The following is a 72,089-nucleotide window of genomic DNA, read 5'->3' as shown; positions in this document are numbered from 1 at the left end:
TCACCACCAGCCACCACCCTGGGCATTACACCCTCCCTCACCACCAGCCACCACCATCACCCTGGGCATTACACCCTCCCTCACCACCACCACCACCACCCTCCCTCAACACTACCACCACCTCCCTGGCGATTACACCTTCCTTCACCAACACCACCACCCGGGCCATTACAGCCTCCCTCACAACTACTAGTCACCCCTCCTTGCTTACTACACCCTACATCATCACGCCTCTCCTCCCAACTGGCTACCGCACCCTTCCTCATCACCATTACTCTATTCCTCCCTTACTACCACATCTACCTTCACAACTTCACTCCTCCCTGGCCACCACACACACTCTCACAATCACCACTCCCTCCCTCCCTGGCCACACACCAAGAACAGCGTAATGACGGTGTTCAGTGGTTTAATCACGCATCCTCGCACAGTCCTTTTCACATCTTCCATATTGCCGGCACAACCTTCCTGCTCACCTGTATGATATAGCATAATATTTCCCCGAAAATATATCATCCCAACAGCCAAGGAAATGGAAGAATTATAGGCAACTGCGTATGTGGGCTAATTGTTGCGCCCGGCAACTTCATCGTTGCGTCCATAGACTAGTAGGGACGGACAAGTGCGCCGTATTTGCAGTACAAAAGAGCATACTGCAATATCACACTTATACCTCAGTCTCTAATGAAAATATCACCACCGACATTCACAGTAAAGCAATATTTCAGACTGACATTATCACGACGGTGATGATCTTACACATCTTCACGCCACCAGCGTCTTGCCCGTCACGACCGACGCCTGACGGTGCAACGAGTCTTCCCAAATCCTTTGCTCCAATCTACGACTAACCTGGGCAGTGTGAATACATTTTGTAATGTCGCGGTGACAATTTCTTTTAAAGAATCTTTCTTTTTTTTCTCTTTGAATATAGTTTCTAATCTCTTTACACTTAACCATACCCGCCTAAAGGTATTTAGCCGTAAAAAAAAAGAAAGACAATTTCGAAGCCTATTTCGCCTAGCCTAACCAAACTTATTCTCAGCTTTAGCATTTAATGTAGCCTAACCATTCATGATGGTTGGTTCTTTGGGGGTTTCAGACCTTTACCGACTACCAGGGCCATAAATGCGGTCCACTTCATGTTACAACCACCACCTGTTCAGTTCGAAAACCATATAAGCTCCCAGTGCGCGCGCGCTTACAATACTTTTGTCACGATGGCGCAAAGAGCCCTGGTTTTGCTTCGCCGCTCGGTCGACCTGCCTCATATGAGGAGTTATATCTTAAAGAATCATTTACTATAAAACCTGGAAAGACGTTATCATTACCCAACGCATAACTGAACCATACAAGGGTTTTTTTTTTTTATTCATACAGCGGTTCAATACACATGGTTATACTCACGCAGGTTCAGGTATAACAGCTTTAATGGGCTCCGTGTTTTAATTCATACAAGGTCTTATGCCATGCACAGTTGCAGTATCGTGCATGGCTCTGAAACACATTCAATCATACAAGGTTTCACGTCGAGTACAGTCTGGCCATAAAAGGTTTTACGTCAAGTATATTATGGTCATACAAGGTTTTACATCAAGTATATTTTCGTCATTCAAGGTTTTACGTCAAGTATACGTCGGCTGGTCATACAAGGTTTCACCAAAGCGTAGTTTCAGTCGCAATACGTCTTACTGTCATATGCAGTTTCAGGCAAATAAAGTTTTAAGTCGAATTAAATTTCGTTATGAAAAAAAATAAAGCCTGACAGATTCATGAAATTTCCTTTACGTAAATATATGAACCGTAATCTTTCTCACCATCTTTTGAAAATCACACTACAACGTGTCGTAGTTTCAATCTTCGTCTTTAACCTAAGAACTTCTATATTTTCACCCTAAATCGTACTATATTTTCACCCTAAATCGTATTTCACATATCCCCCCACCCTCCCCTTTCCTGAAGGTGGATTTCTTAGAGAAATTTCATCCCAACACAGCGTCTAAAATCCGTAAACATCTCGGAGTATAAGTGTCGATCAACCGATAAACATACAAACCACTTATAAGCTATTCAACCATCGTGGTGATTTAATACCAAGTCACTGTGATGTTCTGTTGTACATAAACCCCCCTAAATTATCAAAACCAACGAAGGTCACTCTCATCAAATGTCACCACCCCCTACCTCCATGTACCACACACACACAGACCCGTCACACTCACAACAGACTACAAGAACAACCTGGAACAAAACACACCAGGGTGACGGTCGCAGGAGCTCCAGGTATTCTCATAGCTCTGGTGCACCTTAGCCCTACCCCCAAGGCCACACAACCTGCTCAACAAACACCCCTTTTCTGTGTGTTACATCACCATCGACAGGTCCTCTACGACCTGTATATCAACAACAGGGAAACGGTGGGTCGGGTGAGGCGGCTGGATAGTGCCACAGCAGACACAGGGGGAAGGAGGAACTCTATGAATAACGGCTCTAAAACTGGCACACCCACGTCCCTTCCTTTTAAGGCTGCCACAACCCTCACCTTTATCAAACACCACCCTCACCACCTGCGGTCTTCCTAGCTCCTCCTGAAACAGCTTATTTTCAGCTTCTCTGAAGTTCCTGATCAAGCTTCGTGTACTTTAGATAGAGATGGAACACAATGAGCGACTTACAGGAGGGAGGAAACTGGTGCTGGATCGAGGGCGTCTCGATGAGCCCCACCCACACCAACACTTTCTCTTCTAGCTATTGTTCCGCACCTGTCGAAGTTCACACGTACGAAAACGTCTGTATCACCTCAAATAATGGTCACGATTGCTACCAGATGCCTCGCATAATTCGTGTATAATCGCATGACGAACATGTCTGACTGTGTTCAGTTAAATCTACTTTGTCCTGGACCCCTATTAATCCTGGATCTTGAGTCACGAAGGAAGGATGTCATTTTCATTATGGGTGTAATGGTGGTTAATATCGCATCATTTTCTGTTATTACCCGGGCATAACGTCATGATTCTGTTACGCCCTTGCCAGTGACGTCACGGCATACCGCTGGCCCTCCCACGTGCTGGGGGCCTCCAAGGATTTTAACAGGGAGTAACTACACTCGTCTATAACCACAGTGATAAATCATACGCAACCCTGACGTATAGGATCACCTGACCCTGCCGTATGAAATGACACTCATCTCATCATAGAAAACCTCAACACCATAACGGAGCCCAGGACGTCATACTCATTTAGAAACAACAAGCAACCTTGAGGGCTTAACGCTGTTGCGACATGTCGTAGTGACGAAGTTCTACTTCTGGTCATACTAAGTGACCATCCTTGGGTCCTGTCGGCAACATAACACTACACAGGATCACCCATCAGGAGGTGTGACATTCTCAGGTCAACTTTTCCTTTCAAACGCGGGAAGTGAAAGCCAGCGATATCACCTCGGAATGAAACGTCGCAATAAGACACACTTTCTCCTTTGCCAAAACGCTTGTCAAACAGTTTGTGATGGTTTCTACAGCCATTTTTCACCTTATCAGTCCTTCACTTAGAGCACAGAGCGTCTACATACCATTGTATGACCGTGTGTAAGGCGGGAGAACAAGGTGCGTTGGGGGTGTTGGTGGCAGGTGTGCGTACAGGAGCGTCAGGCAAGACTGAAGGGGCCAAGAGTCGAGCAGGAACTTCGGGTTCGCCAGTGTTAGAGACCTGCTGGCGGCAGTTGTCATGTAGCTACAATATTCTTACTCAGTTTTCCGTTACTGTATCACGTAATATTGAAATATTCACCTCTCTCTATTTGTGTTATATGCAGATGATTCTCACGTAGTACTATAATGTCTCAAGATGAGGAACTACCTCGTTCAAAACGTATTAAAGACAGTTGGCTTACTACTGGCAACTCGTCTGCCTGGAAAGGTTACTGGTGCCCATGATAGGTTGTATATTTAGTTCTTGTCCGGCACAGAATAATAAGTATGTATTCCTAGAGTCTACGAATGTTCTACAGCCATTAGTGTAAAGGAAAAGCTGATGTTTGACTAATTCGGATTAGAAAATGGTGAGGGAAGGTTAGGCTGGGCCGTCCAAGTGCTCGGAGGGGGTGGTCAACTGCACCAAGGTGAGATACCCGTCTGGTTGCTTCAGCACGGGCAGGCAAGGGCGGATGCACATGAGCGGCGGGCATAGCCTGCAGCTGACGTGTGGGCGACGGAGGAGAAGCACCATCATGACACACATTCCACGAGCTGTGACGCGTTCTACGGCGGCTGTGGGGTTGTCGGGTGCACCGCAAGACAGCCTCGCCCTCCGGTCACCGTAGTCACTTTGTGTCGCACCCTAGAATCGGTGAAGAAATTTATGACAGGTCGTTGTATCATAAGCGTTTCCCGCGTTAATGAGTAGCGCCAGGGACAGACGAAGAAAAAGGCTGCGTTTGCACACATTCATTCTCTAGTTGTCATGTGTCATGCACGATACCACAGCCCCTTATCCACCAGAACCAAGCCCCATAGACCTTTCCCGGCCACTTCACATGTGCTGGTTCAGTCCATTGACACCACGTCGACCCCTGTATACCATATCGTTCCAGTTCACATTATCACATGTATGGCTTTCATCCTCTCGCTTGCTCAGGCCCCGATCACGGAAAATCTTTTTCATTCTACCCTTCCATCCCTAGTTTGGTCTCCTGGTTCACCTTATTCCCTCCTATTCTGACACATATATCATCTTTGTCAACCTCTCCTCACTCACTCTTTCCTAATGAACAAATCATTTCAGTACACTCTCTTCGGATCTCTCATCCACACTCTTTTCATTACCACACCTTTCTCCTACCCTTTCATTACTTACTCGATCAAACCTCCTGACAACACATATTGTCCTCAAAGATTCCGTTTCCAACACATCCATCCTCCTTCGTAATCCTGATCTATAGCCCATGCCTAGCTAGCATCCATATAACATTGTTGGACTGCTGTATGTTCACACACACCCGTTTTCGCTCCCTTGGAACGACTTCTCATTCTACACATTCTTCAGCGCTCACAGAATCTCCGTCCCTTCACCCACCTTATTTACTTACTTCCTCTTTCATGGTTTCATATATCGCCATGTCCACTCCAAGATATCTAAACCACTTCACTTCTTCCAATGTTTCTCGATTCAAACACACTACAGCTAACCTGTCCCTTTACTTTGCTAAACCTAACCTTGCCTTTATTCCCATTTACTCTCAGCTTTCTTCTTTCACACAGTTCCAAACTCAGTCAATAAACACTTCTGCAGTTTCTCACTCAAACACCAGTTGTATCATTGGCAAACAGCAGCTGAATCATTTCCCATGACCCCCCCCCCCCCCATCCTTCATCTACAGACTGTATTCTCGCCCCTCTCTAAAACTCTTGCACTCACCTCCCTCTCCACCCCATACATAAGCAAATCAAACATAGTGACATCATACACCCCTACCGTAGACCAACTTTCGCTTAGAACCATTTACTCTCCTTGCTTCCGACTCACACACATGCCTTACATCCTACATAAAACTTCTCATTAATTCTGGCAGTTTACCTTCCACACCATATATTCTTAAAACTTTCCACACAGCATCTCTATCAACCCTATCATATACTTCAGGTGCATAATTGTCACTTACCAATCCATTTGTTTCTCTGAGTATTTCACACACACACACACACACACACACACACACACACACACACACACACGCACACACACACATTCTTTAAAGCAAACACCTGATCTACACATCCTGAAACCACATTGTTCCTTCCCAATCTGATGCTCTAAACTTTCCCTCACCTTCTCAATTACAATTCTCCTATAGAACTTACTATGTATGCTCAATAAACGTATACCTCAGTAGTTTGAACAATCACCCTTGCCTATATATAATGACACAATACGCGCATTCCGCCAATCCTCAGGCACCTCACCATGATCCATGCATTGAAGATCCTAACTAACTAATCAGGAACACAGTCACACCCTTTCTTATGAAGTTCAGCTGCAACACCATCCACTCTAGCCGCCATGCCACATTTCATCGTACGTAAGGCTTTCACCACCCCTTCTCTCTTCACCAAACCACTCTATGACTCTCTCACCTTGTATACCAACCCAACTGATACACCCTACGTCTGCAACTCTATCATCAAACACGTTCATCAATACTCACTCCGTCTCCTCCTCACTTCACCACTGGCTGTTACCACTTTCCTATTAACCTCCTTCTCAGACATCTTATTCACCCTTAGTTTACTGACACTCGCTCACCCCAATGCTCATACGCACTCATTTTTCAATCCTTTCTGTTGACTTTTTGCCGCTTTCTCTTATTCATCTCCCAGTCATTGCACTCCTTCCCTGTAAGTACCACTCAAATATCTCTCTTTTCTCCTTCACTCACAAATCTACTTCGTCATCTCACCACACATTACCCATTCTAACCTGCCTGTCTCCAACCTTTCGCAAATCGCACCTGCCAGAACTACTTTCCTAACTACCTCCCATTCCTCACCCACTCCCTTAGCTTCGTTTGCTCTCGTATTATGCCACTCAACACACAATCTCTCCTGCTATTTTTCTCAAGTCTCTTTTCCAAGCTCACTTACTTTCACCATTTTCTTCTTACCCATAGCGTTTCTTCTCTTTCAAAACTCTCCACAAATTTTCACCCTCGCCTCCACAAGGTAATGATCAAACATCATCCCACCACCTGCCCCTCACAACACATTCACATTCAAAGGTGGCTCTTTCATACGCCTATCAATTATCATATAGTCTAATAATGCCAGCTGACTATCTCTCCCACTTAAATACGTAAACTGCGTATGTTCCTCTGTTCAAACTAGGTGCTCTCAATCACCGGTCCTTTCTCAGCATACAACTACACAAATTGTTCATCATTTTCACTCACTTTAATGAATACCCCATGACCCCCAGTTATAATCTCAACTGCCACATTACTCATCTTCGCGTTTAAAGCACCAACATCAATACACGGTTTCTTGCGTCAAAACTACAGACGCGCTCACCTAGTTGCTTCGAAAACACTTTTTTCATGATTTTCCTTTTTATGGCTAGGTGCATAAGCACCAATAATCACCCATCTCTCGCAATCCACTATCATTTCTACCCACCTCAGTCTGGAGCTCACTTCTTTACACTCTTTTACGCGCTCACACAACTCTTGTTTCAGCAGTAGTACTACCCCTTCCTTAGCCCTGGCCCTCTCATCAACCCCTGATTTTGCTCCTAAGGCATTTCCCAACCATTCTTCCCCTGTAACCTTGAGCTTCGCTTCACCCAGAGCCAGAACATCTAGGTTTCTTTTTTCAAACATACTACCTACCTCTCCTCTCTTCTCATCTTGGTTATATCCACACACATTCAGACACTCCACCCTGAGCCTTCGAGGAGGATGAGCACTCCCCGTCCGGCTCCTTCTTCCGTTCCACCTTTTGGAAATTTAAGTCTCCACTCCCGCTCACGCCTCCTTCAGTCGCCTTCTAAGACACACAGGGAATACGCAGGTAATATATGTATATATATATATATATATATATATATATATATATATATATATATATATATATATATATATATGGGGATAGGGGAGAAAGAATACTTCCCACGTATTCCCTGCGTGTCGTAGAAGGCGACTAAAAGGGGAGGGAGCGGGGGGCTGGAAATCCTCCCCTCTCGTTTTTTTTTTTTTTGATTTTCCAAAAGAAGGAACAGAGAATTGGGCCAGGTGAGGGTAGTCCCTCAAAGGCCCAGTCCTCTGTTCTTAACGCTACCTCGCTAATGCGGGAAATGGCGAATAGTTTGAAAGAAAAAAAAAAAAATATATATATATATATATATATATATATATATATATATATATATATATATATATATATATATATATATATATATATATACATATATATATATATATATATATATATAGCCAGGGGCATCGAGAACCAGCACTACTGGTTCTTAGTGGCAAACTACGCCATTCCCTACGTCACTGTATAACCTGCAGCTCCGCCCGATGAACGTGGCGAGTGCTATGAGAGCCCGTGAGAAGATAAATGGGACTCCTGCTTCAGGAAAAGTATAAGGAGATGAGGACAAGGGTTTCTTACTTTACAGTTGTTGAAGGTAGATTAAGTAGGATTTCTGGGAATAATGAATACGGAGCTACGGCCTGGGTACCCTTGGTGAGTCGACACGACGTATGTGGAGTGAAAATACACAGCAGGTAATGGGAGGGTAAACGAGATGGTTAGTACCTTCACTGATGATCAGAATTCTGTGAGGATTCTAATGGCTCTTTTGTTTTTCGTTGGATTATGATGGAACTTACGTACTTTATACAAACAAGACCTCAGACATGTAACTGGGCAACAGAATGTCGTGCCCTGAGAGTTGGGTGATTGTTATCATTGTTCGCTTATTCAAAAGAAAAGGTGCTAAGGACGGTCGTAGCAAATGTCTGGGAATAAAGCTGTTCAGTACACCAGGAAAGGTGTATGCAAAGCAGATACTCCTAATCACTAGTCCTCTTTCAGCGCACAACTCCACAAGCTGTGCAAATAATTGTTCAGAACGTTGGATACTCCATGCAACCACATTTGAAAGGTAGTATAATGTTAAAAAGGTAAATTGTGGAGTATAATACTGGACCTTTAATAAAGTTCTCACTCCTTTTGAGATCTCTTTGCGGGAAGTGGTCTCTGTATGGAGGGAAAAGATGGTTTCATTGTGAGGAGGACAGTAAGGCAAATCACCTCAGTGTGTGTGCAAGTGGAGGGTGTGTTTGCTTTACTACAACGCGCCAGACGTCTCTCCTTACTGAAGGGAAAAGGTACGCGGTGACTCCTGAATGGAAAACTGAAGGGCAACTACACAACTGCTCCTCTGCCAGCATCCTGAACTCCTCACTGTAGCGATCAAAGTGTTCGTTACGTCTCCTGCAGGAGAAGTGAATATGCCACCGCTTTCCACTCGGCGTTTGGAGCAACACCTTAGCACCTGAATGATGAAGAGAAAACTGAAAACTGGAATTTCGTTCTATGTTCTTTGCAGGGCGTGTTCGTGAGGATGTGAGCAAAGATTTGTTGCAAAAACACTCGCCTTACAACACAGCGTTGGTTCTCTTTCTCTCTTCTGTAGATTTTACTCCGGTTTCTGCATCTACGAAATGCCTGCTTGCGTGCTCCACCGCTGGCTAGATCACGTAATCCGATCTCCCCCGGCTCGGTGGATTGTGTGAAATCGTGGAAAATCTTGAATGGTGGAGTACTGCAAGGTGGTATGTCACCTGGTTCCTACACTCCCTTCGAAGTACGTGGATGGGAGAGGGCGCTGGCTGGAGTGTCGGTCAAACATCTGATTTGGTCATTACGTTTGGACTCGGGGTAATGGAAGGGTCTTGGTCTGTAGGTGAGCGCGTATCTAGGATACTAAGGGCGGAGGAGCTGTGGGGGCTTCGTGGATGACGGATGCCTCGGCGTTCGGCCTAGACTCGGGAGTCCTAACTACGGTTGTGGGAAGAGGACCAACCTGAGCTGGCAAGGTTACCATGCCACAGGAAGAGGAAGGAGGAAGTCACGCGACAGTATCAGCCGATGGCCGGAAAAAAAAAAAAAAGAAAACATGAAATTACGCCAACAAAAGACCCTCTGTTGAGTAGATGAGGGAAGTGCCGCAAGGTGAGGCGTGTGTACCCACCCCTCACAACGACCCGGAGGGCCCGGCTGCTCTTATCTGACCACCACCATCCTCCATATTGTGTCCTCCCGTTGTGTGGCTACTTTGTGTCCTCCTGTTGTGAGGCTACTTTTGTGTCCTCCCGTTGTGTGGATACATCGTGTACTCCAGTAGTGGCCACAGTGTGTCCTCCCGTTGAGGCCACATTGTGGGATACTTTGTGTCCTCCCGTTGTGAGGCTACTTTGTGTCCTCCCGTTGTGGGGCTACTTTGTGTCCTCCACTTGAGGCTACTTTGTGTCCTCCCGTTGTGGGGCTACTTTGTGTCCTCCCGTTGTGGGGCTACTTTGTGTCCTCCACTTGAGGCTACTTTGTGTCCTCCCGTCGTGGGGCTACATTGTGTCCTCCCGTTGTGAGGCTATTTTGAGTCCTCCCGTTGTGGGGCTACATTGTGTCCTCCCGTTGTGAGGCTACTTTGTGCCCTCCCGTTGTGAGGCTACATCGTGTCCTCTCGTAGTAGCCACACTGTGTCCTCCCGTTGTAAGGCTACTTTGTGTCCTCCCGTTGTGTGGCTACTTTGTGTCCTCCCATTGTGTGGCTACATCGTGTCCTCCCGTATTGGCCACACTGTGTACTCCCGTTGTGAGGCTAAATTTTGTCCTCCCGTAGTGGCCACACTGTGTCCTCCCGTTGCGTGGCTACATTGTGTCCTCCACTTGTGAGGCTACTTTGTGTCCTCCCGTTGTGTGGCTGCATCGTGTCCTCCCGTTGTGGCCACATTGTGTCCTCTCGTTGTGTGGACACACTGTGTCCTCCCATTGTGTGGCCACTTTGTGTCCTCCCGTTGTGAGGCTACCTTGTGTCCTTCCGTAGTGGCCACACTGTATCCTCCCGTTGTGAGGCTACTTTGTGTCCTCCCGTTGTGTGGCTACATTGTGTCCTCCACTTGTGAGGCTACTTTGTGTCCTCCCGTTGTGTGGCTGCATCGTGTCCTCCCGTTGTGGCCACATTGTGTCCTCTCGTTGTGTGGACACACTGTGTCCTCCCGTTGTGTGGCCACTTTGTGTCCTCCCGTTGTGAGGCTACCTTGTGTCCTTCCGTAGTGGCCACACTGTATCCTCCCGTTGTGAGGCTACTTTGTGTCCTCCCGTTGTGTGGCTACATCGTGTCCTCCCATAGGGACACACTGTGTCCTCCCGTTGTGTGGCTGCATTGTGCCCTCCCGTTGTGAGGCTACTTTGTGTCCTCCCGTTGTGTGGCTACATCGTGTCCTCCCATAGGGACACACTGTGTCCTCCCGTTGTGTGGCCACATTGTGTCCTCCCGTTGTGATGCTACTTTGTGTCCTCCCGCTGTGTGGCTACGTCGTGTTCTCTCGTTGTGGCCACACTGTGTCCTCCCGTAGTGTGGCTACATTGTGTCCTTCCGTTGTGAGGCCACATTGTGTCCTCCCGTTGTGTGTCCAGATTCTGTCATCCCGTTACGGCCACTCACTGTCCTTCGTTCTGGCTATTGTGTCTTCCGTCGTGGCCACTATCTTCACCGTTTAGACTCCTATGTCTCCTGTTGTGGCCATACTGTGTCCCACCTTTATGGCCACCTACTGCAGTCAGTGTGTCCTCCCGTTATAGCCAGTCCCGTTGTAGCCACGCTCTTGTCTTCAGCTGTTGCCCTGTTCCCTCCCGTTGTGGCCACTCTGTGTCTCCCGTTGTGCAAGGCTATCAGGTTGTGCTGGGTTCTGAGAAATAGCAAATTATCTATACAAAAAAAAAGATCATTTTTAGGAAATAGCCAATTGTTTTCTAGGAAATAACAAATTAAATTTTAAAAAATAGCTAATTACAAAAAAATCTAGGAAACAGTCGATTATTTTGTAAGAAAATTGCTCTTTTTCTAGTAAATAGCGAATAGTTTTCTAAGAAATAGCTAATTTCTGGGAAATAATTGCTATAAGAAGTCTCTTTTATTTCTTTGTTAAATACAAAAGCTTTTTTTTTTTTTTTCCCTAGTAACGTCAGAGGTGCCTTTTCACTATCCACCGCTCTTCAGGATCCTTCTCACCCACTCCCAACTATAATGAACCCATTGAACACGACAGCAGTACGACCCTTGAGTGCGACAGAACGATCCTTGAGTGAGAGGACCCTTGAGTACGACTCGACCCTTGAGTTTGACTATACGACTTTAGAGTAGGACGGTATGATCCTTCAATACGACGGCACGACCCTTGAGTACGACAATGCGACCCTTGAGTACGACCATACGACCCTTGAGTACGACTCGACCTTTGAGTATGACTGTACGACCCTTGAGTACGACCATACGACCCTTGAGTACGACTCAACCCTTGATTACGACTATACGACCCTTGAGTACGACCATACGACCCTTGAGTACGACCATACGACCATTGAGTACGACTCGACCTTTGAGTATGACTATACGACCCTTGAGAACGGCAGTAAAACCCTTGAGTACGTACGACCCGACCCTTGAGTACGGCCCGAAACTTGAGTACGACCCGACCCTTGAGTACGACCCGACCCTTGAGTACGACCCGGCCGTTGGGTACAACGGTGACGCCCCTCGGGTATGACGATTATCTTTTGACCTGACCATCATGGTCAATGGGACGGACCGTCGTCTGCTCGAAGGGGAGAAGACCTCGCTGAAAAACAAAAATTGCAAGAATGCATACAACGAGCTTGGCATATGGTAGCGAGATCCTTCTAATGTCTCCAGCCATTCACCACCACCGCCATACCTGACCCCATTTCTGTCGGAGGTCCCAGGGGAGGGGACGCCGAGATAACCAGGTGAACCTGCCAGCAGGAGATGAGGGACACCCAGAGGAACAGGTAGGTCGCCATCAGGTGATGGGGATATCCAGAAAACTAGCCAGCCCGCCAGAAAGTGTTGGGAACGTAGGGAGGACCAGAAGGGCCTTCAGCAGGTGTTGGGGACACCCATAGACCCAGGTGGGCCACCAGCAGGTCTTGGGGACGCCCAGAGACCCAGGTGGGCCACAAGCAGGTGTTGGGGACGCCCAGAGACCCAGGTGGGTCACCAGCAGGTGTTGGGGACGCCCAGAAGTCCAGGAGGGCCACCAGCAGGTGTAGGGGACGCCCAGAGATCCAAGTGGGCCACCAACAGATGTTGAAGACCCCTAGAAATCCAGGTAGGCCACCAGCAGGTGTTGGGGACGCCCAGAGACCCAGGTGGGCCACCAGCAGGTCTTGGGGACGCCCAGAGACCCAGGTGGGCCACCAGCAGGTGTTGGGGACGCCCAGAGATCCAAGTGGGCCACCAGCAGGTGTTGAAGACCCCTAGAAATCCAGGTAGGCCACCAGCAGGTGTTGGGGACGCCCAGAGATCCAAGTGGGCCACCAGCAGATGTTGAAGACCCCTAGAAATCCAGGTAGGCCACCAGCAGGTGTTGGGGACGCCCAGAGATCCAAGTGGGCCACCAGCAGGTCTTGGGGATACCCAGAGATCCAAGTGGGCCACCAGCAGGTGTTGGGGACGCCCAGAGATCCAAGTGGGCCACCAGCAGGTCTTGGGGATACCCAGAGACACAGGTGGGTCACCAGCAGGTGTTGAGGACACCCAGAAGTCCAGGAGGGCCACCAACAGGTGTTGAGGACGCCCAGAGGACCCAGGTGGCCAGCCATCAAGTGTTGGAGACACCCAGAGATCCAGTGGGCCACCAAAAGGTGTTTGGAACACCTAGAGATCCAGGTTGGTCACCAGCAGGTGTTGAAGACTACCAAAGAACCAGAAATCCAGCCAGCAGGAACTCCCCAGAGGATCAGGTCACAAGACTCTGGGTAAATGTAGTGACACTGAGGCGCGATCTCCCTCTGTCCAGCCGACAACCACAACCTCTCTCTCTCTCTCTCTCGTAGTCATCCACTAGGTCGGTAGGTTGGTACATCTAGTCCCTGGTCAATGCACCAGTGTCGCCCACGTCACGGACGTTTGCATTCTGGCTCTCGAGATCGCACTACCCGGTGTATAGACTTGCAGGCTGTGATCAGGTCACCCCTCGCTCTTCTCTCGTCCAAGCTGGGTAAATTCAAGGTCTCTTGGTCCATCCCTGTAACCTCAGCTCTCTTAATTCTTTGTTGCCCTCCTCTCTTCATTTTTTCCCCCCACTTCCCTCATGACATCGGCATCATCTGCAAATATGACCGGGCATGAGTCCAGTCTTTCTGGCAAGTCGTTCACGCAGATCAAGAAGAGTGTCGCTGGTATCAGAACCTAACCCTGTGGTGCGCCGCTGGTGACTTCAAGACATCTGGAGGAGGCGTCTTTGACATGCAACCTCTGTTCTCTTCCACTACAATGATCGTCTGTCCATCGAAGGAATCTCCCCCATTATTCCGGCCCGTGTGTGTGTGTGTGTGTGTGTGTGTGTGTGTGTGTGTGTGTGTGTGTGTGCAATACACAAAATTAAAGACACGGTACATATACAGGGTGGCGAGACAGAGCAACACGAGAGTAAAACTTCCCGTAACACACAAACAGGAGTCACATATATACACACGCACGCAGACGCATTTTCCCACACCCGTAGTACGCAGGCTCGGTCTGAGGGTATATGGAAGAGCAGCTGGCCATCCTAGTGTGGTGTAAGGTGGAGGTGTAGCTAGTCATCCTAGTGTGGTGTGTGGTGGAGGTGCAGCTGGCCATTTTAGTGTGGTGTGGTGGAGGTGAAGCTGGCCATCCATGTATGGTGTGTGGTGGAGGTACAGCTGGCCATCCAAGTACGGTGTGTGGTGGAGGTGCAGCTGCTCATCCTAGTGTGGTGTGTGGTGGAAGTGCAGCTGACCTTAGATTGTGTGGTGTGTGGTGGAGGTGCAGCTGACCCTCCATTGTGTGGTGTGTGGTGGGGGTGCAGCTGACCCTAGATTGTGTGGTGTGTGGTAGAGGCGCTGCTCCAATGGCGGTGGCCGCTTCCCACGCCGCTCCAACACGCACCAGCACCACACCTTCTGCTCATATACATCAGGCCTCTCCCTCACCTACCACATCTCTCCCTCAACAGTCAGTACCGCTGGTCAATCGCCATTCCTACTCAAATGTCAGGAACTCCCTGACAATCAACTCTCGTCTCCGTAATTACCGGCGCTCCTATTACAACTGCTACGGTTCCTTGAATGGCTAATCAATTGTTTGTTCTTCGTCAACCTTTGGCCGGCGGCGCAAGAGAGGATAGAGAGTGCATAAAAGGTCCAGGGATCGGGGGCGCCTCAATGATTGAAATACAATAGAGGTTACAGAGAGAGAAAAGGAGTAAGAATGGCTGAATATCATTTCCACATCACCAAACCTGTTTTTCCTCTCTCTCTCTCTCTCTCTCTCTCTCTCTCTCTCTCTCTCTCTCTCTCTCTCTCTCTCTCTCTCTCTCTCTCTCTCTCTCTCTCTCTCGCTAATGAACGAGTCCTTCCAACTTTTCCTCAGAGTTCTGAACTCGGCCTATTGAGACTAATGCTCACTGAGCTCTGGATCATGATGCCTCTGAGGGGTCGACTCAGTGTACTGAGGTGGGTGATCTCTCTCTCTCTCTCTCTCTCTCTCTCTCTCTCTCTCTCTCTCTCTCTCTCTCTCTCTCTCTCTCTCTCGACGAGAATTCCAGGCTTGTCCTCCTGATATATCTTTTTTTTCCCTCCACCCTTGAGCTATTCAGTCCGGGAATGACCATCTAATCACATCAGGGTTTGCAGGGGTGAGGTTGGGTGTGGACTCTCCCTACCTGTATTTTTCCCAGCCATCTTCTTCTGCCCACACGCGATCGATCACAGTGTAATTCGTCCTATACCAAGAATCCTACAGAACATTAAACCAAGGAATACTCTCCATGTGCTAAACCTCAACCCCTTGGAAAATGAAACGTATAAATCGAACTCCTACGAGAAAAGAAGCAAAAAAACGCTTGAGAAATTCGAAGCATGAAGTCAAAGTACTTAGAAAACAGCGAGACACAAAGGATTTGAAAACTCGTAAGAAACCGCAGAGCTTCAAAACTACAAACAAGAAACTACAGCTCATAAAGTAATATATATATATATATATATATATATATATATATATATATATATATATATATATATATATATATTACTTTATGAGCAAGGCAGCGGGTTTGGATGGTATTGCAGTGGAATTTATCAAAAAAAAAGGGGGTGACTGTATAGTTGACTGGTTGGTAAGGTTATTTAATGTATGTATGATTCATGGTGAGGTGCCTGAGGATTGGCGGAATGCGTGCATAGTGCCATTGTACAAAGGCAAAGGGGATAAGAGTGAGTGCTCAAATTACAGAGGTAAAGTTTGTTGAGTATCCCTGGTAAATCATATGGGAGGGTATTGATTGAGAGGGTGAAGGCATGTACAGAGCATCAGATTGGGGAAGAGCAGTGTGGTTTCAGAAGTGGTAGAGGTTGTGTGGATCAGGTGTTTGCTTTGAAGAATGTATGTGAGAAATACTTAGAAGAAAAGCAAATGGATTTGTATGTAGCATTTATGGATCTGGAGAAGGCATATGATAGAGTTGATAGAGATGCTCTGTGGAAGGTATTAAGAATATATGGTGTGGGAGGCAAGTTGTTAGAAGCAGTGAAAAGTTTTTATCGAGGATGTAAGGCATGTGTACGTGTAGGAAGAGAGGAAAGTGATTGGTTCTCAGTGAATGTAGGTTTGCGGCAAGGGTGTGTGATGTCTCCATGGTTGTTTAATTTGTTTATGGATGGGGTTGTTAGGGAGGTGAATGCAAGAGTTTTGGAAAGAGGGGCAAGTATGCAGTCTGTTGTGGATGAGAGAGCTTGGGAGGTGAGTCAGTTGTTGTTCGCTGATGATACAGCGCTGGTGGCTGATTCATGTGAGAAACTGCAGAAGCTGGTGACTGAGTTTGGTAAAGTGTGTGAAAGAAGAAAGTTAAGAGTAAATGTGAATAAGAGCAAGGTTATTAGGTACAGTAGGGTTGAGGGTCAAGTCAATTGGGAGGTAAGTTTGAATGGAGCAAAACTGGAGGAAGTAAAGTGTTTTAGATATCTGGGAGTGGATCTGGCAGCGGATGGAACCATGGAAGCGGAAGTGAATCATAGGGTGGGGGAGGGGGCGAAAATCCTTGGAGCCTTGAAGAATGTTTGGAAGTCGAGAACATTATCTCGGAAAGCAAAAATGGGTATGTTTGAAGGAATAGTGGTTCCAACAATGCTGTGTGGCTGCGAGGCGTGGGCTATGGATAGAGTTGTGCGCAGGAGGGTGGATGTGCTGGAAATGAGAAGTTTGAGGACAATATGTGGTGTGAGGTGGTTTGATCAAGTAAGTAATGAAAGGGTAAGAGAGATGTGTGGTAATAAAAAGTGTGGTTGAGAGAGCAGAAGAGGGTGTTTTGAAATGGTTTGATCACATGGAGAGAATGAGTGAGGAAAGATTGACAAAGAGGATATGTGTGTTAGAGGTGGAGGGAACGAGGAGAAGTGGGAGACCAAATTGGAGGTGGAAAGATGGAGTGAAAAAGATTTTGAGTGATCGGGGCCTGAACATGCAGGAGGGTGAAAGGAATGCAAGGAATAGAGTGAATTGGAACGATGTGGTATACCGGGGTCGACGTGTCGTCAGTGGATTGAACCAGGGCATGTGAAGCGTCTGGGGTAAACCATGGAAAGTTCTGTGGGTCCAAAATTCGTATATACTTTCCTTTGTCTTTTCTTTTTCCGTTTCATAATTCTCTATATATTTCAATTAAGGCCCGGCCTTGATGTGGACTTTTGTCCATGACTGGAGCCTTCAACTTAAAAAAGAAGTGCTTGCTCTGAAGAATCAACGCGCAAAATGTAGACAAGGCTTTAGGTAGCCCGGAAAACACCTGATTCAGTCGATTTCGGCCTTCTCCCGTAAGTTTTGGCTCTCTCAAAATAATACGCTTACTTAAGTAATTACAATCTAAACAATACTTAGGAGAAAATCCACCAAACCTACCATATATTACAGAGCTTACTTAAGTAACTACCATCTAAACAATACTTACGAGAAAACCCACCAAACCTACCATATATTACAGAGCTCTCGGCTTACTACCAAATTATTACCTGGATGAATGTGATACGCGCAATCATAAGCAGAAAACCCATGAAATCTCCTGTACAACTCTCTCCTGGGGTCTAAGTTGCAATACTGAGATATCAACTTGGAACACAAAATGACACACATGAAGTCTCCGACGCGATCATGGGGAAAAAAAAGTCCTGACCTACTTTAATCTCGTTCCTAGCTCAAACAGCACGATCAACAAACCAGTCCGGGAGCACTGAGGTCCATCCAAGGTCTCAGCTCAGAATGATATACCTTACTAGATAAATGAGTTCTATACAATGCTAAGGAAACGACCATTAAACCTTCCTTCAAATCACCGTTCTGGACATTAAACATTATTCACTCAAAACATCGGCCGAAAATGAAGTTTCGAAGGCAGGTTCCCCCAACCCTTCTCTTTCAGTAGCGTAAAATGCATTTACTTAAGTAAAGTTTATCATTTTGTGAGAGCTGAGACCAATGGAATTTTTAAAGATAGGTTTCGTTTTATATCATCATTCGATTGGTTTAGACCTTTTTTTTTTTTTTCAATAATCCTACTTCGAACTTATAAATAGGTGTTTTCCTCCTTTTTCCTTTAGCATTGGCCGGAATGGGTTAAGCATGATCATAAACAAATAGATTTCACCACCATGAACTTCACAGTATGTACGTTTTCTTATGTCTTCTTCCCTAAATACTATTGATGCTTTAAGGTAGCCGTTCAAAGGATATTCCGTTATTCCGGGTTTTACACCAATGGAACTTTTGCTGTTCACGGTATTTCCAAAATATATTTGTTTTTCGTGGTCTGCTTCACTATTTCTCTTTTTTTCTCTCTTTGAATCTTCCTCTTCAACGCCTTTTTTTTTTTTATGAGCTTTCTATCCATTGTCTTTTGTGGAGCGGTTCTCTGCATACCCTATCTCTCGTGATATTATTCGTTATGCTTGGGGACATTTAACACGCCGTTGTTTATCAACATATAAATTAGACTGACAAAAAAGTTGGAGACACCATCACTTTCGCACGCACCAGCAAAACTACTGAAGACAGTGTACAACATTCTTATGGTTGTTAAAAGCAATGTGTGCGAAGCATGTCGCACTCTTACCAAAAGTTCTGCCTCCATCTCAATGCGTGATCGAAAACGTGCATCAGAGGAGATTGACGAAATGCCATTTCCTTCAACAGGGTGGGCAACAGGATCCATTCAGATCATCGGTATGACCTGAAGAAACTTGATTGGTGATTCCCTCTTTCCCCACGCACGTAGTAATGAGGCCCGCGGGCGTATATGAAAAAAAAAAGATGAAAAAACAAAAGTGATTAGTAGTTATACATTTGTACAGCATGAGGAGAGAGTTCCACACTTGCAATCCTTGGTGTCCAAGAATCATCCCCCATATAGCAAAGAGGAAATGAAATTATCAAACTCTAATATCAGCATGGACGTTCATGTTTTACATACACTGGACATAGGTAGAAAATATAGAGATGATGAATAATTGGAAAAATATATGAGATCTATACACTTTTTAGGGGAAGTGGAATTAATGCTGATAGATAGAACTGTATATAACAAGATTGGAAATTATATGAGAATCCGGATTCTAAGTGGGTCTGGTGTGTAGGCTCGTAGTACACACTGCTCAGTACGAAAACAAAGATGTCCGCCAATGGAGTTGTTACGCACGTTTGCGAAACTATTGGTTGCACAGCAGAAGCTAAGCTTCAATGTCCAACATGCATCAAATTAGGAATTCAAGGGTCATTCTTTTGCTCACAGGTGAAATCATGGGTTATACTTTTTCCCTGTCATGGTGTAGTGAGGTGAGTTCGTGGACATATACGGCAAGGAGAACGTCAACCAAGCTAATTCTGCCTGTCTGATATCTGATATACTCACGGATGAACCTTTGTTATATCTGGTGTGAGAGCCTTGGAATGGCCTTTCTGTGCTTAAGAGTATTGTTGCCCAGTGATAAGAGTGTCTTTTTTCATTTTATAGTGGTGAATTGTTGGATAAATGAAAAAAATATGTCGGCATCGATGGGTTAGGCGATAATTTGTCCACATTCTTTATTTCCGCTTGTGCCGCTTTAGTAATGCATACATTCGAAATATTGCATTCTATGGTGTATGTTGGGGAAGGCTAGGGTCAGAGAAGCAGGAACTTCATTGTTTCCTCTTCTTGACTCTCCGCCACTAGGTTCTTGATGGACACCAGTAATAGTATGTTTACTCCTAGTGGGCTAGACTTCATTTGATTTTCAGAAAGGAATAAGATTTATTCCCTTGAATATACTCTCCTGTTTTTTAACATCTTAGATTTATGTATGCTGGCAGCATTCCATTCCTCCACCACTCTTGTACTCTAAAAGTATTTCTTTTAATCCTTATTTCAGTTTTTCCTAATTTTATTTTATCTCCTCTGGTTGCTTTATCCTGTTATTTCTCAAAGAATTCCTTTTGAAATAGTTTGCTGTCACAGACAAAAACTTATTTTCATGAGGAGAGCCTGTTAGGAGACAGTCATTAAGGGTCAGGGCATAATTCTGCACGATGAGCCACCCCTACCAGAAAAGATATTGTTATCCAGGTCCTCAGGTAGGTGGTAGTTGTAACCAGTATAGTTAGAATATTGATAAGCTGCTTAGTGCATTTATGAGGTAAAAGTTGGTATTGTGCTTGTAGGAGCATAGGGATACCACAGAAATAGTAAGGATTATCAGGAAATGCTTGTCAGTGGACTCCCTGCACAAATTAGAAGTGAGCTTAATAGTACTTCATCAATTGTAGCATTGTATCTTACTACAGTGAATAATAAGTGGAAGGGTTACAAATATTTGGGGAAATATGTAGTTGATAGTGTCGAAGTAGGTGAAATGCTAGTAGAAATCAACATAATCTGTTAAAGTCTCACTTAATTTTCCACAGCATCTGAGTGTTATTATTTATTTCATTGGTGTCGTTGAAATATACCAAAAATATCCATGAATTCAGCATCATGCCAATTCCTTAGAATAATGAACAATACAGACAACACATGCTGGCTGATGGCCACTGAAGTTGAAAATATTAACATCTGGGCCCTAGAATTATGTGATATACAGCCAATTAGAAACTGTGGGTTATTTAGTCGAGAAGTTAACAAAGGGCTTATATGGCTTAAAGCAAAGTTCACAATACAAATGGGTGTGGTGGTTGCATAGGCCTGTGTTCTGTGGCCTCAAATAGCCAGACTAAGTAGACTGATAAGATGGCTTCTTATCCTGGCTTTCAAAACCACCATAACAAACTTTTCTACTGTTTCTTTCAATCATTTCTTTTTCACATTAATTAAACTGGCACTGTTTTGGTACTGCACTGTACACTGTGCACTTGAATGTACAAAAGCAATAATGCAAGTACAGCACATAAGTAAAAGATAAGAAATTTATTATAGATGAAGAACATCAACAAAATTCAGCTAGATCTAGGCTTGACTGGCCACTAGTTTTAGATTTAGAGTGGGCTGAAGGATGAACTTCGGTCATTCAACCTTTGTTAGTGTCAACCATATTGCAGTAGGCAAATTTTGGACATTGGAAAGCAAACCATGCAACACAAGAGATAGATGTGCTGTACTTAGATTAAGAGCTGAGAAAGGAGACTGGGTATTAAGGTATGGATTTACTTGGGAACACTAAAGTAGTGGAGGCCTCACCATGACTAAATCCAGCTCTAATATGTTTCTTTACACTGTCTTCTACTGTATAACTACACCGAATTAAGAACTCATATTTAGTAAATCTCAGACTCATGATCAGGAGAAATGATGTTTTTCAGCAAGCAAGGTAAGGGTTAAGTGCTGTGCACTAGATAAAATCTCATTATAGGTATTCAAGTGTGGTGTTAACGTTTTAACTTGCTGAAAATATTTTAGTTTTTCCAATAGTGATATGAAATTTGCAGATACAGATGCATTATAATTTTGATTACATCATTTTTTCTTATTGATTCAAAATTGAGGTGAACCATAGATTCTACACTGTCTTTGGAAATATTAGAATGTGTTTGCGTATATGATTGCAGTGATTTTGTGTGGAGAATTAGAGACTTAAGAAGGGTTATTGGACTATATACTTAAATTGATATGTTTTAATGTTTAATCTTGGCACTGGTAACATAATATTCCAACCCTTATTCACTCAGGCTGGCACTGGTAATGTTATATAACTGCATTCATTCAGGTTGGTTTTTAAAAAACGTAGTGAACACTGTCATAAATTTATGGTGTACTTAAATTCCCATGAATCCCCATAACCTTGTTGTGCCAGGAATGGATAAAGGCAAGCAAGAATGGATATGGTTCCAACAATGATATATGGTTACGAGGCGTGGGCTATAGATAGAGTTGTGCGGAGGAGGGTGGATGCGCTGGAAATGAGATGTTTGAGGACAATATGTGGTGTGAGGTGGTTTGATCAAGTAAGTAATGAAAGGGTAAGAGAGATGAATGGTAATAAAAAGTGTGGTTGAGAGAGCAGAAGGGGGTGTTTTGAAATGGTTTGATCACATGGAGAGAATGAGTGAGGAAAGATTGACAAAGAGGATATGTGTGTCAGAGGTGGAGGGAACGAGGAGAAGTGGGAGACCAAATTGGAGGTGGAAAGATGGAGTGAAAAAGATTTTGAGTGATCGGGGCCTGAACATGCAGAAGGGTGAAAGGAATGCAAGGAATAGAGTGAATTGGAACGATGTGGTATACCGGGGTCGACGTGTTGTCAGTGGATTGAACCAGGGCATGTGAAGCGTCTGGGGTAAACCATGGAAAGTTGTGTGGGGCCTGGATGTGGAAAGGGAGCTGTGGTTTCGGTGCATTATACATGACAGCTAGAGACTGAGTGTGAGCGAATGTGGCCTTTGTTGTCTTTTCCTAGTGCTTCCTTGCGCACATGTAGGGGGAGGGGTTGTTATTTCATGTGTGGCGGGATGGCGACGGGAATGAATAAGGGCATACAGTATGAAGTATGTATATGTCTGTGTGTGTATATATGTATATGTTGAGATGTATATATGTGCATGTGTGGACATGTATGTATATACATGTGTATGTGGGTGGGTTGGGCCATTCTTTCGTCTGTTTCCTCGCGCTACCTCGCTAATGCGGGAGACAGTGACAAAGTATAATAAATAGATAAATGAATAAATAAGAATGGATATGTCTGTGTATCTATCTACCTGTATCTCTGACACCCATTCCTTCTGGGAACTCCCGTCAAGGGTTGGCCATGGCAAAAGTCTCCACTTATCCTTGTCCTTACATGTCTCCCTCGCATACATTGTTTCACATATTCTTCCACCATTTGTCTCTCACCATTATCCCTTCGCCCTGTTTACCAATGTCACAGGTGGTCTTCCTCTCACACCAACCCCTTCAATTGTACTATCATACACCTTGTAAACTCCCAGTCTTGCATTATTCTTTCCACTTTTTTTTTTTTCTTTTTAGTTTAAGGCTCCAGTCATGGACAAAAGTCTACACCAAGGCAGGGCCTTAATAGAAATACCACCTCAGAATAATAGATTTCACCCATTCTACCTATCCACAATTTGTTCCCTTTGCATTCCCTGCCATATCACATCTCTCGTACACCCCTTCATTTCTTCATTCCATCAAGTTGCACCACATGCTCTTCTCAAATAGCTCATTTCCATAGCCTGGATTCATTACCTCTGTGACTCATTCCATGTCCATGTTTTGGCTGCATAGGTCAGGGTTGGGAGGACTATGCTGTCCCTTCATCCTCTCTTCACTTCCATATTTAAACTTTAACCCTTCATTATTCTATTAAGGGACCCAATGACTTCTACCCTGTACTACTCTCTCCTATCTCCTTCCATTTCACCAAACTTACCTAAGACATCTCTTAGATTCTTAAATTCTCTCATTTCGTCCAGTCTTTCTCCCCCCATATTTAAAGCACAATTTAGTATACTCTTCTTTCACTCTATATGGTTTTACAAAATCTATACTTTCACTCTGTTTCCTTTCAAACACCATTACTTTACTTTTACTTACATTTACCTTCAGTTGCCTACACTTACACACATCCTAAACACACTCACAGCCTTCTGCAACTCCTTCACTCTCAGCAAGCAAAACAGTATCATCCGCAAATAGGCTTGCCACTAGCCACCATATCTCACTGCCACAATCCTTGTGTGCACCCCTTTTTCCTAGTTTTGCTTTCATCTCTCATCACTCCATCCACATATATATTCATTTTATTTATTATTCTTAATCGCTGTTTCCCACGTCAGCGAGGTAGCACCAGGAAACTGACGAAGAATGGCCCATCCACTCATATACACGCACATTTTTTTTAATTTTCCAAAAGAAGGAACAGAGAAGGGGGCCAGGTGAGGATATTCCAAAGAAGGCCCAGTCCTCTGTTCTTAACGCTACCTCGCTAACGCGGGAAATGGCGAATAGTTTAAAAGAAGAAAAAAGATATATATATATATATATATATATATATATATATATATATATATATATATATATATATATATATATATATTATCCCTGGGGATAGGGGAGAAAGAATACTTCCCATGTATTCCCTGCGTGTCGTAGAAGGCGACTAAAAGGGGAGGGAGCGGGTGGCTGGAAATCCTCCCCTCTCGTTTTTTTTTTTTTAATTTTCCAAAAGAAGGAACAGAGAAGGGGACCAGGTGAGGATTTTCCCTCTAAGGCCCAGTCCTCTGTTCTTAACGCTACCTCGCAAACGCGGGAAATGGCAAATCGTATGAAAAAAAAAATATATATATATATATATATATATTCTTTCTTTTTTTTCATACTATTCGCCATTTCCCGCATTAGCGAGGTAGCGTTGAGAACAGAGGACTGGGCCCTTGAGGGAATATCCTCACCTGGGCCCCTTCTCTGTTCCCTCTTTTGGGAAAAAAAAAAAAAGTGAGAGGGGAGGATTTCCAGCCCCCCGCTCCCTGCCCCCTTAGTCGCCTTCTACGACACGCAGGGAATACGTGGGAAGCATTCTTTCTCCCCTATCCCCAGGGATATATATATATATATATATATATATATATATATATATATATATATATATATATATATATATATATACAAAGGCAAAGGGGATAAGAGTGAGTGCTCAAATTACAGAGGTATAAGTTTGTTGAGTATTCCTGGCAAATTATATGGGAGGGTATTGATTGAGAGGGTAAAGGCATGTACAGAGCATCAGATTGGGGAAGAGCAGTGTGGTTTCAGAAGTGGTAGAGGATGTCTGGATCAGGTGTTTGCTTTGAAGAATGTATGTGAGAAATACTTAGAAAAGCAAATGGATTTGTATGTAGCATTTATGGATCTGGAGAAGGCATATGATAGAGTTGATAGAGATGCTCTGTGGAAGGTATTAAGAATATATGGTGTGGGAGGCAAGTTGTTAGAAGCAGTGAAAAGTTTTTATCGAGGATGTAAGGCATGTGTACGTGTAGGAAGAGAGGAAAGTGATTGGTTCTCAGTGAATGTAGGTTTGCGGCAGGGGTGTGTGATGTCTCCATGGATGTTTAATTTGTTTATGGATGGGGTTGTTAGGGAGGTGAATGCAAGAGTTTTGGAAAGAGGGGCAAGTATGAAGTCTGTTGTGGATGAGAGAGCTTGGGAAGTGAGTCAGTTGTTGTTCGCTGATGATACAGCGCTGGTGGCTGATTCATGTGAGAAACTGCAGAAGCTGGTGACTGAGTTTGGTAAAGTGTGTGAAAGAAGAAAGTTAAGAGTAAATGTGAATAAGAGCAAGGTTATTAGGTACAGTAGGGTTGAGGGTCAATTCAATTGGGAGGTGAGTTTGAATGGAGAAAAACTGGAGGAAGTGAAGTGTTTTAGATATCTGGGAGTGGATCTGGCAGCGGATGGAACCATGGAAGCGGAAGTGGATCATAGGGTGGGGGAGGGGGCGAAAATTCTGGGAGCCTTGAAGAATGTGTGGAAGTCGAGAACATTATCTCGGAAAGCAAAAATGGGTATGTTTGAAGGAATAGTGATTCCAACAATGTTGTATGGTTGCGAGGCGTGGACTATGGATAGAGTTGTGCGCAGGAGGATGGATGTGCTGGAAATGAGATGTTTGAGGACAATGTGTGGTGTGAGGTGGTTTGATCGAGTAAGTAACGTAAGGGTAAGAGAGATGTGTGGAAATAAAAAGAGCATGGTTGAGAGAGCAGAAGAGGGTGTTTTGAAATGGTTTGGTCACATGGAGAGAATGAGTGAGGAAAGATTGACCAAGAGGATATATGTGTCGGAGGTGGAGGGAACGAGGAGAAGCGGGAGACCAAATTGGAGGTGGAAAGATGGAGTGAAAAAGATTTTGTGTGATCGGGGCCTGAACATGCAGAAGGGTGAAAGGAGGGCAAAGAATAGAGTGAATTGGAGCGATGTGGTATACCGGGGTTGACGTGCTGTCAGTGGATTGAATCAAGGGATGTGTATGGGGGTGGGTTGGGCCATTTCTTTCGTCTGTTTCCTTGCGCTACCTCGCAAACGCGGGAGACAGCGACAAAGCAAAAAAAAAAAAAAAAAAATGTATGTATATTTGCGTGTGTGTATGTATGTATATACATGGGTATGGGGGTGTGTTGGGCCATTTCTTTCGTCTGTTTCCTTGCGCTACCTCGCAAACGCGGGAGACCGAAAAAAAAAAAAAAACATATATTCTTAATACCTTCCACAGAGCATCTCTATCAACTCTATCATATGCCTTCTCCAGATCCATAAATGCTACATACAAATCCATTTGCTTTTCTAAGTATTTCTCACATACATTCTTCAAAGCAAACACCTGATCCACACATCCTCTACCACTTCTGAAACCACACTGCTCTTACCCAATCTGATGCTCTGTACATGCCTTCACCCTCTCAATCAATACCCTCCCATATAATTTACCAGGAATACTCAACAAACTTATACCTCTCTAATTTGAGCACTCACTCTTATCCCCTTTGCCTTTGTACAATGGCACTATGCACGCATTCCGCCAATCCTCAGGCATCTCACCATGAGTCATACATACATTAAATAACCTTACCAACCAGTCAATGATACATATATATATATATATATAAATGGCCTCCTAGCTACGTCTCTTCGTTGCATATCAGCTTTTTTTTTTTTTTTTTTTTTTGCTTTGTTGCTGTCTCCCGCGTTTGCGAGGTAGCGCAAGGAAACAGACGAAAGAAATGGCCCAACCCACCCCCATACACATGCCTTGATTCAATCCACACTGACAGCACGTCAACCCCGGTATACCACATCGCTCCAATTCACTCTATTCTTTGCCCTCCTTTCACCCTCCTGCATGTTCAGGCCCCGATCACACAAAATCTTTTTCACTCCATCTTTCCACCTCCAATTTGGTCTCCCTCTTCTCCTCGTTCCCTCCACCTCCGACACATATATCCTCTTGGTCAATCTTTCCTCACTCATTCTCTCCATGTGACCAAACCACTTCAAAACACCCTCTTCTGCTCTCTCAACCACGCTCTTTTTATTTCCACACATCTCTCTTACCCTTACGTTACTTACTCGATCAAACCACCTCACACCACACATTGTCCTCAAACATCTCATTTCCAGCACATCCATCCTCCTGCGCACAACTCTATCCATAGTCCTCGCCTCGCAACCATACAACATTGTTGGAACCACTATTCCTTCAAACATACCCATTTTTGCTTTCCGAGATAATGTTCTCGACTTCCACACATTCTTCAAGGCCCCCAGAATTTTTGCCCCCTCCCCCACCCTATGATCCACTTCCGCTTCCATGGTTCCATCCGCTGCCAGATCCACTCCCAGATATCTAAAACACTTCACTTCCTCCAGTTTTTCTCCATTCAAACTCACCTCCCAATTGAATTGACCCTCAACCCTACTGTACCTAATAACCTTGCTCTTATTCACATTTACTCTTAACTTTCTTCTTTCACACACTTTACCAACCTCAATCACCAGCTTCTGCAGTTTCTCACATGAATCAGCCACCAGCGCTGTATCATCAGCGAACAACAACTGACTTACTTCCCAAGCTCTCTCATCCACAACAGACTTCATACTTGCCCCTCTTTCCAAAACTCTTGCATTCACCTCCCTAACAACCCCATCCATAAACAAATTAAACAACCATGGAGACATCACACACCCCTGCCGCAAACCTACATTCACTGAGAACCAATCACTTTCCTCTCTTCCTACACGTACACATGCCTTACATCCTCGATAAAAACTTTTCACTGCTTCTAACAACTTGCCTCCCACACCATATATTCTTAATACCTTCCACAGAGCATCTCTATCAACTCTATCATATGCCTTCTCCAGATCCATAAATGCTACATACAAATCCATTTGCTTTTCTAAGTATTTCTCACATACATTCTTCAAAGCAAACACCTGATCCAGACATCCTCTACCACTTCTGAAACCACACTGCTCTTCCCCAATCTGATGCTCTGTACATGCCTTCACCCTCTCAATCAATACCCTCCCATATAATTTGCCAGGAATACTCAACAAACTTATACCTCTGTAATTTGAGCACTCACTCTTATCCCCTTTGCCTTTGTACAATGGCACTATGCAAGCATTCCGCCAATCCTCAGGCACCTCACTATGAGTCATACATACATTAAATAACCTTACCAACCAGTCAACAATACAGTCACCCCCTTTTTTAATAAATTCCACTGCAATACCATCCAAACCTGCTGCCTTGCCGGCTTTCATCTTCCGCAAAGCTTTTACTACCTCTTCTCTGTTTACCAACTCATTTTCCCTAACCCTCGCACTTTGCACACCACCTTGACCAAAACACCCTATATCTGCCACTCTGTCATCAAACACATTCAACAAACCTTCAAAATACTCACTCCATCTCCTTCTCACATCACCACTACTATCAGCTGACTGTTATATTTCTTTCTTGTATCTCCCCTGATGATGTGATCATTACATGAAAGTGCCCCAGGGAACTTATTGTGTTTCATTTCCCCATGGACAAAATGGAATATACTTGATTATGTGCTCAATTGTGATCTTCTCCAATATATGAGTATGAGCGTATGAGTACATATATTTGTGCATGTGAGTGGATGGGTCTTTGTGTGTTTTCTGGCTCATCCTTGCTAATATGGGAAATAGTGATCTAGTATTATAGATAAATATAAAATAGATTTATTTTTTCAATATTGATCGACAAACTGTCACTGATACACTGCTTGTAGGAAGGGGGATGGTTGCCAGCCACCATTCGGGATCCGTTTACATGAAGCTCTTACTGATACAACGTTCTCCTCTTTGATGTCTTCTCTGATGTAATCTCTGTTGTGTTTAGTGGCAAACTTTGGGGAGCATTAATCCTGGCTCCATTGCATTCATATTTGAATTGACAGTACAGTATGGGCTTCCCTCATTTGTAAACTGTATTCATCATTTTTCAAATCAAAGTAACACAGCTCCATTCACCACACTAAAAATGATAAAACCTCCCTTTTGAGATGTTTCAAAAGAGAAGATAACTTTTATCCAAATTGTTTCCTAAACTACCCCTTATACTTAGACATCTTCATTCCTAATCTTTTTTGTCCAAATATGGGTGGTACATGATCCAAAGAGGTATGCATATTTAGTGCCGGTGATCAACATTTTGTAAAGCCAGCCTAATCCAATACTGTTTCCAGTTTTAGATAATGACTCATTGTATATGGTAATTGGTGAACTGTGTGAACAATAGACAATATTTTTTTTTTCAGATTTGTTTCAAAGGTTCCTGGGAATCACATAAACTTCTCCACAAAAAGACAAGTAAGTACCTGATGATCAGATGTATTGATTTTTGGTTTATCCAGATACATGGAATTATGAACTGATTATAGATTATCAGTTTTTCTTGCTGTTATGAAAAACCATGATTTCTGTTGCATTTGTTAAAAGTTGTCAAAAAAATTCACAGATTTGTATATCCATATTTGCTAACACTTGCATGCATTGCTCACATGCTTGCATCCCCAAGCCTTTTTTACTAGTAAAATTAGGGAGGTTGATCTAAAGAATAGTATCTCATACTTGTAACTTTTCACTGGCAGAGTGAGTAGTGAAAGAGCACTGGGTGTAAAAAGACCCGATATTTCAAATCAGAACTTTAAATGATGCCAAGCTCAGCAAGCTGAAATTATTAAGTGATTGCTTTTGTAAAGAATGATTAATCTGAAGATAATGTGATTAACTTATATAAAGTGAGTAAAGATGTTTATACAAGAAAATCTATAGTTGAAAGAATATGTAAAACAAAAAAGAAAAGTATATATTGATAAATTAAACAAATCTACTAGCTGATGTGCTTGCAAACAAGCTCAGAACTTTTCCCTGGCTTGATTCCTTTTCATTATGGCATATAAGTATGCCTTTGAGCTTCCTCTGATTCATGCTCATCTGTTTCTTTTTGAAAAACCTAGTTTTTTCCTTCTTGGCAGCACATCTTTTTGTAGCCTGTCTGTAAGAAAGTAAAAAATCTAGTTTTTTCCTTCTTGGGAGAATTCCTCTTTGTAGCCTTATGTAAGAAAGTAAACTATTCCACCCCATACACCTATTGGCCCATTGCCCTCACTAGTGCATTTCTTTAAAACTGTTGGAGCACTCCTCACTTCTTATTTTCTCATCCACTTAGAAACCCATTCCCTCTTCTATGATTACCTGCATGGTTTTTGCCGTGTGAAGTCCACTGGTGATCTTTTCTCCTATAAGACTCATCTTTGGTTCTTCTCTCAGGATTTTGGTGAAACTTTTGTCATGGCCCTCAACATCTCCAGAGCTTTTGAAAGTGTATGCCATGTGAATTTCCTCTCTTTGATTTTACTGCTTCTCCCTCTTAACTAATGCATAGCTTACTCTCGCACCATTCCATTGCTGTAGTTGTCATTGGAGTTACTTATCTCATCCTATTAATTGTGATGTTCTGGATCCTGTTCTAGCTACTCTCTTTTCTCCCTCTGCAATTCTTCTTCACTTGTCAATTTAGTTTATTATCATCTGTCAAGTCACATTTGCCTGCTAGTTGTTTTGTTGATGGAAGAACACCATGATTGTGAATGCATTTAGGTTGGTACTTATATGATAATTCTAGACAAATATTTCAAGACTGCAGTTATTTAGTTTAAGAATATTTCAGGAGCAAATGATTCCAGTTCGCAGTACAACCCATGGCCATACTACATGTTTACTGGTAAGTACATCAAGTGACAGTGGCTGTTTTTAAGCATTTTTGGATTGTATGATCTTGATTGAATGAATTAGGTGTCATCCACATAAGTTTTTCTTAAAGATAGGAAAGATTTTCACAGTGCTAGTACCATGTTGCCTTGATACCTTTCAACTCGCATGGTACATTACATGAAAACTGATTTACGCTGGTACGTTATTTGAAAACTGATTGATATCTGTGGTAATTTCTTGTAGGTATATGTACATATTATACTGCTTTTCTGTACATGTAAATTAGAAATTTACTATGAGTATCACCTTCATATCATGGCAAACTCTTAAGGCTTGCTTTGTGCCTCCACATTATTGTCCATCCATCATAAGAGTCACAAACCTGTTTTAGGAAAGATATGTTTGATATGACTTGTAAGGTTCTCGTAAGATGCATTAGTCTGTATACTTAATTGAATGGCATAAATCTGTGGATTTTGCTTTAGTTATGCCCATATAAAAAGGACCAATCTGGAATTTAACCTGGCTCATAACTTAAGAATATTCCATCTTTGCCTTTGGAACTTGATACGTTTTTGATACTTTTGAAACAATAGTTAAACAACTTTTTAAGTTCACTTATAGCCACATAGCTGCGATACAGAGGACACATTTTTCAAGGAACATCCTTCTAGTTGAGTTGCTTGCATAACTTGGCAGACTCACAAATGCCTTTAATCTGTCATACATCTCACAAGGGTGTGCATATATATGGCAAACCTCTGGAACTACTGTTCGAGCTGGTACTTGAGAAAGGCTTTCTTCAAAACAGATATTACCGAAGTTGGAGACAGCATGGTTTTAGGGAAAGGTCATGTGCAATGAACATCTTAGATTTCTCCCAAAAGTGAGCTCTGTATTAGACAAATGGGAAGATATTTGACACTGCCACTTAAGAAGAGGATGAAAAGGTGGATCACTAGGCAGGAATAAGGGGAGATTTACTCATTGGGTTGATTATCTTAGTGGAAAAGAACATGGGACAGGTCAAAGAAGCCTGCTCAAAATGGGTGGGTCAAATTTGGAGTGCTGCAGGGATCTGACTATGTTAACAGGTGATGCAAAACTCATGAGAGAAGCAACATGTACGGAGGACAGACTACAGTTGATCTGAAACATGGTTATTGAAGTTAAGCCTGAGTAATATGATCTGATTAGGATGGATCACCGCAAAAGAAGGCCTTGATATGATTACCATCTAGCAGGAAAGAGGTGCAGAAAGACGTGCTTGAGAAAGATTGGGGAATTGATATCATCCCTAATCAAAGAGACTAACTGTCTGCCAGCAAATATTAGATATGTACTGAAGTTCCTGGATAGAGAAATATTTGGCAAACTGTTCATAATGTACATAAGGTCAGAACTAGAATATGCTTCTCAAGCTTGGTCACCACACTTAAAGAAGCACAAAGAACTAATAGAAAAGGTCCGATGGAGAGCAGCAAAGATAGTACCAGAATTAATGGTGCTGAGTTATAGGGGAAGGATTATAAGTCATAAATTTGTACTAGAAGAGAAAAGAGTGAGGGGTGACCTGACCGTATCCTTTTAGATTTTTAGAACATTGATGATGTAGACAATGAATGGCTGTTCGAGACATCTATGATAGAGCATCCAGAAGACATACCATGAAATTGATCATGAATCTTAAGAAAGATGTGAAGTACTTTTATAGTTTAAAAGTGGTTAAAAAGATTTAAATAAATGGTAATGGTAAATCTGACAGCATGCAGAAATTTAAGAGGTTGTATGATAGTAGAGAGTATTCAAAAGATATGCTCCAAGAGTGTAAAACTCCCCTTACAGTACAAATAGGTAATTACAACAGGAAATTCTAAATGCCTTACCTAAGTCTTTTTTCCTGTTTTCTGGAACATGTCTACCTTCTCTTTTACATCTGGCTCATCTATTTATGTTATACCCATCTGCTTTGTTTTGACAGAACTTTGCCAACAAATTACAGCACAAGTGGCAATGTACTTACGTTTTTTTCCTCAAAAGTTAGTACTGCTACATTATTGTCATTTTGAAGATTTCAAAACACACAGATTGCTTTGTGTCTTTATCTTCCACCCCAGCCTCTTGGGATTGGATGTTTATTTATGTGCTGTTACTTATTTTTATTGTTAACCATAGATATGGTGTATTCAGTTTCATTGAGAAAAGTAAGTTCATACATGATGCATTAGATACAGCTGCAGAAAAAACTAATAGATAAGACAGGTTCACTCTGTATATATGAATGTTCTGTTTTATGTACTTGAAGCCAGGTTACTTGGCTAGTGACATGTTCACTATTAAGCCTATAAATAGAATCTGTTTACAGATGACTTTTGCTGAATTCTTATGAAATCCTTCTTATCCTGGAACTAAAGTGTCATTCTCTTATAGACAGTCTCATTTTGATGATGCAGTTGATGAAGCATCATTTTGTAATCAAGAACTTTGTGCATCCAGTGAACTGTGGTGGATGTCATTCATTTTCATATTTGTCTTTTTTTTTTGTTCGTTTATTCCTTGCCATGCAGTGCCGTTTCCAGTCCTCATTATCATTTAGTGTATTTCTGTATGATATTTAAGTCACATAACTAGCAGATCCCTAGAACATCCTAGCTAGCCACATGAATTTTCAGCATTACTTTTCTTTTTCATTTGATATGTGATGTGTGTGCATATTTATTTCAGTCATCATTAAGGATTCTTATTATGATTTAACCTTTAAAAGGAGAGAGCTAAGAAAATATAGATGGGTCCCCAGGATGGATGGTTACTGATCTATCCATCTATATCTCTAATGCTTGTTCCCTTTTGGAACTCTCTCAAGGTGGTGGCCTCAGCAGAACTCTCCTTAACTGGTAAACTCCATCATCACTTCTTAACCTTTAGTGCCTCACCTTTAATAGGCCACTGGCTGAGGACATCTTGAGCACAGTGTTGTCAGAGGCTCCTACTTTATGTTCCTACTTAACATTCCAACCCTCTACTTTACCTAATGCTTCCAGTTACTGTTCCTGTCTACTAATACTATCTATTGCTCCTACCATTTTACCTAAAGGTGGGGTGAGCACTTGCCACAGAAAAATGTAGGAGTTAGAAAGAATGAGTTGTGAGAGTTAAGTCAAGTGTTATGTGTGACATTGTGAGACAAGGACAGACCGTATGTTTGTGGACAGTGCCAGTAGTCCACATTTGGGTGAAGCTGAAGTAAAGACAGCTATGTGGGTCAGAGGAGAGAAGTTTGACAGCCACTGAAGTGCTGGCTCACTCCACAGCCAATACTGACACAGATTAGTTGTTTTTGTTGCTTTACTGCTATTTGAACTCGGCACTGATTTATTGACAGTTCCGTCCCTGTACTTTCATGTATTATACATGTAATGTTTGTGTAATGTATGGGAAGTTCACAGAGGTGCACAGTTCAATATATAATATATGTATGTTTTCATCACGCATGCAAGTACTAATGAAGTGTACAAAATAACAGTTGGACATCAGTCAATTTCTGACCATTTTGCGGAAATGACCACACAAATTGTTGCATGGCCAGTCTTACCATCAGATCATATCTTTACATTGTGTAACCAGGCTGTTCCTACTCATAGGCCAGGCCCTCCTGAGGCTTCAGAAAGTCTTGCAAAATTTTTATCATGTATAGAAATTGATAAGAAATTACTTGTTCCCTTCCATGTTATAACAAAAAGCTCTCTAGCCAGGTCTGAGTATTTGTGGACAAACAGACACTAAAACCTCAGTTGACTTAGTTCGAGGACCAAATATGAAACCACTGACTAGATACTTTGTTGGTTTTAAAGTGAACAATTGTGGACTATCTTCTAGATAAATGAATGGAGATAATGCTTGAGCACTGGACAACACAATTTCCTTTGTTGAAAGTGCAACCAATATTGTTTGTGGTTGTAAGGTTCATTTTGCAAAATTCCCCTTTTTTTCTGCTTAAAATTCCTTACCTTTGCTAGCTGTGTTCTTTTTTGTTTGACAAGGTTGGTAGCTCTGCTAATAGGTAATAGATACACAGACTTTTCTCAGTGCCAACAGTTCAACATCAACTTTTTTTTATGTTGAAGACACCAGTCACTGATGTAATTGGAGCATACTATAAATACATGCCAGGGGTCATACCTTCCCCATTGTGTTACATGGGTAACTGACCCTCTCAGATTCTTTCTTGGTTCTGATCATTGTTGCCTGTGACCCAAGGCATGTCTGTATACTGATAAGAGTACCTTTGAAGTTAAATGGTGGGGATGCGTCACACCATATAAGCACACTTGGAATATCATTTAATACCATTGATTGTACAATTCCCCACATTGTTTCATAGGTACCTGACACTCCATATTTTTTATTGATGCTGATTTTAGGTGCATGTGACAAAAGGCATGCCTGATTTTAGGTGTTTGTGATGGAAGGCATCCTTTTGCACTGAAACAGCACTCCTGCTGGTTTAGATGAAGGAGGGAAGAAGAAAACCATTCAAGTTAGTTTGGATTGATTGCAAGAATTGTTTTTGACATTATGGATGAATTTATACCATTTGAATTAAGATAGTTCAGTAGGATGAAAGAATCCTTTTTTTTTCTAAAATCTTGTTTAAACATCATAAAAAGATGTACAAGGGGCCCCAAGTTATCAAAATGGGTTACATTCCTGACCCTTTTCATTAGCTGAATTAGTCATAAATTTGGAAAATATAAAGAAGTGCACAAAATTGAATACCTATACCTGAACATCATTATAAGCAACAATTAATGAAAAAAAGATACAAATTTAAGTAGTCCCTTGTTTGTGAATATGAATAATTGATTGTATGTTATCCTGAGAATTATTGTTTTCATGGAGCTCGTTTGTAATACAGGTGTTCATAGATTGGATACTTGTAAGTCGGGGACCCCCTATATATGACTTGCATGAAGTATAGTTATGCCTTTTCTTTTGCAGATTTTATTTAGCTGAACAATTAAGATAACCTTTTTTTTTTTTGTCTTCAAAGGTAGCTTACGACCATATCCACAAAGCAGCAAGAGAGAAGTTCCTTCTTCTATAGGTAGACCAGACTATGCAGATGATCCAAATGGTTTTCCTCACTCAGAGCAGAAGCTCCGAGGGTCTACTAATATCAAGTGCCTTTCTGATGAAGAGATAGAGGGAATGAGAGAGGCATGCAAGGTATAGTGTCAGAAATTTGTAGCTCACTTTGGTTTTAACTTTTTTTTTTTTCTTTCCTGTGTTGAAGGCTCCACATCAAGTCCCCATCAAGGCTGGGCTTTATTTGAAATATAGAGATGAATATGAAAGGGAAAATGAAGAGACAAGTGAAAGTATTTACGAACTTTGGAGGAAGTGAAATACCTGTCTTTTGATACGTGCCAGGTCATAGTCATTGGGAAAGATATGAGAAGGTAGAGAGTTCTAAAGCTTTAAGATGTAGGGAAAGAAACAGTTATCAAAACTGCCCATCCTTGAGCTGCAAACGGCCATGCGGTAATCAAATGATGCAACAGTCCGCTGAGTATTGCTTGGTCTACCTAGTGGTGGGGCACACAAGCAACCAGCTCTGGGGAGCCAAAGACCTGAATTGTACCTATAGAAGAGGGAAAGTGAATGAACATTGCAGCATAGAGCAAGAGGATGAAGTTTGGAAGTTATCCTGGGAGAGTTTAGTAGTTGGACTACTTATGGCTCAACCCTGTTAAGGAAAAATGCAGACCTAGTACCACCTCAGATGTGAAAGCAGTGCTCCATACAAGGATGAATCAATCCTTTGTATAAATGGAGCAACTGTTCTGAAGTAAAGAAGTTTCGACATCTAAACGGGATACCCAATTTCTTAGAGGCAGACTTGGCCATTCCCCTATTTTAGGGTTTCCAAGAAAGACTGGATGTTACAGCAATACCAAGTATGGTCATTGAGTCAAGAGGTGGAATTACAGAACCATCAAATGAGGGAGGAAAGTTAAGGAGTTTTCAATAGAGAGATGGGTAGAAACTGGGTCTTGGAGGCATTAACTTGACCAGATTTTGTTTACCCCTCTGAGCTATCCTGTCCAGGTCTGAGTTTATTGAAGAAGCTATGTCACAGCAAGATGCAGATTGAGTGAGAGAAGAAGGATGGACCAGTGGTGAAAAACAGACCCAGAATATTAGGAGAGTGGTCACAATGGTCAGAAATATGGGTAGATTGGGAAATAATTTGCTTTAAATCATTGAGAACAGAGAATCTATATGGGAAGAATTCTACCATTCCCCATGGTGAGTATTGAAATCTCTGAGGTAGAGTATTTTGGCTTGCAGTGAGAGGATGCCAGAGTCTCATGGTAGGAGTTTAGATAGACAAAAAAAGATATAAGATTTGTAGAATTAGGAGAGCCGTAGATGAAACGAAGGAAAAGTGTGGTAGTTGGGAGGCATACCTTAAGCCACATAACATCAAAATCTGGGGATTGAAGGTCCTTGAGGTGTGAAACACTGTTGATTTGTTGATGTTCGAGTAAGCACAAATACCACCTTTGAACCAGAATCATGAGTGGAGAAAATATAATTGAGTATGAAAGAGGGATGGGTGAGAACTTCATAAAACAACTGTGTCTCAGAGAGAAGTAAGTTATTAGGAGAGGTACAAGACATGGTGTTCAGCATAGGAGAGCTTTAGTGGAGACACCACAAATGTTGATATAGTGAATAGAAAAAGAGGAAAGTCTAAGAGAGAGGGAAAGGTCTTGGGAGGGGCCAGTACTACAACTGGCAGAGCCCTCCCTCTCGTTGGCATTAGAGTCAGGCAGAAACCATGAGATTCTTGACCTCCATGATGCCAGGGACTAGGGGCCATAGATTTATTGGGCTCTGTCAAGATTATATTCAGAAATATACTTAGATATGCTTAAAAATTATGAGGAAGTGGGATGCTGGAGAGGGAGGTTAATGTTGGACAAGGAGAGTTTTTGGGAGGAATGGTACCCATGAAAATACTTTCCTTAAATGCTCATATTTTCAGATTATTGTTTGTTTGCAAAAGTATGTTGAAAATTATCACAGTGGTAAAAACACAATACCACAAGGGGTTATGTGAACTTGCTTACTTGCTCAGTGACCTCCACTTCCTCGTTTTGAATGCCAATATTATAATCTATAGGACTCTCGTACAATCTTTGTAAAATGTGTTAAGAATAAAAATCTTTATCCTCATCTGTCTGTCTATCTCTTTTTGTTTTACAAATTATTAAATGAATTTGGAGGAATGCAGTTGTAGAACAGTTAGAAAAACTGATGAAAATAGAGATACTACAGTAATATGAGCTGATGAATGATGTCATGTTATGGTATGTTACCACTTGACATCAACATTGTACAGTATACCTTAAATGACAATTTTAGCGAATGAAATTGGTGAAAAATAAATCATTCACATTGATTTGGTCACAAAAGTGACTAGAGGTATTGGAAATAAACATGGAATGTGGATAAAAGAGTTATAGCACTATATTCACAAGCCAGCCCTTCTAGCACCTGACTTCAGTACTTACAGTAAATTGACAGGGTTTAAATCTGGTGCATGAATGATTGTCTTTAAATGTCTGTAAATATTGTAGTTAAAGATTCATACCAAGAAGACTTGCAGTATTTAATGACATCTCAGTGGTGTGTTAAATGGTGAAAATTGAAGGCTTGTGTTAAGATGAAAATTTAGATACATTTTCAGCAGGGCAGTTGACAAATGACATCAAATCTGCAGCAGGGGCATGTTGGTAGGGAGGAGGTTCTTGGAAGGAAGAGCCTAGAGCTGAAGTTTGTTGAGGAGCAATTAGAATGATGATAAGGGAAGAGGGTGTTTGTGAGGGGAGGAGGAATGAGATTATTAGGAAGGGAGGATTGTTGGTGAGGAAGTGGGATGCTGGAGAGTGAGGTTTATGTTGGACAAGGAGACTTTTTAAGAGGGGTGGTACCTATGAAAAGATTTTCCCTAAATGTTAAGGCCTTAAGGTCATAATCTGACCACCTTTTTTCATAATTATGTGATGAATATTATTTCCCTTACAGATGTCTAAAGTTTTGATTTGTTTTAGCTGGCTCGAGAAGTTCTTGATGAGGGAGTAAAGGTGGCAGCCATTGGTATAACAACAGATGAAATAGATCGTATTATACATGAAGCTGCGGTAGAAAGAGAATGTTACCCTTCACCACTGAACTATCATGGTTTCCCAAAATCCTGCTGTACCTCTGTCAATGAAGTTATCTGTCATGGTATCCCTGATATGAGGTTGTTACAAAATGGAGATATATGTAATAGTAAGTACAAGTTTATGTTACTGTGAGTTATTGTTGTAATGATGGTGAAAGAGAGTAAATGCTTATATATAGTAATGTAATTATTTCTCTGAGGCATACATCCAATTATGCTGTAAAAGCAGAAATGATATCATAGAGTTTATTTTATATATGTATGTGTCTTTCCTTTTTCACTTTTTCTTTAATGCATATCTTTACAGGTTACTAAAGTAGCTCTTTTTATTCACTGTGCAGTTCATGAAGGATACTTACATGCCAGTCACATCTAGTCAGAATACCTAGATGCTGACTTGGAAAGCCTTGCTTCCCAAAACAGTATTAGCACTCCCAAACAGCTTCTTTCTGTGGCCCTGAAAAGTAACTTTAACACCTGTGCGTGGATGACTCTCATGTGCACCATCCATAATAATTAAGCTGGTGAAAACAAATTTTCTTCAGAAGCTTTCAGAATTTAACAAAAATCCATTTTTCATTTTATATATTTTTGGATCTATGGGTATGTGTCATGGTACGAAGTGTGCACCAACCTTTCCTGTGCATTGTCTGGCCATTCCACATGTCTTGAGTTCATTTGGCCACTTCATGATGTGCTTTCTCCACACAATGCTCAAAAGTATTGTAATTAATGTTATGACAACGATCAACAAACTTACTTTTAATGGTGATTTTGATATAAGATTTATTACTGGTATTTGATATTATTGAACAGTTGTTTATGAACAAATGCATGTAGAGAAGATAGTGCAAGACCAAAACTGCATCACATATTGATAATTATCAAAATCATTTGCATGCATGTGCATATCAACAAACTCACTTCTTAATGGTGGCGATGTTATGATATTTACTGTTTAGTGAATATAACATTTTAGAGCAGAGCTGTCATACATAAACAAGTACATGTAAAAAAAAAGAGAATGTAAAAAAGTGTCAGATTGATGATTACCATAAGCATTTACACATTAGAAGTACAGTAGTACACTCAATAAACTTGTTGTAAAGATGTGATAGTAAGATTTACTGCTTGTTGTATATGATTTAAAGTTATGATTAATGAACAGGCACATGTTAACTGTGTAGATAAAGAAGAGCATCACATATTGCTAATCATTGTAAACATTTACACACTAGTAGTTGCATGCATCTCAACAAACTCGCCTCATAAGCTCATTATGATATGGTGATTTTTACCTTGGAACCAGGATATTCTCCCAGACATTTTGTCACAAGTTGTAGGACCAAAATTATGCAGTCAAAATGTTACAAGTCAAGTTACTGACGTAGTAGCCTGTGGTGGTTTCTTTTGTTGCTGGAAAGGCAAAGAAATTAGTTCTACTCTCCACAGTACCCTGACAACCACTATTGTAAGTGCACTGATGTTCACCTGAAAGCTGTGCGTGCAGTCACCCGTAAAGATAATTCATATGTTTTTCGATGACCTGAGTTATTAGTAGGAACAGTTATGATATGTATCAGTTGTTGAGGCAAGTGGAAAAGAGAGGTGTGAGAAACATGAAGAAATATTTGACATGGATTTTAGCAAGAGAACTTGAGAAGGTCTGTAAGGTAAGCATCGTATCTGAACTCGTGCTTTTGTGAGAGATTGCATAACAACTCTGCCTCTTTTTCTCTTTATGTATGCCTCTTTTTCTCTTTATGTAACCTAAGGATAATGGAGGATTTTTGTAACAGAAGATAATAAAGAGTTAGAATAGTTCCAAGGAGAAACACTACCAGCAACTTCCCCACATGTGCCAACCACTCAATGTACCCTCACTTATTTTGTGAAAGGTGTAATATTTTTACTTGTATTTCCTTCATATTTTTACCTGTATTTCCTACCAGTACTGTATGTATGAAATATGAGTGCTTATGAAAATCGAGTTACCCTGGGATAGGGGAGAAAGAATACTTCCCATATATTCCCTGTGTGTCATAGAACGCAACTAAGATGGGTGGGAGCGAGGGGGCTGGAAATCCTCCCCTCCTGTTGCATTTTTCCAAAAGAGGGAACTGAAAAGGGGGCCAAGTGAGGACTTTACCCTCTAAGTAAGGCTCAGTCATCTGTTTTTGATATCAGCTCACTAATGTGGGAAATGGCTTACATGTATGAAAAGAATGAAATTAGGGTGTTCTGTATGAAGAATGAAACAAATTCTTTATCCTCCCAATGCTTGCGAGTCAGTGTCTGTCACCATGAATTTTAGTCTGAAAGATTTAGTATTTCTTGATGTATTCAAGTTATTAACCACCAGCAGTATACCTGTGTATCATTAAATTTTAGGGAGAATAAAAAGATGTTCTGGAAGGAGGTAAATAAAGTGCGTAAGACAAGGGAGCAAATGGGAACTTCAGTGAAGGGTGCAAATGGGGAGGTGATAACAAGTAGTGGTGATGTGAGAAGGAGATGGAGTGAGTATTTTGAAGGTTTGTTGAATGTGTTTGATGATAGAGTGGCAGATGTGGGGTGTTTTGGTCGAGGTGGTGTGCAAAGTGAGAGGGTTAGGGAAAATGATTTGGTAAACAGAGAAGAGGTAGTAAAAGCTTTGCGGAAGATGAAAGCTGGCAAGGCAGCAGGTTTGGATGGTATTGCAGTGGAATCTATTAAAAAAGGGGGTGACTGTATTGTTGACTGGTAGGTAAGGTTATTTAATGTATGTATGACTCATGGTGAGGTGCCTGAGGATTGGCAGAATGCGTGCATAGTGCCATTGTACAAAGGCAAGGGGGATAAGAGTGAGTGCTCAAATTACAGAGGTATAAGTTTGTTGAGTATTCCTGGTAAATTATATGGGAGAGTATTGATTGAGAGGGTGAAGGCATGTACAGAGCATCAGATTGGGGAAGAGCAGTGTGGTTTCAGAAGTGGTAGAGGATGTGTGGATCAGGTGTTTGCTTTGAAGAATGTATGTGAGAAATACTTAGAAAAGCAAATGGATTTGTATGTAGCATTTATGGATCTGGAGAAGGCATATGATAGAGTTGATAGAGATGCTCTGTGGAAGGTATTAAGAATATATGGTGTGGGAGGCAAGTTGTTAGAAGCAGTGAAAAGTTTTTATCGAGGATGTAAAGCATGTGTACGTGTAGGAAGAGAGGAAAGTGATTGGTTCTCAGTGAATGTAGGTTTGCAGCAGGGGTGTGTGATGTCTCCATGGTTGTTTGATTTGTTTATGGATGGGGTTGTTAGGGAGGTGAATGCAAGAGTTTTGGAAAGAGGGGCAAGTATGAAGTCTGTTGGGGATGAGAGAGCTTGAGAAGTGAGTCAGTTGTTGTTCGCTGATGATACAGCGCTGGTGGCTGATTCATGTGAGAAACTGCAGAAGCTGGTGACTGAGTTTGGTAAAGTGTGTGAAAGAAGAAAGTTAAGAGTAAATGTGAATAAGAGCAAGGTTATTAGGTACAGTAGGGTTGAGGGTCAAGTCAATTGGGAGGTGAGTTTGAATGGAGAAAAAGTGGAGGAAGTGAAGTGTTTTAGATATCTGGGAGTGGATCTGGCAGTGGATGGAACCATGGAAGCGGAAGTGGATCATAGGGTGGGGGAGGGGGCGAAAATTCTGGGAGCCTTGAAGAATGTGTGGAAGTCGAGAACATTATCTCGGAAAGCAAAAATGGGTATGTTTGAAGGAATAGTGGTTCCAACAATGTTGTATGGTTGCGAGGCGTGGGCTATGGATAGAGTTGTGCGCAGGAGGATGGATGTGCTGGAAATGAGATGTTTGAGGACAATGTGTGGTGTGAGGTGGTTTGATCGAGTAAGTAACGTAAGGGTAAGAGAGATGTGTGGAAATAAAAAGAGCGTGGTTGAGAGAGCAGAAGAGGGTGTTTTGAAATGGTTTGGGCACATGGAGAGAATGAGTGAGGAAAGATTGACCAAGAGGATATATGTGTCGGAGGTGGAGGGAACGAGGAGAAGAGGGAGACCAAATTGGAGGTGGAAAGATGGAGTGAAAAAGATTTTGTGTGATCGGGGCCTGAACATGCAGGAGGGTGAAAGGAGGGCAAGGAATAGAGTGAATTGGAGCGATGTGGTATACCGGGATTGATGTGCTGTCAGTGGATTGAATCAGGGCATGTGAAGCGTCTGGGGTAAACCATGGAAAGCTGTGTAGGTATGTATATTTGCGTGTGTGGACGTATGTATATACATGTGTATGGGGATGGGTTGGGCCATTTCTTTCGTCTGTTTCCTTGCGCTACCTCGCAAACGCGGGAGACCGACAAAAAAAAAAAAAAAAAAGTGCAAATGGAAAACAAGTTCAATAGAAACAAAGAAATATCACATCATCCTGTCATCTCAGGAGTTAACAGACACTTCATGCCCATCCTATCTAGGTGCTTAGCACTGGACTAAGCTAATTTAAAGGTAGTAACATACCATATTTACCCCACTGCCTGATGATTTTTTGGACCATGCCTTCCATTCAAAGGCTAAAGGTAATCCTTTTCTTTTTTTTTTTTTTTTTAGGTTTTTCTTAAAACCCTCTTCCTTCATGTAGATAAACTTTCTGGTGCTCGTATTGCTCTTTCTGTAATTGAATACTGTAGGTTTTGAAAATGAAAAACTATTTCTCTAAAGGCAGAGCTGTGTGAGCGTTGAATGAGTGGCCTTTCCCTTCCTTCCATATTTCCTGTTACAGAACCCATTTTTAAATTCAGGATGAGAATGCATGTGAAGAATTTCCAGGATTAAGTTTCCCTCCCCCTTCACCTCTCTATCCTTATCAGAAAACCAATCTTTATTTATTTTATTTATTTATTTTGCTTTGTCGCTGTCTCCCGCATTTGTGAGGTAGCACAAGGAAACAGACGAAAGAAATGGCCCAACCCACCCCCATACACATGTATATACATACACGTCCTCACACGCAAATATACATAGCTATACATCTTAATGTACACATATATATACACGCACAGACACATACATATATACCCATGCACACAATTCACACTGTCTGCCTTTATTCATTCCCATCGCCACCTCGCCACACATGGAATACCATTCCCCTCCCCCCTCACGTGTGCGAGGTAGCGCTAGGAAAAGACAACAAAGGCCCCATTCGTTCACACTCAGTATCTAGCTGTCATGCAATAATGCCCGTTACCACAGCTCCCTTTCCACCTCCAGGCCCCACTTAACTTTCCATGGTTTACCCTAGATGATTCACATGCCCTGATTCAATCCACTGACAGCACGTCAACCCCGGTATACCACATCGATCCAATTCACTCTATTCCTTGCCCGCCTTCCACCCTCCTGCATGTTCAGGCCCCGATCACTCAAAATCTTTTTCACTCCATCTTTCCACCTCCAATTTGGTCTCCCACTTCTCCTCGTTCCCTCCACCTCCGACACATATATCCTCTTGGTCAATCTTTCTTCACTCATTCTCTCCATGTGCCCAAACCATTTCAAAACACCCTCTTCTGCTCTCTCAACCACGCTCTTTTTATTTCCACACATCTCTCTTACCCTTACATTACTTACTCGATCAAACCACCTCACACCACATATTGTCCTCAAACATCTCATATCCAGCACATCCACCCTCCTGCGCACAACTCTATTATCCATAGCCCACGCCTCGCAACCATATAACATTGTTGGAACCACTATTCCTTCAAACATACCCATTTTTGCTTTCCGAAATAATGTTCTCGACTTCCAAACATTCTTCAAGGCTCTCAGGATTTTCGCCCCCTCCTCCACCCTATGATTCACTTCCGCTTCCATGATTCCATCCGCTGCCAGATCCACTCCCAGATATCTAAAACACTTTACTTCCTCCAGTTTTTCTCCATTCAAACTTACCTCCCAATTGACTTGACCTTCAACCCTACTGTACCTAATAACCTTGCTCTTATTCACATTTACTCTTAACTTTCTTCTTTCACACACTTTACCAAACTCAGTCACCAGCTTCTGCAGTTTCTTACATGAATCAGCCACCAGCGCTGTATCATCAGCGAACAACAACTGACTCACTTCTCAAGCTCTCTCATCCACAACAGACTGCATACTTGCCCCTCTTTCCAAAACTCTTGCATTTACCTCCCTAACAACCCCATCCATAAACAAATTAAACAACCATGGAGACATCACCCACCCCTGCCGCAAACCTACACTCACTGAGAACCAATCACTTTCCTCTCTTCCTACACGTACACATGCCTTACATCCTCGATAAAAACTTTTCACTGCTTCTAAGAACTTGCCTCCCACACCATATATTCTTAATACCTTCCACAGAGCATCTCTGTCAACTCTATCATATGCCTTCTCCAGATCCATAAATGCTACATACAAATCCATTTGCTTTTCTAAGTATTTCTCACATACATTCTTCAAAGCAAACACCTGATCCACACATCCTCTACCACTTCTGAAACCACACTGCTCTTCCCCACTCTGATGCTCTGTACATGCCTTCACCCTCTCAATCAATACCCTCCCATATAATTTACCAGGAATACTCAACAAACTTATACCTCTGTAATTTGAGCACTCACTCTTATCCCCTTTGCCTTTGTACAATGGCACTATGCATGCATTCCGCCAATCCTCAGGCACCTCACCATGAGTCATACATACATTAAATAACCTTACCAACCAGTCAACAATACAGTCACCCCCTTTTTTAATAGATTCCACTGCAATACCATCCAAACCTGCTGCCTTGCCGGCTTTCATCTTGCGCAAAGCTTTTACTACCTCTTCTCTGTTTACCAAATCATTTTCCCTAACCCTCTCACTTTGCACACCACCTTGACCAAAACACCCTATATCTGCCACTCTATCATCAAACACATTCAACAAACCTTCAAAATACTCACTCCATCTCCTTCTCACATCACCACTACTTGTTATCACTTCCCCATTAGTGCCCTTCACTGAAGTTCCCATTTGCTCCCTTGTCTTACACACTTTATTTACCTCCTTCCAGAACATCTTTTTATTCTCCCTAAAATTTAATGATACTCTTTCACCCCAACTCTCATTTGCCCACTTTCTCACCTCTTGCACCTTTCTCTTGACCTTCTGTCTCTTTCTTTTATACATCTCCCACACAATTGCATTTTTTCCCTGCAAAAATTGTCCAAATGCCTCTCTCTTCTCTTTCACTAATGCTCTTACTTCTTCATCCCACCACTCACTACCCTTTCTAATCAACCCACCTCTCATGCTTCTCATGCCACAAGCATCTTTTGCGCAATCCATCACTGCTTCCCTAAATACATCCCATTCCTCCCCCACTCCCCTTACTTCCATTGTTCTCACCTGTCTTTATACCAGATGATTATGTACCTGAGTTAGACACCAGTGATCATATGTCTGGGTGGTTTACCATATGATTGATCAACTCTTCATGCAGTTTATGATGGTCATATGGGAAGAATTCTCATTGTCTCCACCTGATTTTGTTTAGGGTGGACAGAAAATAGGCCTTGCTTCCAGATGCTCTGAGGGCCCTGCTGTTGGCGGCAAAATGATTTGTCATCCTTCGATTTTCATTTCAATTTATGATTATATGTTTTGAGCAGAAGCAGTCACTTTTAAGTGAGCATGACAGAAGTGTGAGTTAACTTTCCACAGTTGATATGCACGTATTTATTTTCCTAATGAGCCAGCAAATAAGCTTTTTATGTTATCCGCAGTTGATGTCACGGTTTTTCATCGAGGCTTTCATGGTGACTTGAATGAAACTCTGTTGATAGGAGAGGTTAGTAGTATAGCGAAAAATCTTGTCAAGACCACCTGGGAATGTCTACAAAAGTCAATTGAAATTGGTAAATATACCCTTTGATTTGTTTTTATTTACTTATAATCAGAAATTATTTAGCAAGGCAAGGATTCTTCCTCATAGATAGTATTCTTTTGTCAGGCAATTTTTATGACCTTCCTATTTTGAAAGCAGTATTTCATCGATATTACACTTACCTAATTCACTTGAGATTCTCATATGTTTTCTGTTATGTATTTTGTTCAGCACAATTCTAATTCTCTTGGTATTTCCATGTATTGTATGCTGTTTATTTTTTCTTGACTTAAAAATGATAGTATTCAAAGCAGAATTTCAGTATAAAGTCCATTTAAGATTTATGTGATCATAGGAAAAAAAATTGTAAATGAAATTTTTTTTGCCATATTACAAGCCATAAATTTTGAGTCGAATTATATCAGTAAGGAACTTCAGTAAACTGACCACAACTATCTTCTTATTGAAATAAGTTTTCAAATCATGTTTGGCACTTATGTTGGTGAATGATTGAATAAGCAATTTTGAATAATTGTTTGTTATTAAGCTTTTTCTGTATAATAAGTATTAATTTTTTTGCACCCAAGAAAAATTGAAGTACTCTTTTGAAGACCTGTATAGTCAGAGCACCTGGACTTAGACAAGGAAAAACAAGCAAATTCAACAAAGTATTTCTCACTCCTTATGGCTTGTGCTCTTTGAGGCAGCCAATTGCATATCCTAGAAATAATTAATTTTTTTTGATTGTTGTAACCTCTACTGAGGTAAGTGAGCTTATAACTGGATGCTTGCTAACTGTTTGGAAAATTCTTCCCATGGCCACCTTGATTACAGTGAAGCAGTCTGCCTTCGTCAATGTGAGCAACAAGGCTTACTTTAACCCTTAACCTGTAGCTGGATCATGAAATGATGACCACTATGTATGCAAAAAGAAAATCTCTTACAGAATGCTTTGGAGGATATGTTATTGAAGAAAATACAAAAGAGTGGCACAGTTTCCTCAGTATTTGTGTAGGTAGGTGTTGGGTTTATTGGGGAGTGCCATGGGTAGTGACATGGATGCTTCTTATTCATTTAAGCATACAATGATTTCATGTATTTTTCATATGTCCTTTCATTTGAAATATATCTATACATATTACTCACTTTATGGTTTTCTTCCATTACTGATTTTACACATCCCATACTTGTTATTTTCATTTTTCACACATTATACATGTACGTGCAATATACAAAGATCCCATGCTTACCACAATATTATCAACTGTGGTTGCAAGAATTTTCGCTTAATATAGTGTTTATCATCTAACCAACTGCAACATAGAGTTTTGAATATCCACCTTTTTTTTGTTTTTTTTTTACTTTTTTACCTGAATATTGGGCAAGTATCAAGGTGGTTGTTGGCTTCTTTTGGTCCGGCTCAGTGGTGGTGTGAAGATGGGCACAGCAGTGCATGAATGAGATGACCACATCAGCTAAGCATCATCACCCATAGTGTGGTTGCTTTGTTCTGTCATACTGTGATTTTTGCCAATTGAGGAATTCCACAACTAAGATGCTAATTTAACTAGTTTGATGCTATTTGCCTCTAGGCCTCTAGGAATAAATATTGTGATGTAAGTTGTGCTACATCAAGGAGGGCAAGGAAAATGATGCCTTTAGAGCAAAGATTGGACTTGTTTGATTGCCTTGAATGTGGTGAAAATTTAGCATTGTTTTGAGGTATTTTGTTAATGTGTTCAACAGTGTAAACTATAAAGAAAAATGAGATGACTGGCTGCTCTGTGGGAGTACAGGGACCAAGTGCATAACAGCTTGGTTGTACCACTATTATTCTAAATAGCTTTATTTCTTTGTTCCTTTAAGAACAGTTATGTACACCATTTCTTTATACTTGTGTATAACCAAGAGGTGAAAACGAGGGCAAATGAGAGTTGGGGTGAGAGAGTATCATTAAATTTTAGGAAGAGAGGAAAGTGATTGGTTCTCAGTGAATGTAGGTTTGCGGCAGGGGTGTGTGATGTCTCCATGGTTGTTTAATTTGTTTATGGATGGGGTTGTTAGGGAAGTGAATGCAAGAGTTTTGGAAAGAGGGGCAAGTATGAAGTCTGTTGGGGATGAGAGAGCTTGGGAAGTGAGTCAGTTATTGTTCGCTGATGATACAGCACTGGTGGCTGATTCATGTGAGAAACTGCTGAAGCTGGTGACTGAGTTTGGTAAAGTGTGTGAAAGAAGAAAGTTAAGAGTAAATGTGAATAAGAGCAAGGTTATTAGGTACAGTAGGGTTGAGGGTCAATTCAATTGGGAGGTGAGTTTGAATGGAGAAAAACTGGAGGAAGTGAAGTGTTTTAGATATCTGGGAGTGGATCTGGCAGCGGATGGAACCATGGAAGCGGAAGTGGATCATAGGGTGGGGGAGGGGGCGAAAATTCTGGGAGCCTTGAAGAATGTGTGGAAGTCGAGAACATTATCTCGGAAAGCAAAAATGGGTATGTTTGAAGGAACAGTGGTTCCAACAATGTTGTATGGTTGTGAGGCGTGGACTATGGATAGAGTTGTGCGCAGGAGGATGGATGTGCTGGAAATGAGATGTTTGAGGACAATGTGTGGTGTGAGGTGGTTTGATCGAGTAAGTAACGTAAGGGTAAGAGAGATGTGTGGAAATAAAAAGAGCGTGGTTGAGAGAGCAGAAGAGGGTGTTTTGAAATGGTTTGGTCACATGGAGAGAATGAGTGAGGAAAGATTGACCAAGAGGATATATGTGTCGGAGGTGGAGGGAACGAGGAGAAGAGGGAGACCAAATTGGAGGTGGAAAGATGGAGTGAAAAAGATTTTGTGTGATCGGGGCCTAAACATGCAGGAGGGTGAAAGGAGGGCAAAGAATAGAGTGAATTGGAGCGATGTGGTATACTGGGGTTGACGTGCTGTCAGTGGATTGAATCAAGGCATGTGTATGGGGGTGGGTTGGGCCATTTCTTTCGTCTGTTTCCTTGCGCTACCTTGCAAACGCGGGAGACAGCGACAAAGCAAAAAAAAAAAAAAAAAAAAAATGTTTTGGAAGGAGGTAAATAAAGTGCGCAGGACAATGGAACAAATGGGAACTTCAGTAAAGGGGGCTAATGGGGAGGTGATAACAAGTAGTGGTGATGTGAGAAGGAGATGGAGTGAGTATTTTGAAGGTTTGTTGAATGTGTTTGATGATAGAGTGGCAGATATAGGGTGTTTTGGTCGAGGTGGTGTGCAAAGTGAGAGGGTTAGGGAAAATGATTTGGTAAACAGAGAAGAGGTAGTAAAAGCTTTGTGGAAGATGAAAGCCGGCAAGGCAGCGGGTTTGGATGGTATTGCAGTGGAATTTATTAAAAAAGGGGGTGACTGTATTGTTGACTGGTTGGTAAGGTTATTTAATGTATGTATGACTCATGGTGAGGTGCCTGAGGATTGGCGGAATGCATGCATAGTGCCATTGTACAAAGGCAAAGGGGATAAGAGTGAGTGCTCAAATTACAGAGGTTTAAGTTTGATGAGTATTCCTGGTAAATTATATGGGAGGGTATTGATTGAGAGGGTGAAGGCATGTACAGAGCATCAGATTGGGGAAGAGCAGTGTGGCTTCATAAGTGGTAGAGGATGTGTGGATCAGGTGTTTGCTTTGAAGAATGTATGTGAGAAATACTTAGAAAAGCAAATGGATTTGTATGTAGCATTTATGGATCTGGAGAAGGCATAAGATAGAGTTGATAGAGATGCTCTGTGAAAGGTATTAATGGTATATGGTGTGGGAGGCAAGTTGTTAGAAGCAGTGAAAAGTTTTTATCGAGGATGTAAGGCATGTGTACGTGTAGGAAGAGAGGAAAGTGATTGGTTCTCAGTGAATGTAGGTTTGCGGCAGGAGTGTGTGATGTCTCCATGGTTGTTTTATTTGTTTATGGATGGGGTTGTTAGGGAGGTGAATGCAAGAGTTTTGGAAAGAGGGGCAAGTATGCAGTCTGTTGTGGATGAGAGAGCTTGGGAAGTGAGTCAGTTGTTGTTCGCTGATGATACAGCGCTGGTGGCTGATTCATGTTAGAAACTGCAGAAGCTGGTGACTGAGTTTGGGAAAGTGTGTGAAAGAAGAAAGTTGAGAGTAAATGTGAATAAGAGTAAGGTTATTAGGTACAGTAGGGTTGAGGGTCAAGTAAATTGGGAGGTAAGTTTGAATACAGAATGGAAAAAGGTGAGAACAATGGAAGTAAGGGGAGTGGGAGGGGAATGGGATGTATTTAGGGAATCAGTGATGGATTGCGCAAAAGATGCTTGTGGCATGAGAAGAGTGGGAGGTGGGTTGATTAGAAAGGGTAGTGAGTGGTGGGATGAAGAAGTAAGAGTATTAGTGAAAGAGAAGAGAGAGGCATTTGGACGATTTTTGCAGGGAAAAAATGATATTGAGTGGGAGACGTATAAAAGAAAGAGACAGGAGGTCAAGAGAAAGGTGCAAGAGGTGAAAAAAAGGGCAAATGAGAGTTGGGGTGAGAGAGTATCATTAAATTTTACGGAGAATAAAAAGTTGTTCTAGAAGGAGGTAAATAAAGTGCGTAAGACAAGGGAGCAAATGGGAACTTCAGTGAAGGGCGCAAATGGGGAGGTGATAACAAGTAGTGGTGATGTGAGAAGGAGATGGAGTGAGTATTTTGAAGGTTTGTTGAATGTGTTTGATGATAGAATGGCAGATATAGGGTGTTTTGGTCGAGGTGGTGTGCAAAGTGAGAGGGTTAGGGAAAATGATTTGGTAAACAGAGAAGAGGTAGTAAAAGCTTTGCGGAAGATGAAAGCCAGCAAGGCAGCAGGTTTGGATGGTATTGCAGTGGAATTTATTAAAAAAGGGGGTGACTGTATTGTTGACTGGTTTGTAAGGTTATTTAATGTATGTATGACTCATGGTGAGGTGCCTGAGGATTGGCGGAATGCGTGCATAGTGCCATTGTACAAAGGCAAAGGGGATAAGAGTGAGTGCTCAAATTACAGAGGTATAAGTTTGTTGAGTATTCCTGGCAAATTATATGGGAGGGTATTGATTGAGAGGGTGAAGGCATGTACAGAGCATCAGATTGGGGAAGAGCAGTGTGGTTTCAGAAGTGGTAGAGGATGTGTGGATCAGGTGTTTGCTTTGAAGAATGTATGTGAGAAATACTTAGAAAAGCAAATGGATTTGTATGTAGCATTTATGGATCTGGAGAAGGCATATGATAGAGTTGATAGAAATGCTCTGTGGAAGGTATTAAGAATATATGGTGTGGGAGGCAAGTTGTTAGAAGCAGTGAAAAGTTTTTATCGAGGATGTAAGGCATGTGTACGTGTTGGAAGAGAGGAAAGTGATTGGTTCTCGGTGAATGTAGGTTTGCGGCAGGGGTGTGTGATGTCTCCATGGTTGTTTAATTTGTTTATGGATGGGGTTGTTAGGGAGGTGAATGCAAGAGTTTTGGAAAGAGGGGCAAGTATGAAGTCTGTTGGGGATGAGAGAGCTTGGGAAGTGAGTCAGTTGTTGTTCGCTGATGATACAGCACTGGTGGCTGATTCATGTGAGAAACTGCAGAAGCTGGTGACTGAGTTTGGTAAAGTGTGTGAAAGAAGAAGTTAAGAGTAAATGTGAATAAGAGCAAGGTTATTAGGTACAGTAGGGTTGAGGGTCAATTCAATTGGGAGGTGAGTTTGAATGGAGAAAAACTGGAGGAAGTGAAGTGTTTTAGATATCTGGGAGTGGATTTGGCAGCGGATGGAACCATGGAAGCGGAAGTGGATCATAGGGTGGGGGAGGGGGCGAAAATTCTGGGAGCCTTGAAGAATGTGTGGAAGTCAAGAACATTATCTCGGAAAGCAAAAATGGGTATGTTTGAAGGAATAGTGGTTCCAACAATGTTTTATGGTTGCGAGGCGTGGACTATGGATAGAGTTGTGCGCAGGAGGATGGATGTGCTGGAAATGAGATGTTTGAGGACAATGTGTGGTGTGAGGTGGTTTGATCGAGTAAGTAACGTGAGGGTAAGAGAGATGTGTGGAAATAAAAAGAGCGTGGTTGAGAGAGCAGAAGAGGGTGTTTTGAAATGGTTTGGTCACATGGAGAGAATGAGTGAGGAAAGATTGACCAATAGGATGTATGTGTTAGAGGTGGAGGGAACGAGGAGAAATGGGAGACCAAATTGGAGGTGGAAAGATGGAGTGAAAAAGATTTTGAGTGATCGGGGCCTGAACATGCAGGAAGGTGAAAGGTGTGCAAGGAATAGAGTGAATTGGAACGATGTGGTATACTGGGGTCGATGTGCTGTCAATGGATTGAACCAGGGCATGTGAAGCATCTGGGGTAAACCATGGAAAGTTCTGTGGGTCCTGGATGTGGAAAGGAAGCTGTGGTTTCAGTGCATTATTACATGACAGCTAGAGACTGAGTGTGAATGAATGTGGCCTTTGCTGTCTTTTCCCAGCGCTACCCTGCACACATGAGGGGGGAGGTTGTTGTTATTCCATGTGGGACGGGGTGGCGATGGGAATGAATAAAGGCAGACAGTATGAATTATGTACATGGGTATATATGTATATGTCTGTGTGGGTATATATATGTATACATTGAGATGTATAGGTATGTATATTTGCATGTGTGGACATGTATGTATATACATGTGGGTGGGTTGGGCCATTCTTTCGTCTGTGTCCTTGCGCTACCTCACTAACGCGGGAGACAGCGACGAAGCAAAATGAATAAAGCAAATAAATAAAATACCATGTTTCTGGAGTATGACATAGTGATGTTTAATCTTGAAGTATTCATTATAGATCTTAAGGTAAGTCTCTCTTACTGACTACAGTCTACTCTCCCTAACCCCTTATTTCCTATAAACCTAGTAATTTGCCAACTGTAGTTTTGGTAATATGTAGTGCAGGTCTTCTAGTAATGTAACCCTTACATTTGTCAGGGGACCTCTGTATACTCATTTATATTTTGGTTACTCACACAGAACATTATTTATGTGAATAAATAAAAGATAGCTTTATTTTCATCAAATATATAAACACTGGTATAAGAGAAATTGCTTCATTTATCATAGAATTTACTGAAATTGTCTGCATGTATATCTGGCTTCCTGCCCTGATGACTCGGTTACACTCTCTCTGAAGATATATAGGGACTCCAATGCAAGATATTTTTCCCAGATTTTTTTTAGGAACCATACATCAACTAGGAATTTAGATAAGGGCAAGAACCATCAGTAATGGGTGTGCAGTTTAAAAGAGTGTGGCTTTGTAGTTAAAAAATATGTGGCTTTTAAAAGGCACATTACAGTCTATTGAGTAGTCCCTCTAGAAGAGAGTTTGTTAATAGCGGTCTTTTCATTTTTATTAGCATGTGTTTTTCAGGCTACATTTATGGAGGCCAGTTTGAGGATGAATGTCTAATTATGCACCCTATTTAAGGAGACTTGTAGGACTAATGCACATGCAGTTCACCTTCCCTGTTGTGTAGTGCAGTAACAAGGTTTTCTGTTACATGAGTTTTTGTTGCAGTTAGTTGGCATTTAGGCTATGAGGTCAGTAAGAAGAGTGGTTGAATGGGAGATAGAAAATGGCTGTGAGAAATTACTGGTACTTTGTTGTGTTAATTAGGTTCCCCATGTCAGGTCCTTCTTGTCTCCTCAGTTTGAGTGCAGAAAAGAAAGTCTCTCCACACAAATGTGCTTCTGGGTTTTCAGTTAAGCCGGGCGTTAAGTACCGTGACGTTGGAGCAGTAATCCAGAAACATGCACATTCCCAGGGTTTCTCTGTGGTGCGTTCCTACTGTGGCCATGGCATTCATCAGCTCTTCCACACAGCACCATCTGTTCCTCACTATGCTAGTAAGTTCATTTCAGATGATTAGGCTACCTTAAGGTAATCCATCCTGTTAAGTTTTTTGTGTGCATTATTTTTTTATTTTATGCAGTTTATTGCATATGTACATTATAGAAACCTGAGGTATTCATATGTTGAAAGTCTTGTTTAAAAAAAAAAAGAACCATTTTGTAAGACAAGAATGAAAACTCAAAAAAATTTGGAAAGCATTCTTATAAAATGTTGGCATTTCTATATTTCATATGTAGGATTGAATAGAATGCATATATTGACAGAGAAGTATTCAGTGGATTAATAACTTTCTATATGAGAGAGCAGAGGACATGTCTTTTTCAATTGGGCAAGTTTAACAAGTGGGGTACCCTAGGGCTTCATGCTAGAACCACTAATATTATTTCATCTGTATTTTTTGTACTTTTTTTATCTATGTTGGAGGTTCCAGTCACAGACAAAATAGGTCCACATTAAGGCCCAGCCTTAATTTAAATATAGATAAATTAATGAAAGGGAAAAAGAAGAGACTGGGAAAAAATATTTACAAATTTTGGAGGAAGTGAAAAACTTCTCTTAAAAAGTGCCTGGTTATAGTTGTTGGGAAAAACATCTGAGGATAGACAGTTCCAAAACTTTGAGTTGTAGAAATAAAAGCAGCTATCAAAACAATGCACTCGTGAGTCGTCAACAGCCAAATAATAATCATGTAATGCAGTACCCTGCTGAATGATGCATGTTTTAGCTAATGTTGGGGACACACATGCAGCCACCTATCAGGAGCAAAAACCAAAGTAATACCTATGGAACGGGGAAAGCGAACCATCATTGCGGCATCAGGCAGTTTTTCTTCCCTCCTGTCATGGACAAAAGTCCACATCAAGGCTAGGCCTTAATTGAAATATAGAGAGAATATTGAAAAAGAAAAATAAAGATTGGAAAGTATTTACGAGTTTTGGAGGAATTGAAAAACCTTACTCAAAATGAACCAGGTCATAGTTATTGGGAAAGACATGAGATGGTAGAGTTCCAAATCTTTGACATGTAGGAAAGGAAGCAGTTTTCAAAATGGCCCACCCTTGAGTTGCTGATGGCCACACAATAATCATGTAATGCAGCCGCTTTTGTAGTATTGCCTGAGAAAGTTGATGATATGGACCAGTTTCAACTTAACTATGTTAGGTAAGGATGTAGGGCTGTACTCCATACAAGGACAGATCATTCCTTTTTCTAAATGGGGCAACTGCTCATAAGAAAAGAAATTTTGACATCTAAACAAGACTCTTAGTTTCATAGAGACAGACTTGGCTATTTCTATAATGTGAGGTTTTCAAGGTAGTGTGAATATTACAGTAATACTAAGTGAGTATGTTCATTGAGTCAGGTGGTGGAAATACAGATCCATTAAAGGAGAGAAGAGAGTTGTGTGAAATTTTTGATAGAGAGATGGGCAGAAATTGGTCTTGGAGGGATTAAACTTGACCAGATTTCATTTACCCCACTGTTATATCTTGTCCAATTCAAAGTTTATTGAAGAAGTTGTTTGAAAATGAGATGCAGATCGAGTGAGTGAGGAAAGAGCTGATTTGAAGGATGTGGAGAAATGCATTGTTGAGTCATTAGTAGCATACGAGTGCATTTGGTTATTTGTAGAATAAAGGAAATCATGATGAGAAAAAGTTTATGAGACAGGACAGAACCATAAGGGACACAACTGGTGATAGAGAAGCAGATAGAGGCTGATCAATTATTAACCATGGAGATGGATCGGACAGAGAGGAAGTTAGTTATGGGGTGCAAAACGAGGGAGGGAAGCCAAAAGAGGGGAGCTTAGAAATGAGACCCCGATGCTACACCCTATCAAAAGCTTTGGGTAGATCAAGGGCAACTACACAGGATTCCCAAGAATCTTTCTGGGATGATGACCAAACATTAGTAAGACAGGAAAGGTTATCGACAGTGGATTTCACCTGGCGGAAGCCATTCTGATGATCAGAGAGAAGCCTGTGGGATACAAAATGTTTAAGGAGGGGTTTAAAGATTGAAAATTGTAGAAGTCAAAGCAACAGGACATTAGCTAGGGGGGTTAGAACATTTATCTATCTTAGGGATGTGGTATACAACATATTTTTCCAAGAAGAAGAAAGATGTTTTTTTTAATAGAAATTGAACAGATGAGTGAACACAGGTGCAAGGTTGGAGACACTTTTTTAGTACACATGGGTGGAAGCCATTGGGTCCATAAACCTTGCTTGTGTCCAGAGAAAGAGGCTTTTGTTGGAGAGTTGAAAAAGAGATTACTGGGAGGGGATTAGGATTAGCAAGAGGAGCATCAGGGAGTGAAGGAATGTTAAAGTCACCTAAGGTAGAGTTATAGGAGAAACGAGAGTCGAAGAGATTTGCTTTGTCTATGGGAGAAACACTTATAGTACTGTCAGAATGGAGAACTGAAGGAAAGGTGGGGCAACAAAAGTTGTCAGTGATGTCCATAGGTAAAGACTGGAAAGGTCTGTTATTGGATGAAAGGAGTGGTTATCACTCTTTCTTTGAATAAAGGAATGCTTTCTTTCATGGATAATGTACTTTCCATGATTACTGGCTGCAATAACTGCTGAACAGAAGTCAGAGGAAGGAGAGTTTTTCTAAGCCCAGTATGCCTGGTCCCTTGCCTGATTGGCCTCAGAACAGGAATGGTTGAATTTTGGAGTAACAGTAATTTACCCAAGGAAAGTCAGGAAAGAATTTTCGTAACTTATTCCAGTCAGCTGTATTGAGGTGCTAGTATTTATGTTTAGGGGAGTTGCAGGAGGGGGAGGAATTATTGAAACTTGTATCTTTATGAGAGTATGGTCAGATGAACCAGTTGGGAGTAAGATTGTGTAGCTACAGCACAAAGAATTAAAGGTGAAAATCAGATACCGAACATTAGGAGAGTAGTCACAGTGATCAGGAATATGGATTAGGTGGGTGATGATTTTTTTGTGGCTAGTTAGATGAAATTCATTTACATATAAGGGATAGAACAAATTTGAGCAATATGGTATATAGGGGACGATATGTAGTTAGTGGGCTGAGCCTGGGCCTGTGAAGCGGTCGGGGAAACCATGGAAAGATTTGTGGAGAAGGGGGCTTGGGTTTTGGTGAATTGTACATGACGGCTAAATAATGAGTGTGAGTGATTGGGGATGTGAGTGACTGAGGCCATTCCTTCATGTTCCTGGTGCTACTTATCTAAATTGAAAATGACAATTTTATACAAGACACATCTTAGTTACATCTTTTGTGTACATTGAGCTTGACTATGGCATTTCATGTTTGGTTTGATTTTATCAATGGTATCAGCCATAGAGCTTAAGTAGCTTTAGGGAGAAGGGCACATGAGGACTCAAGCACAATAACTCGCATTTTAGAAACTCAGAGCTGACACTTTTGTTTCGATATTTGATTATTTGCTATCATATTTGATAATGTTTATTTACAGAAAACAAGGCAGTTGGTATAATGAAGCCTGGACATACATTCACAATTGAACCAATGATCTCAGAAGGTAAGCATTCTGGTTTTAGAAATATCTTGGTCATTGTTTTATTCCTCTTGTATCTGTTCATAGTTTTGTTTGCCACTGCAGTACTTTAATGTTTATATAGATGGAAATACATGAGATCATTGTAAGGAATGTTAGAACTGTAATAACGAAGGTTAAAAACTGGGAACAGCCACAGTTGTTGTGTCTTCATCTTCACCTCTCAGGAGTTCTTTTTCTGTGGAATTGATCAACTGACTTCTTTATATTAATTATTGAATACATAGTACATATCCTTCTGTTATACCCTTCAAGTATTTTTGGATTTTGCTCCTCATTTTATATACTTGTAGCAGTATTTGCTCTCTCAGTACCCCATTGATTAAAATATTTTGCCACAAAGGCATAATTATCAATGTTACCACCGTTGATCGGTCCTTCAACGATTCTTATAGTTGTTCTGTTCTCTGAAGTGCATTTTATAGTTTTCTTTCCAGCTTATACATTTATAATTCATTCTTTATCCAGTAACTTAGTGTTTTCCAGAGCAGCTTTTAATGTGGGAGTGTCATGAGAGAATCATGGACCAATAGGACTTAAATGTGCATAAAGTTAAGATAAAGGTTAAGAGTAAGAACAACTTGTCACTGAGATCATACTGATTAGATATTGATAGGAAAAAGGAATGAGATGCAGCAAGGCAACAGAAGCATTTTTGTGAATGAATTCATTAGAACTCATGTGCTTTCAGAATAATTCTCTTTCATGAACAGTACCATCTCATTTGTCTCTGTGTTATGTTTGGCATGTTTATAATGTTAATCAATGAGTATATTTAAATTTAAGGTACATGGAAAGATGAGCAGTGGCCAGATAATTGGACTGCTGTGACTGCAGATGGGAAACTTTCAGCCCAGTTTGAGGAGACACTTTTGGTGACTGAGACAGGTGTGGAGATCCTTACACAGCGCAGAGAGAAAGATGGTCAGCCATATTTTATGGATTGAGGTGAGGTGAAACTTAAGCAAATTGAATGGCCATATATAAAACTTAGGAAATTGATTATGACGGATTTATTTGATGGAGATTATCTGCATATGTTAATTTTATCTGAAGTACCAGGATTGTACATATATGAAGCTTTATATTTCATACTTTCATGATGTATAATCTAAGTACACATGAACAGTCCAGTGATTTTTTTACTTCTTTACTGTTATTGATGAGACCATATTTGTGATATGTATGCCTGATGTCATCTAGGAGATATTATTTTATCACACACATACCATGCTTTCTTGTGTATAGCAGTGAATCACATCCTTAGTAATTCTGTATCAGCCAGTGAAAAGTTTGTTTTGTAAAGATATATATTTTGATTCTTGCATAAAACAGACTTTTAATTAACCTGATATCCTTTGATGTTTTGACTATTTATTGTTTTAATTATATAAGACTCATGGTAAACTCCTTTGTTTATTTCTGTTATGTAATCCAGTTTAGCCTCATTTGTATGTTAACATAATGATGTGACTCTATCCTGTGTACAATTTGTTACTGTTGTATTTCTTTGAAAGTAAACATGATTAATAAAAACCTATGAATTGTTTTGTTTTCCAGTATTTCTTTTAACACATATTGGTATGTATTTGAGAACTGATTGCCATGGTCTTCTTTCTAATATAGTTATGCACTTTTGGAGTAGGGATTGTGAATTATTGAACTGACTGTTTACATTTTTTTTTCTTACTGAGCAGGATGGCATAGGCAAAATCCTGTTCAGTTTTGAGATTACCAGTAATTTTTGTACCTTTAAGTGTCAGAAATCCTGCATCATTAAACATTTGTAGAATTGAGTGTGGATGTTAGGCAATTAAAGCAGTCAGGCAAGCAGCAACCACTTTCTCCTCTATAAGTGTTGTCCCAAGAGCATGAGAGATTCTCCAGGATTATCTTTTAAGAAAATGAGGATCATGACCTTCCAACCTCTATTACTTCTGAGAAGGGAGTGCTAACCCTCCTCACCTTTTGCCAGTCACTCTGCAGTGATCACAATGGCTTGTGGATTGCAGGCTTGTCCTCAGCCAATTGATGACTGCTCCCATGTTGACATTAACCCACTTAGCTACTCACTAGCAACACACATTTCTTTAGAATCATATGCTGCTACCAGACCTACTTTTTCCATCCCATTGATCAGAAGCTTTTTAAGACTTTAAACTACATATATGTTGCAGTAGGTAGTAGTTGTTTAGTAGCCAATGACCAGGGAGGTATATTACCAATACTACCCATCTGATTATCAGGAGGGTTTGTGAGGGCTGCATAGTGAGCCAGAACTTCAGTGGTTGTCAAGTTACTCTTCTCTGACCCAGGTAGCTATCTTTTCTTTATGCATCACTCACATGTGGACTACTGGCATTCTGTCCAGGAACATATAATCTCTCCTCGTCATACATAACATTTGACAATTATCTCGCACAGTTCATTCTTCATGACTCTAGATTTTTTTGTGTTGCGTGCTCCATGCTAACCCTGCCTTTTGGCAAAATGGTAGGAGCATTAGATAGAGATAGGAGTTTTAGGTAAAAACATTAGGCAGTAGTTGGCAGTAGTGGGAGTGTTAGGTAGAAGTAGTCGGTAGGAACATTGGGTATAAGTTTCTACAAATACTGCACTAGACCAGTAACCAGTCACCCGTTAAGGGTGAGGTACTGGAGTTCACTAGTCATGGAGACTCTGTTGCCTTGGCCAACTCCTTGAGGGAGTTCTAGAAGGGAACAGGCAGCAGAGATATAGATAGACTACTTATTGTGATTAGCCTCAGTGCTTTCAATTCAGCAACCTGAAAATGTAAATTTGTTTTGGTTTTGAGTGACCATGCTTCCAGTACATTTATAAGATTTGTTCTCGGAGTGGTGTTTGGGTTCATAATTTCGCATTTCAGTGGTACATTCATGTCTTGAAACGTAGGGTACAGCATACCAATTTGTACTGTATTTGGTAGGGTTGATAGAGATGCTTGAGGAAGTTTTCATGAGTATATGATATGGGAGGAAAGCTGTTGGAAATGCGAGATTTTTTCAAGAAAGCAAGATTTGTAGGGAAGTATGGGTTGTAGTTGATCAATAGCAGGTATGTGATGTCACCTGTTCAATCTATTTGTGGATGGGGTGATGAGGAAGGTGATGGAGAGGATTTTGTGGGTGGAGGTAGGTCTGCAGTGTGGCAGGGTTAAGTGTGCTTTGGAGGCAAGTCAGTTATTTACTGATGGCAGATCTGAGTGAGAAACTGCAGAAATTGGTATGAGAGTTTAGGAAAGTGAGCAAAAGGAGAAAGTTGAGAGCAAGTGTGAATAAAAGTGAGGTTTAGCACTAGAAAGAGGAAAATTAGGGAACAAGTTTGAAAGGTGAGAACTTGGGGTAGGAAGGTAGTAGTTGGAAGGCAGGCAACAACAAGCGAGGTAAATTACTAGTACTACCCACCTGGGTATCAGGAGGGTTAGTGACAGCTGCATAGTGAGCCAGCACTTCAGTGGTTGTCAATTGCACTGCTCAAACCGTAGTAGCTGTCTTTTCTTTCTGCCTCATCCACATGTGGACTACTGGCATCTTAACCACAGACATGCAGTCTCTCCTTGTCTTACATAACATGACAACACTTAACTCACACAGCTCATTCGTGGTGGCTAGATTTTCCTATAGCGAGCCCTGTGCAATAGCCCTGCCTTTTAGCCAAATGGTAAGAACAATAGATAGAAGTAGTAGGTAGGAACATTTAGGCAGAAGCATTAGGTAGAAATATTAGGTAAAAGGTGTAGGTAGGAACCTTGGATAGGATGTTTAGGTATTAGTAGTCAGAGGGGTTCATTAGGTAGGAACCTCTGAAGATACTATGCCAGACTTGCCTTTCACCAGTGGCCTGTTAAGGGTGATGCACTAAAGGCCAAGAAATGGCACTGGAGTTCACAAGTTATGGAGACTCTGTTGCTTTGTCCACCCCCTTGAGGAGTTCCAGTTGGGAGCAGACTTCAGAGATGCAGATAGATAGAGAGACCCCTTTGAGGGATTTCCAGGAGGGGAGGAGGCATCAGAGATATAGACAGATAGAACTTGGAGAAAGTGCTGTGCTTTAGAGACCTGGGAATGAATGTGGCAGTTAGAGGAACCATGGGAACTGATTAAAATCATAGGGTGGGTGTGGGGGTAGTCCTTAGTGCATTGAGGAAAGTGAAGTCACTATTTAGAAGGGCAAAATACTAAGCAGATAGAGCTTGCTCCAGACTGTTTGCAATCTGGCCCTATCCCTTGATAGGCTTTTAAGAGCCCTCCTTGAGTTGGTGCTCATTTGTCTATAGGAAAAGGAGAACCTTTCAAATCATCCACCATCATTAATACCACCCAAAGGATCAAGTAAAGTGTAATAATTGTTGCTAATCTCTCTGGAATCCCACCTCCTAGCTTTAGGGTTTTGCTTATGTTCCTCACTCCCCTTTCCTTCTTTCCTAGGAAATGTCAGGAACACCTTCTGTGGGTCAAGAGCCCTTGCCAGGTTCTAGTAAACCATGGATTCTTCCCCATTAATTTTGGTTGGAGGGCTCTCTCTGTGACTCAGCTTCTATATAATAAGTTGTAATGATGGGTGATATGAATGCAAAGGTGAGTAATGTGGCTTTTGATGGTATAATTGGTGTACATAGGGTGTACAGTGTTGTAAATGGTGAAGAGCTTGTAGATTTGTGTGCTGAAAAAGGACTGTTGATTGTCAATACCTGGTTTAAAAAGAGAGATATACATAAGTATGTATGTAAGTATGAGAGATGGCCAGAGAGCATTATTGGATTATGTGTTAATTGATAGGCATGTGAAAAAGAGACTTTTGGATGTTAATGCGCTGAGAGGGGCAACTGGAGGAATGTGTGATCATTATCGTGTGGAGGCGAAGGTGAAGATTTGTAGAGGTTTTCAGAAAAGAAGGGAGAATGTTGTGGTGAAAATAGTGGTGAGAGTAAGTGAGCTTGGAAAGGAAACTTGTGTGAGGAAGTACCAGGAGAAAATGAGTGCAGAATGAAAAAAGGTGAGAGCAAATGACATAAGGGGAGTGGGGGAGGAATGGGATGTTTTTGGGGAAGCAGTTATGGCTTGCGCAAAAGATGCTTGCGGCATGAGAAAGGTGGGAGGTGGGCAGATTAGAAAGGGCAGTGAGTGGTGGGATGAAGAAGTAAGATTGTTAGTGAAAGAGAAGAGGGAGGCATTTGTACGATTTTTGCAGGGAATTGTGCAAATGACTGGGAGATGTATAAAAGAAAGAGGTCAAGAGAAAGGTGCAAGAGGTGAAAAAGAGGGCAAATGAGAGTTGGGGTGAGAGAGTATCATTAAATTTTAGGGAGAATAAAAAGATGTTTTGGAAGGAGGTAAATAAAGTGTGTAAGACAAGAGAACAAATGGGAACATAGGTGAAGAGGGCTAATGAAGAAGTATTAACAAGTAGTAGTGAACTGAGAAGGAGATGAAGTGAGTATTTTGAAGGTTTGTTGAATGTGTTTAATGATAAGATTGGCAGATATAGGGTGTTTTGGTTGAGGTGGTGTGCAAAGTGAGAGGGTCAGGGAGAATGGTTAGGTAAACAGAGAAGAGGTAGTGAAAGCTTTTTGGAAGATGAAAGCCGGCAAGGCGGCTGGTTTGGATGGTATTGCAGTGGAATTTATTAAAAAAGGGGGTGACTGTGTTGTTGACTGGTTGGTGAGGATATTCAATGTATGTATGGTTCATGGTGAAGTGCCTAAGGATTGGCGGAATGCATGCATAGTGCCATTGTACAAAGGCAAAGGGGATAAAGGTGAGTGTTCAAATTACAGAGATATAAGTTTTGAGTATTCCTAGGAAATTGTATGTAAGGGTATTAATTGAGAAGGTGAAGGCATGTACAGAGCATCAGATTGGGGAGGAGCCTTGTGGTTTTAGAAGTGGTAGATGATGTGTGGATCACATGTTTGCTTTGAAAAATGTATGTGAGAAATACTTATAAAACAAAAGGATTTGTATGTAGCATTTTTGGATATGTAGAAGGCATATGATAGAATTGATAGAGATGCTATGAGGAAGGTATTAAGAGTATGTGGTATATGTTGCTAGAAGCTGTGAAAAGTTTTTATCAAGGGCTTAAGGCATGGATGGGGTTGTTAGGGAGGTGAATGCAAGAGTTTTGGAGAGAGGGGCAAGTATGCAGTCTGTTGTGGATGAGAGGGCTTGGGAAGTGAGTCAGTTGTTCGCTGATGATACAGCCCTGGTGGCTGATTCGGGTGAGAAACTGCAGAAGTTGGTGGCTGAGTTTGGTAATGTGTGTGAAAGAAGAAAGCTGAGAGCAAATGTGAAAAAGAGCAAGTTTATTCAGTTCACTAGGGTTGAGGGACAAGTTAATTGGGAGGTAATTGTGAATGGAAAAAACTGGAGGAAGTGAAGTGTTTTAGATATATGGGAGTGGATTTGGCAGTGGATGGAACCATGGAAGCAGAAGTGAGTCACAGGGTGGGTAAGGGAGCAAAAGTTTTGGGAGCATTGAAGAGTGTGTGAAAGGCGAGAACATTATCTCTGAGTGCAAAAATGGGTATGTTTGAAGGAATAGTGGTTCCAACAATGTTATATGGTTGCGAGGGATGGGCTATAGATAGGGTTGTGCGGAGGAGGGTGGATGTGTTGTAAATGAGATTTTTGAGGGCAATATGTGGTGTGAGGTGGTTTGATTAAGTAACAAAAGGGTAAGAGAGATGTATGGTAATAAAAAGAGTGTGGTTGAGAGAGCAGAAGAGGGTGTATTGAATTGGTTTGGTCACATGGAGAGAATGAGAGAGCAGAAGAAGGCATATTGAAATGGTTTGGTCCCACGGAGAAAAAGAGTGAGGAAAGATTGACAAAGAGGATATATGTATCAGAGGTGGAAGAAATGAGGAGAAGTGAGAGACCAAATTGGAGGTGGAAGAACGATGGAGTGAAAAAGATTTTGAGCGTTCGGGGCCTGAACATACAGGAGAGTGAAAGGTGTGCAAGGAATAGGGTGAATTGGAATGATGTGGTATACTGGGGTCGACATACTGTCAATGGACTGAACCAGGGCATGTGAAGCATTTGGGGTAAACCATGGAAAGTTTTGTGGGGCCTGGATGGAAAGGGAGCTGTGGTTTCAGTTCATTGTACTTGACAGCTAGAGACTGAGTGTGAATGAATGTGGCCTTTGTTGTCTTTTCCTAGTGCTACCTCGTACACGTGCAAGGGGAGGGGAGGGTGCCTTTTCATGTGTAGCAGGGTGGTGACAGGAATGGATGACGGCAGCATGGGTGAATGTGTACATGTGTATATATGTATATGTCTGTGTATGTATGTTATGTTGAAATGTATAGGTATGTATATGTGCGTGTGTGGGTGTTTATGCATATACATGTGTATGTGGGTGGGTTGCCCCATTCTTTTGTCTGTTTCCTTGCGGTATCTCGTTAACGTGGGAGACAGTGACAAAGTATGATAAATAAAGAAGCTTCAGTTGAATCTGGTTTAGAGACCAGTTTCTTTTGGTGAAGGGTTGAACTTTTGTTCCTGATAGATTTTTTAATTGGCCCAGGCTCTTTAATAAGATATTTCATGCTACCAGTTGCATTTTATGGGTCAAACATCAATTCAAAAGGAATTTGGTTATGTTTCTTCTTGATATCTCTTTAGTGCAACCATCTTGCTGGAGGAAAAATTAGTTTGTTACTAAACAAGGCCTCTTAGGTATCAGACAGTCACTCACACTATTCTTGGAAGACTTGGAGGCCCCCAGTGCGATCAGTAATGCCATTTGGTGAAAGATAACTGATTTTCTGTGGTCTTCCAGACTGCTTTTGTCCTTAGTAGTAGGTAGGCAGCCATTGACCAGGAATGTATACTACCAATACTACCCACCTGTGTATCAGGAGAGTTATCAGATTTTACCTTCAGCATTTTTAAAGCAATGTTTCTAAATGAGAATGCCAAGTCTTTCTTGGACTTTCTCAGGTGGTCCCATAACTACAGGAAGGAAGGAGCTCCCCATTTCAGATTGAACTGCAGTTTCCTATGCCATGCTAAGTTACATGAGACTTGGAAATGTTTAAACTACCTGTGTTCAATTCATCCTCCTTCATTCGTATCATTCTAGAAAGTTTACTCAACATTTCTAGCTTTTACAGCCTTTTATGAATCCTGTCTCTCACTGACAGAGCATTGGATTAAACAAGAACTTACAGGGAGCGTCTCGAAGCAGTTTTCAGTTCTGTGCACTTATTAAGTCAGACATATAAGTAACTGCGCAGATGATAGGCTGTGGCTTCTGATAAAGGAAAGTAATTTGAGTTATTGCTGTTCTCATCCTACTGTGCCTTCTTTTTTCCTCCATGATGCTGTTCAAGTCTTTAAAGTTATATCTAACAGAACCATCAGTTTGAAGAAAATTGTAGTCAATAACCCTTTCTATTAGGAGGAGAGAGCAAGTTAGGAATTTTGTTGCACATAATCATCAGAGCAATAGCTGTAGAAGGTTTTGCTGTTGCTTCACTCCTATAAGAAGGAAGACTGTTAGTGTATCTAAGTGCCTCTGCATGAAGCAGAGATGCCTTTTCAAGGCCATTTAGTTGGTTTTTCAGGTAGGTTCTCCTCAGAATTGCCTCTTTCCAGTTAGGGGTTGACTCCAAAACTACACGGAATTTTGGAAGTTTGGTAAGTGGATGTATCCAATGTAAACAAGAGGGTTAGGATGGACATCTCAGCCACTCATTGAGAAAATTTTAGAATGCACCAACTAGGCTTTTGTAGGAATACACCAGTGATGATAGGCATGGATGTTACAGACCCTGAAGGGGACCAGTTTTTATCAACAGTTTTTCTGGTCTATAAAAAGAAATCGAACAGGAAAAGAATGATTTTGCATCTTTTTTAAGATTGCCCGCGTATTGAAACATACTGTCAAGATGACCACTGTACACAGCACCTGGCAGACCTTAAGCAACTTGATAATTAGCCTACACTAAATGGATGTTGTGTGGCACATTTAATAAACTCCAGAAGGAAGAAGTTTTTGGCATTTGAAATTGGCACACATACTTGGAACGTCTAGGTTAATGCAATTCAATTTATGCATAGCCCCGCAAAATCATTCCAAAGTAATTTTGGCTCTATTCCTGAAACTAATGTCTTTTCATTTTGATTTCAAAGCAGGAATGTGCCACACAAGGATTTTGAGCCATAATCATCTTTCAAAAACTGGCTTTATCATCTTGGACAAATCCCACTTAATTCTCAGCTATAATTTATGTGGCTTGAATTCAGTTGGAACATTTGGACTGAAACTCTTCGTCTCCTTGGGAACAAAGCTCAGGATTATGCAAATGCTATGCTTACCTTATGGTCCCAGACTATGGTGTCTTGCTATCAACCAGAGTAATATGCTAGAAAGATTTGTATTGCAGCCTAGTACAACAATATAAGGGAGGCCACAGGCAGAAAAAAAAAGAAAATGGTACTCTTTGGGTAAACAAATTTTCCCCCGTAGACAGTGGAGTTCTTACAAGAACACTTAACCAGGAACTTTTTGATTGTTTATTTTGATGGACTGATGTAGAGAACCTCCAAAATTGTACGGCAACTTCTCTATTGATTTACAAGAAAGCATCAAATCAAGGATTGGGAGTCCATTCTTCAGAGAGTCATGTGGGTGTGGGCCCTTGGATGGAGGTACTAAAGTCCTTTCATATCACCAAAAAGGAGCTGTTGATCCCAGATCTTCCAGAGCCCAGGTATGTTTTTTTTTTTTTTTTTGTAATAGACAGTATTCTGGTTATCTCCTGCCAAATGAACAAATGCTCTTGCAACTCCGCCTCCCTTAAGAGTTAGTCGAAAGTTCATTCCTTTTAAGCCTCTTATCTCCACTGCCTTGGCAGATGCATTTCAAGATAAGACACAAAGTCAACGTAAATGTTGACATGAAAGGGGTCTTTCAGTTGGATCTTTTACATCATTTACATCATCGTGACACCCCAGGTATCTCTTTCCCTTCAGAACCAGTGTATCCCTAGCAATGTATGTTTATCCAATCTTAGATTTAGAGGCAGTTGTAACAGATGCTCTGTCTTGAATTGGGATGATTGAAACCAGGTTTATCATCTTTCTATAGTACATCATAGAAAAGTTCTCAACTAACTAGTTTTCAAGATTTACTATAGTAATGTTGATAGCCTCCAGGTGGTACAAACAACCCTGATTGTAGAGACTCCTTTCAGTGTGATGCACTTCATTTGATACTTCAAGCTCTAGGCTACTTCTATTTTGCAGGACCCTGAACTCAAAGTCCTGGATTATGAAATGTACAAATGGATTGGAGAGGCTGAAGAATGCTTGGAAAGTGATCATTTGCATAACATTTACCCTTCTGCTCGAAATGCATTACCAGTTGGTCTAGTAAACCTTTCAATTCTTAATCTGATGCCATGGACGTGACTGAAGCCTTATTTTTAAATTTCTTCACTAGTCTTTATCACAATGAAAATATGGTTAATGATGCTATTGTCTTGTAAAAGATTGTCTTTCATGAACACCCATCTCTGAGTTTTGGTATTAATGTGGTAGGCCCTGTTTGGGAGCTTTCACAAGCCATAGACCTTTTTCGGTCCAGTGATATGAAAAGGTAAGAGAGAGGTGTGTTAATAAAAAGAGTGTGGTTGAAAGAGCTGAGAAGGGTGTGCAGGGAAAGGATAACAAAGAGGATATGTGTCTGAAGTGGAGGGAACAAAGAGAACCGGGAGACCTAGTTAGAGATAGAAGGATGGAGTAAAAATGATTTTGAGTGATTGGGGTCTGAACATGCAGGAGGATGCAAAGTGTGCTTGTGATAAAGTGAATCAGAATGATGTGATAAACAGGGGTCAACATGCTGTCATTGGACCAAACAATGGCATGTGAAACATCTGAGGTAAACCATGAAAGGTCTGTGGGGCCTGGTTACAGGTGTGGTTTCAGTGCATTACACATGAGACTTAAAGAATGGATGTGAGAGGATCTTGTCTTTCTTCCTATACTCTTGGCACTACCTCATTAATACAGGAAACAGTGATCAAGTATGAAAAAAAATATTTTGGACACTTTTAACTCCTCAATGTCTTCTTATTAGAATTTTTTCTTATACCCCTAGGCTTGGGACGAGAGTTAGTGAATTCTGTATAGTAACAAGTCTTGTTCCTAAAGAACCTGGAATGAGTCAAGATAACCACAAATCCTAGATTTTTGGTTAAGAATGAAAGACTTCATCAAGAGAGCATTATGCCTATATCAAGTTAAATCTCTTAGAGACATTTTGAACTTAATGGGAGATTATCAAGGGGACCTTTTATTTGTACACCCTGGAATCTTGAAACCTCTTTTGGCAAGGAACATCTCTACATCACTTAAGGAAATCATCTTATTGATTCCACTTGGGTTTATGGTAGAGCACAGTATGTGAAAAAGATAGCCCCTACCTTAACTTTCCTCAGAAACCTATCATTGGAGAAAATAAAGAAGGGTGTTTGGTGCTCATATTCTTCTTTCATCTATAGGTACTTTAGTTCAGGTGCTAGGAATTTACTCTTAATATGCTGTGGTGATTTTTCCTTAACGAGAGAAAGATTTAGGAGTGCTTATGCATTACCAGTGAAGGTATTTATTTTCTCTTTGGGCTTTAGCCTTCTACTTTGAAAGTGTTTCTCTAAACCTTCCTCCTTCATGTGGGTATGCTGTCATGCTCACAGGACAGATTGCAGAGGAAAATTTTGAAAGTTGAAATAACCTTTTCTCTCCAAGGCAGTGTTTGACAAGCATTCTTTCCAGGTTTTATTACCCTGCCCTGCTTTTTGCTCCTTTTACAAGCCCAGAATCTGTGATTTTTGTGCTTCTGTTGAATGGAACTGATTGGGTTGACATCATATCAGTGGCAGCCTGTGGTTCGTCAAGGGCAGGTTCAAAACAAGTAAACCACATTTCAGTGATTAGTGAGGAGCCAGTGTTTAGTGAAGGGTGAAGAAGGCCAGTACTTCCTCACCAGAAATACTAAAGGTTGGAGGGTTCCACCCTAATTTTCCTTGAGATGGCCCTGGGGAATATCTCATGCTTGCTAGACACCACCTCAGAGAGAAAAGTTTTTTCAACTTTCAAAAGATATTTTTTTGCCTTGAGAAGTAAAAGTTCATGAGAGGAATATGAGTAACCATGGCACTTGCAGGTAAGGGGGGAAAGGATTTTGTGGGAGTGAGGAAGCAGAGGAAAGAAGGAAGGGCCATAGTGAAAGGGGAATAGCTGAAGATCATTTGAGGTTTGAGAGCCAGACAGCCAGGGAGGTTGTATTGCATAAATATGACCAAAAACAATTCTAGCAGGAGAATGAACTTTCATAGATTACTTATGCCATAAGTTTTGGTACTGAGATGACTGATTCAGTGAAAATTACTTAACTGTTGGTTTCTTTGGGAAACATTCCAACCTGTGATTTGAGTACAATGTTACCTAGAGATGGCTAGGATAGCTCAAGTTAAGTGACAAAATGGTGAGATAGTGGCTTTGGGCTGTTACAAGACAACCAGTTTGATTTCAAAGCACCCATTAGCAGGGAACTATTTTCTCCCTAATGCACTCAGTAACATGTCACATATCATTGCACTTCAGTATTCACCTAAATTCACTGGTCATTGAGATGCAAGCAAGACCTTTTGTAATGTCAAATTTAAGTACCTGATAATTTTTGTTTTTAGACCTTTTGTAACATATGATTTGATTATTTTACATAATAGTAGTGCATTGGGACTTTTTCTGAATGTAGCCTTTCCAAATAAAGTTTTTCATGAATTTTATAAACTTTCACATTGTGCAGATTTCAAAAGCATAAATTTGGTATAGAGTGAGGAACATCTTTAACTAAAATTTCTCATAACCCAGGATGTATTTGATAGTATGCAATGTATCAACGACTCCAAAATTATCAGAGATATGAAAATGTAAAAACAAAGCAAAACTGCCAAAATCTGACCAGATAAACAGCATTCAACTTTTATTATTCAAATCTTCTGTATCTGTACAGTATAACAGATATATATATATATGATGATATTTCTACATGCACAGAATACCATCATAAGTGTAACTCAATGTAGAAATTAGAAAGTGCTTATTTCTCTGTATATAACTTTATACAGTCCAGCAGTATATACAGGTACATATGTAAATATATATTTGTAACACTTATTTTTCTCTTTTCGGTTGGTGAGCCCCAAAGGTGATGAGAGATGGCGTACCAGTTTGGTGAGAATCTGTATATATTCTCCACCCTTCCACAACCATTTGCCCTTTTTGATGGTTAGTTGTGTGTTCACAATGCCCTGTCACCCAGTCAGCAGCCTCTCGGGTCATGATGTCACCAACCTTCCTGATTCGAAGCCCAAGCTTCCAATGAGATAACCATTGTAGCAACACAGTCTCTTGGATAGCTCT

The 72,089-nt window shown here is 41.3% G+C and overlaps 2 protein-coding genes across 2 annotated transcripts in view; one reads left to right on the top strand and one right to left on the bottom strand.

Moving 5' to 3' along the window:
- The window catches only part of LOC139746695 (uncharacterized), a 19,517-nt gene extending 15,791 nt beyond the window's left edge, over window positions 1-3,726 (bottom strand). The window contains exon 1 of the mRNA XM_071658142.1: window positions 3,575-3,726. Within this exon, the coding sequence (XP_071514243.1) occupies window positions 3,575-3,577 (3 nt within the window). The 5' untranslated portion in view covers window positions 3,578-3,726. The remainder of the gene's footprint in view (window positions 1-3,574) is intronic.
- A 15,717-nt stretch (window positions 3,727-19,443) lies between these two features.
- Window positions 19,444-60,166, top strand: LOC139746889 (methionine aminopeptidase 1). The gene is made up of 9 exons (XM_071658545.1): window positions 19,444-19,599; window positions 29,634-29,685; window positions 31,049-31,102; window positions 36,143-36,318; window positions 39,213-39,435; window positions 47,095-47,226; window positions 54,914-55,057; window positions 58,525-58,590; window positions 59,413-60,166. The coding sequence occupies exons 1-9, from the start codon at window positions 19,480-19,482 to the stop codon at window positions 59,571-59,573; spliced, it is 1,128 nt and encodes a 375-aa protein (XP_071514646.1). The 5' UTR covers window positions 19,444-19,479; the 3' UTR covers window positions 59,574-60,166.
- Window positions 60,167-72,089: the final 11,923 nt, after the last annotated feature.

The sequence above is a fragment of the Panulirus ornatus genome, chromosome 66 (genome assembly GCF_036320965.1).
Source record: "Panulirus ornatus isolate Po-2019 chromosome 66, ASM3632096v1, whole genome shotgun sequence".
In the NCBI taxonomy this organism is placed as follows: domain Eukaryota; kingdom Metazoa; phylum Arthropoda; class Malacostraca; order Decapoda; family Palinuridae; genus Panulirus; species Panulirus ornatus.
Note: the sequence above shows the minus strand (reverse complement) of the source record. Positions and strands in the feature narration are given on the sequence as shown.

What these genes read in the sequence shown, in the direction of transcription:
- LOC139746889 (XM_071658545.1), top strand. Translation starts at nt 19,480, where the DNA reads ATGTCCGCCAATGGAGTTGTTACGCACGTTTGCGAAACTATTGGTTGC. An exon ending in GAATGAGAGAGGCATGCAAG is followed by an intron (nt 36,319 to 39,212) that starts GTATAGTGTCAG and finishes GATTTGTTTTAG; the next exon opens with CTGGCTCGAGAAGTTCTTGA. An exon ending in AAATGGAGATATATGTAATA is followed by an intron (nt 39,436 to 47,094) that starts GTAAGTACAAGT and finishes TGTTATCCGCAG; the next exon opens with TTGATGTCACGGTTTTTCAT.